Source organism: Lactuca saligna, chromosome 9, assembly GCF_052625555.1.
Source record: "Lactuca saligna cultivar CGN05327 chromosome 9, ASM5262555v1, whole genome shotgun sequence".
In the NCBI taxonomy this organism is placed as follows: domain Eukaryota; kingdom Viridiplantae; phylum Streptophyta; class Magnoliopsida; order Asterales; family Asteraceae; genus Lactuca; species Lactuca saligna.
Window position 1 is genome coordinate 5,164,917 of NC_136425.1, and position 55,223 is coordinate 5,220,139.

At 39.6% G+C, this 55,223-nt stretch overlaps 2 protein-coding genes and 3 long non-coding RNA genes across 7 annotated transcripts in view; 2 read left to right on the forward strand and 3 right to left on the reverse strand.

The window, feature by feature from the left end:
* Positions 1 to 5,572: 5,572 nt before the first annotated feature.
* LOC145017855 (uncharacterized) lies at positions 5,573 to 13,298 on the reverse strand. Its single transcript, XR_013666683.1, has 3 exons — positions 12,894 to 13,298; positions 10,972 to 12,129; positions 5,573 to 5,704 (listed from the first exon to the last, which is right to left on the reverse strand). It is a non-coding gene; the product is annotated as an uncharacterized LOC145017855 (long non-coding RNA).
* A 3,598-nt stretch (positions 13,299 to 16,896) lies between these two features.
* Positions 16,897 to 18,302, reverse strand: LOC145018381 (uncharacterized). The gene is made up of 2 exons (XR_013666980.1): positions 18,009 to 18,302; positions 16,897 to 17,059 (listed from the first exon to the last, which is right to left on the reverse strand). It is a non-coding gene; the product is annotated as an uncharacterized LOC145018381 (long non-coding RNA).
* Positions 18,303 to 23,543: 5,241 nt separating this feature from the next.
* Positions 23,544 to 24,950, reverse strand: LOC145018134 (uncharacterized). Its single transcript, XR_013666836.1, has 2 exons — positions 24,657 to 24,950; positions 23,544 to 23,706 (listed from the first exon to the last, which is right to left on the reverse strand). It is a non-coding gene; the product is annotated as an uncharacterized LOC145018134 (long non-coding RNA).
* A 2,703-nt stretch (positions 24,951 to 27,653) lies between these two features.
* Positions 27,654 to 28,257, forward strand: LOC145015909 (outer envelope membrane protein 7-like). The gene has a single exon (XM_078974380.1). It carries the CDS (start codon positions 27,823 to 27,825, stop codon positions 28,069 to 28,071), a length of 249 nt encoding a protein of 82 aa, XP_078830506.1. The 5' UTR covers positions 27,654 to 27,822; the 3' UTR covers positions 28,072 to 28,257.
* A 26,116-nt stretch (positions 28,258 to 54,373) lies between these two features.
* The window catches only part of LOC145015523 (putative F-box protein At2g36090), a 2,519-nt gene continuing 1,669 nt past the window's right edge, over positions 54,374 to 55,223 (forward strand). For all 3 annotated transcript variants that reach the window (XM_078974007.1, XM_078974006.1, XM_078974008.1), the window contains exon 1: positions 54,374 to 54,697. The gene's annotated coding sequence lies outside the window, so the exon portion shown is untranslated. The remainder of the gene's footprint in view (positions 54,698 to 55,223) is intronic.

A 55,223-nucleotide genomic window follows, 5' to 3' on the forward strand; every position in this document is an offset into this window, starting at 1 on the left:
TCACATCACTAATATTTTTACAAGTGTTTGAATATGAGAGATCTTCTGAACATTTAAACTTCTTTATCACAAGATTAATCGGGCTTTATTAAGCGCTAAATAATAACTTATCAGCCAATTGTTGTTTACCGAATAAATTAATCTAAATTTTTTTAATTTAAATCATCTTTTGGCCCCTTTGGAGGATTCTACATACACCCGATTTAAGGGTCAAAAACCATTGGCTCAAGTAATCTCAAGTAATATCTAACGACATTATTTGTCTTGTTACATATATAATATATTAAGATTTTCATTTATAACCCTTTGACATATAGTAAACTTATAATTTATCTCTTCAACTATTAAATATTGAATGCTACTATATATATCTCTCTCATTCACATAAGTCTTTACATCGTGAAAGGACACACAAATACTATTACACTTATATTGGAGGTACACAAAGCAACTGGAACTTTCATATAATATCTTATTTTGTGTACTTACATAATCAAATTTATTTTTAATAATTACATAATCAATTTTATTTTATATGGTATCTCAATTTTATTAGAGGGAGTTTCATATAATATATCGATTTGAAAATTTTCTTTTAAGTTTTAATATTAATGATATCAATCGTGCCGCAAGACAAACCTAACGAACATAAATAGAGATTAGAGATTTGTTCATATTCGTTTATTTAACAAACACAAACAATTAAATGACTTTTTTATGTTTGTTTTCGTTTGTCAAGAAACTTATTTTGTTCATGTTCGTTCGTTTAGTTTATAACCGAACATCATAACAATTGTAAGTACTTTTAACTACGATAACCAAGTGACACATGGTTCTTTGTATGCCATGATTATTAGTGATATTCTTACATATTTTTATGTGATTTATTATGTTTGTTTTATAGGTAATTATATATAAATTGGATAAACAAGATGAGCAGTTATGCAAAGTTTATCTTCATGCCAACTTTTGTGTTTCTTCCCAACATGTACTTAGTTTGGTAGTTTACATGTACTTAGTTTGGTAGTTTAATGTTTTGAGTAAGTACCAACACAATGTTTAGTCTTTTTAAGCATTTGAGAATAAAATTTTGTTTAAATATTAAGAATATTGTTGTAAGACAAGCATTTGAGAATTATTTTATATTTCATTTAAATGTATATAAATAATTGGAACTAATTTTCAAACATTATAATTATTTTTATTTTAACAATTATATAGTGACATAAAAATAATACCACAAAAACCAAAGTTTGTTATTTCGCAAATATTTTTAAATGTTTTGTTCAAATATTTTTTCTTATTTTTTTGAGGATTTTAAAATACATTTATTGATTTTTGTTGATGTTCTATTGGAACAATTTTTTCTAATTTTTTTACGTTTTGTTCTAATGAACTTTTTAATGTTTTTATTAGGTTTTGTTTTTTACATTTTTTGAACAATTTATAGTCACCGTAATCATAATTCGTAATTTAATTCACTTACAATCATGTTTTCCTTTATTTCTTTTTATTTTAATATAGAAAAGGTTGTAAAAGAGTTTGTTAAACTTGAATAAGATTAATATAGATAGATTAATTGGAATACATATGATAATCGGAATTCGAAACGGGTGTCAGGTTATACATAGGCTAATCGAAATCTGTATAACCTAAAAAAGCATAAAATGTCTAAAAAAACAAAAAAATAACTCGAAAACATTACATTTAAATCTAATGTAAAATGACATGGTTGCTTTCGACAAACATATGTCTACCTAATATATATTAAACATATTTATGTTTAACAAACTTTTTATACTGTTTTTATAAAAAAAAAGTTTACAAAAGTAAAAATTATACAACCTTATATATGTTATATAGTAAATATTTGAATTAAAAAATAATAATTATATAACCTGATAAAAGAAAAATGAAAACATGATTGAAAGTGAATTAAGTTAAAGTGTAAAAATTTCGATAAAAAACGGTAATATCTTTTAATCTTTTTATTTTTTATTTATTTTTTTGGATAAGTTAAATGATGAAAATAATATTTTAATTTTTTGATTTGTAAGTTGAATGGTTAGGATTGCGTCTTCATATCTCACAAAATTAGTATGGTTTCAAATTAATCTCTACCATATATATATATATATATATATATATATATATATATATATATATATATATATATATATATATATATATATATATATATATATATATATATATATATATAAGGAGAGGTTCAAATGAGAACCCAAAATGGTTAAGAACCCTCGGAACTATATTTTTAAACGTTTTTATTAAGGATATTTTAGACAAATTCCACATTTATATTGTATTAAACCAACATTTTCATTTTCTAGTTTACCGACTACTTGTCACTTGTCATTGGACCACCGTCAGAGCACCGTTGGACCACTGTCAGCATTCAGTAGACTTCGAAGGTAGATCTGAAGCGAAAAACTGGATGTATCCCATTTCGTTATAGCCATCTTTATTTCACATATGGGGGGGGGGGGTGTTGGATGTTGGATATTTTGTTCTCGAAATTAATTTTGTGACGTTATAGAAGATTTTTAGTCTACCACAAAACTCACTTGCCAAAACCCACTCTTTTTCATCAGGGGCACTCTTATATTGGGGCTCACGTTATTGTAACCGATAAAACATCTTCTTGTATTTCAAAGCCGTGGAAAGCATTAAATAAGTAGACTTTCATCGTGTTTACAATCAACAACTAGGTTTTTTTTCACAAGAAATATTCTCAAACTTTGCATTTTTTGAAATGTATCAAGTCTTTTTGGTGTAGCTGTCTAAAAACTACAACTGTTACAAACTTTCTTAATCCCATGTCCAAAAACACCAACCCACTCCTCACAATTAAATTCAAAATATGTGCAATAAATCGCATACGAAACAAGCTGCCACTCAAAATCAAGCTATCAAAAGGAAGTTTGTCTACCATCAAATCTATCATGCAATTATTTGTTGAACAATTATCAAAAGTTAAATTTGATAATTTTTTTGTCTATATTCCAATCCAACAAACTATCTGTTGGATTAGTGTCTAAGCCCGTAACTATATTTGGTACATACTTGACCCGGTTGTGCATAGTCCTTTTGGGTTGCCTTCACCAAAGCAACTTGACAAGATGATTTATGGAGAGAGGGAGAGAGAGAGAGAGAGAGAGAGAGAGGGAGAGAGAGAGAGAAAGAGAGAGAGGTTATTATGGTTTATTAATATATTATATGATTAATATATTAAAGGAGAAATCATATAGTTTAATTAATATTAGTCAATAATTAATTAAAAATTATTTTTGTGACTAAAAAATATTAATTAAATAAAGGGGACTGGAACTGTCAATTGTGTGATAGTTGATTTTGGGTTGTGGATCTTCCTGGATATATTGGGGACGAAATTAATAGTGGAAGCTCACTCTAATTTCGTCCAAGGAGGCCTTATTCGAGAAGGTTCTCAAGTTGCTTAGGGCCTAAGTCATCCAATTAGGGTTTTAACTAAAACCCTAGCAGCTCAGCTATTTAAGGACCCCTAGGGCTTCATATTTAGGCTACAAGAAGAAACCTTATAGTTCAAAAAGCCGAAATTAGGCCTCCATTCCCTCTCTTCTTAATCATCTTCTTGTTTGTGGTGTTTGTTAACCATTAGAGGAGTTACACTTGTGACACTAAGCTTCTTGAAGATCAAGGATTTTGCAACTACTAAAAGGTATTCAAGTCTTGGATGAATTACACGTACAATAGAGAAACCTAGATCCAAGCTTTAGGCTTTTGTATGAGCACATAGGATTGTTCTTTTATATAAAACCCATCACTATCCCTCAACACATTAGTTAGTTTCTCAGCAGTATGGGGACATGGCACGTCTATAAACCTACCAGTTAACAAAATAAATTTAATTTAATTAAAGAATGTATACTGATATATTATACAAATTAATATAAATTAAGTATTACCTCAAAAGACGCCTTTGTAATTGCCAAGAATCATCAATGAAATGGGATGTCACTGTCATGTATCCTTTTTTAGTAGTTGGCAGTCCACATATCGGTAGTTATTGTAATCCTATCTTGAATACTCTCCAAAAATAATGCATTATCCTTGTCTTTTCCTCACTATACATCTTCATGACATCAGATCTAGTTGTGTTTCTACATATCGGCCTAAAAAGTGGTTGGAGCCCTTGACAAAAATCTCTAAAGCCCTCGTGTTCAACAATTATAAATGAGTAATCATGTTTTGTGATCATTTTAGCAAGATCAGTTCACGAATCATCATAATTAAACCGATGTGTTGCTAAAATTGATCCCCCACTTTCATCCGTCTTAGATTTTTTTCCGGTTAACTGACTCTAAAAATCATCAATTTTCTTTTGTCCATTTCGTATTTTGCAAGCCTTATGGTGACTATCCATCCTGTTGGTTCAATTTTTGGTTGTATACGTAATGTCCTTTCTACAATACTTACAAACAACCATTATGGTTCCATTAACATCTTCATAAGTGAAATAACACCACATTGGAGATTTAAATTTCATTTGTTTCTTGTTACAGTCAACGGCGGTATCATTAACCGTGTTTGAATCATTAGGTTTATTCGGCTCTTAAGACATTATTACATAAATCTAAAAATGGTTCAGGTTCACACAAAAACAGAAAATCAACATTACCATATCAACATTACTAAAAAAACAGAAAATCATAATTACCATAACAGCATTACATAAATCAGCATTACCATATCAGCATTACATACATCGACATTACCATATGAGCATTACATAAACCAGTTACAAGTTCACATCAGATTTTGATAAACTCGGTGATAAGTTCAGTTATACTTAAATCACAGAACTGTGAAACAATCAACCCCAAAACATAAACAATAAATCAAAAACAATAACTTGTTCATACTAAATCACATAACTGCGAAAGAATCAAACCCAAAACATAAACAATAAATCAAAGGCAGTTGAAAATCGACAAAAATCATTGACTATTTGACAGATATCAGTAAATGAAAACTTCACAGAGGAAAACAAAATTTAAGAAACTTCACAGTGGAAGATTGGAAGAGGAGAAATCAGAAGGCATGCTAACCTGTTTGTGTTCAAATTGTGGAGAGGCGACGTGAGTCGTTGCGCCGTTGGACGTTGAAGATGACGTCAGTCAATTAAGACCGGCATAAGGGCGTCGACCCTCAGCAGTGGAAGTCGACCAACAGAAGTGGGCAGCCCGATTTCTTCGATGGGACGTATGTTGGGAGATGTACGATATCATCGATAATGCAATGTCGACATGCAGCCAGTCACTTTGTCGCCATCTCGTCGACGATGCTAATGACGGGATTGGGCTCTTGGCATCTTGGGTGGGAGTGAGAAGTCGTTTCACAGTGAAGTGAAGAAGGAAACGAGAAACCTAAACCTAAAATTAGAAAATCTAGTTTGTATATGTTGTAACATCCCAGACTTCGAGTCCAAAAATTTCGTTTTAGTTAAGTAATTTTTAAGATTGGTTACTGAAAACACTGTCTATAACATATCAAACCACAAACCATCAAAACATGTCTCAAGGTTAAAACATCGAATAGTAATAAAAGTCAGAGTACAATCCCATGAATCACATAATGAGGAAATTTGATGTGCGTGTGATGTGCAGCTACCGCGCCGACTCCTTCCCCTTTGATGAAGAGGTACCTGAAACAAAACTGAAAACTGTAAGCATGAAGCTTAATGAGTTCCCCCATCATACTACATAATCACATACTGTCAGTCATATCTGGGTGCCCGACCTACCCTATCAGGCATATCTGGGTGCCCGACCTACGCTGTCAAGCATATCTGGGTGCCCGACCTACCCTCCGGTATATTTCAACCGGTTATACGGACCATTTCACCCCTACCATTACCTCATAAAACATAGCATAAACACATAAATCACATATATCATAATCTGTCTAACATAGTTGGGTACTAATCTACCCCTTCGGTCCTATCGACCGATAACCGGGGACTATTTCACCCTCTTACTACCATTATCACATAACATCATATTATACTAGCACATAACAGGTAGCAGCAAACTAAATGGATATCACAAAGACAATCATCTAATATACAACTTCTACTGGTGGGCCGGCATTGTGGCCGTAGACCCACCGCTACTAGAAAGTAACTCACCACGTGATACTGCGTGTCTAAACGCGCGGAAAGTGGTCTCTAATAGTTGCTCCGATGAATTCCGGCTATCATGGTCATATCAACACTAAATCGCAATCTATAACACTACTTGGGGTAAAATGACCATTTTACCCCAATTTAAGAACATCCATAAGACCCCATTCTAGCGCATTAAATTCAACGCGCCCATGGCCCCCAAGACTCCCTAAAGGCCCACTAATGGAAAATTAGGCCCAACCCTTCAATTGGGTCTTTTCACAATTTATAATAAGTCTTTTATCCCCTAAAAAAATAATCTCAATGGCCCAATATGGCCAAAGGCTTCTAATTCAAGATTCCCAGGTCCAAAATTATGATTTACAGTGGGCCATGAGGCCCAATAGTCAGGCCCAACCCTCTAAGGCGCAAAAGCCCAAAGGAATCCATTATGCATGCGTACGCGCGACATACGTAGCCTAACGTATGCTGGCCTTGACCATATACATGGAGTTGACCCATTACGCGCGGTGTACCAGGGAGTACGCCCAGCGTACTGGCCAGCTTCCTTAGTATTTCATCCGTGACTAAATCTATTAAGCCTTTACGTCTAAAACATAGATCCAAGTCCTTTGAGACCTTCTACACCATAAAGTCACGAATTTTATGTGTTTGCATGCATGGTTGAGGGTCAAACATGGTTTTGGGGTCCATTAATAAGCTTAAATACCCACTAACACTTGCATGGTTGTGGCTTAACCACCAAGATCTGATTTTTATGACTCTTAGTGCCTTTAAGAGTCCAAAAGGACAACTATTATGGTCTGAAATCATTAAGATGCAAGAAGCCTCAACAATGGAGTCCAAAAGTAACCTTAGACATCCTAAAATCAAATCTAAGCATGCACTGATCAAGTTTGAAGCTTGATACCTCAAATGAGTCAGAAATGGTGCTAGCCTCCTGGATCTACAAGTTCCCCTTTGAATCCTTGCTCCTTCTTCAACCTCTTCTTCTTCTAGAACAACAAAATCACACAAAGAAAAATGGTAAGGATACACAAAAGTGGGCTAAGGTTTCCGAGACAGCTACTTAAGGGTGTTAGGGAGGCTGGTCCATGGCCATAATGTCCTTTATATAGGGATAAAACCCTAAAAGTTAGGGTTTTTGGACCCTACGTGCGTATGTTGCGCGTACCCCTTTGGTACGTTGGGCGTACATGCTTGGGTTCCGTATCCTCGATCCTTGAGTACGTTGGTCGTACATGGGAAGGTACGCCCCGCGTACGTACCTTATCAGCCCAAAGGCCCAAAGGCCCAAGTCCAAACCTTATAAAGCTACCATCCTTGAATCAATACAAGATTTGTACGTTATAAATCTCGGGCGTTACAAATCATCCCCCACTTGAATTAGACTTCGTCCTCGAAGTTCGTTGTCATTGCTGGAAATAACTCGGGGTAGTGCTCCCTCATCTCGTCTTCTGGATCCCACGTCCATTCTGAACCCTTGCGGTAACGCCACTCCAGCTTCACTAGGACTACTTCCTTGTTCCTCAGCGTCTTCGTCTTCCTATCTAAAATGGCTATTGGTCGCTCGATGTAGTTCAGACTGTCATCCACCTGAATATCCTCCAAAGGTACTATTGTCGAGTCGTCCACAAGGCACTTCCGTAGTTGGGAAACGTGGAACGTACTGTGAATCTGACTTAGTTTGGCTGGTAGGTCTAGCCTATACGCTACCTTGCCCTCTCGGGCGATAACACTGAAGGGTCCAATCTACCTGGGGCCCATATTGCCCTATTTCCTTAATCGAATGAAGCCCTTCCAAGGCGACACCTTCAAGAGGACCATATCCCCGACCTAGAACTCTAGGTCCGAGCGGCGCTTGTCGGTGTAACTTTTTTGCCGACTCTGAGCAGTCTGAAGCCTGCTCCTAACCTGTTGAATCCTCTCTATCGTCTTGAGCACCACTTTGGTGCTCCCCATGACCCTCTGTCCGACTTCACCCAACATATCGGGGTCCTGCACTTCCTCCCATACAACATCTCAAAGGGAGTACGATCGATACTCACGTGATAGCTGTTGTTATAGGAGAACTCAACTAATGGAAGATAGGTATCCCAACTACCACCAAAGTCTAGGACACATACCCGCAACATATCCTCCAAAGTTTGGATGGTCCTCTCGCTCTGACCATCCATATGCAGGTGAAAAGCGATGCTAAAGTGTAGACGGGTGCCCAGCTCGTCGTGAAATTTCTTCCAAAATCTGGAAGTAAACCGTATGTCTCTGTCAGAAATCACGGAGACTGGCACTCTGTGTCGGACCACAACCTCCCGTATATTATTGTCGTCCAACTTCTTGGCCGAAATGCTCACCTGGATCAGTATAAAATTGGCACTCTTCGTTAACCGATCCACAATGAACCATATCGAATCCACTCCCCGTGTGGTCCTGGGAAGCTTGGTGATGAAATCCATAGCGATATCTTCCCATTTCCACATGGGGATGTCCAACGACTGCGTCTTGCCATGAGGCCTCTGGTGCTCGGCCTTGACCTTCCTGCAGGTCAGGAACCTCTCAATGTACCATGCTACATCTCGCTTCATGCATGGCTACCAGTAATCAAAGCGAAGACCCCTATACATCTTCGTCGCCCCGGGATAAATAGAGAATCTAGATTTGTGCGCCTCCTCCATCAGAACCTGACGCACACCCCCATAATAGGGAACCCACACCCTACGATGTAGTGTCAATAACCCACGGCTATCATAGTCGAAGGAGGAAACATGTCCCACAATACGCTCACTTTGCCGATGTTCCTCCTTCATAGCCTCCTGTTGGGCCTCTCGGATCCGCTCCAGAAGTGGGGTCACCACTGTCATCCACAAGAAAACGTCTCTGATCGGGGCAGCCTTGCGGCTAAGAGCATCGGCCACAACATTGGCCTTCCCCGGGTGGTTGAGGATCTCACAATCGTAATCCTTCACCACATCTAGCCACCGACGTTGCCTCATGTTCAGATTTGGCTGGTCCATCAGGTACCCCATACTCTTGTGATTCATGTAAATGGTACAACGGACCTCGTAGAGTTAGTGTCGCCAAATCTTGAGGGCGAAAACAACCGCCCCCAACTCCAAATCGTGCGTAGGGTAGTTCTCCTTGTGAGGTTCAGTTGCCTCGAAGTGTAGGCGATAACATGCCCCTCTGCATCAACACTGCGCCCAAACCAGAGATGGATGCATCGCAATACACAACAAAATCCTCCACGCCCTCTGGTAGGGCTAAGATTGGCGCCCCCCATAATCTTTGTCTCAGCGTCTCGAATGCGGCCTGTTGCTCCGGCCCCCAGCGAAATACAACGACTTTCTTTGTCAGCAGGGTCAAGGGTACAACTATCTTGGAGAAATTCTGGATGAATCTCCAATAGTAGCCGACTAATCCTAGGAAACTCTGAATCTCAGATGGAGACTTCGGAACCTCCTACCTCATCACGACCTCCACTTTGTCCGGGTCGACCAGAATACCATTATGGTTGACAAGGCACCCAAGAAACTGCACCTCGAGCAACCAAAACTCACACTTAGAGAACTTGGCATACAAGCTCTCCCTCCTCAGAGTATCCAAAACCTCTCACAGATGTTCCTCATGCTGCTCCTGCATCTTGGAGTAGACCAGGATATCATCAATAAAAATTATCACAGACCGATCCAGCATCGGTCTGCATACGCGGTTCATGAGGTCCATAAATGCGGCAGGAGCATTGGTGAGCCCGAAGGGCATCACCATGAACTCGTAGTGACCATAGCAAGTCCGGAAAGCAGTCTTCTGTATATCCTCGTCCCTGACCCTCATCTGATGGTAGCCTGACCGCAAGTCTATCTTGGAGAACCAAGATGCCCCATGAAGCTGGTCGAATAAGTCATCTATCCTCGGGAGTGGGTAACGATTCTTCACCATTACATTGTTCAGCTCCCGGTAATCTATGCACATGCGATGCGACCCGTCCTTCTTCTTGACAAACAGGATCGGGCTCCCCAAGGCGAACTACTCAGCTTGATAAATCCCTTATCTAACAGCTCCTCCAACTGCGTAGATTACTCCTGCATCTCGGGAGGAGCCAACCGATATGGTGCCTTGGCTATTGGAGCCGCACCTGGGACTAGGTCGATCTTGAACTCCACTTGTCGCTCCGGAGGTATCACAGGAAGCTACTCTGGAAATACATCCGCGTACGCTCGCACCACCTGTACATCGCTCACCGACGCCTTACCTACCTCCCGGGTATCCATAACATAGGCGACGTACCCAGCACAACCCTGCTGTAGGTAACGTCTAGCCCTCGTTGCTGAACATAAAGTTGGCCCCTGTTGTGGTCTCTCCCCCTGAATCACCAACTCTCCTCCACTTGGGGTCCTGATCCGTATCAACTGTTGCGCGCAGTCTATCACTGCTCCATTGGGGCTAAACTAATCCATACCTATAATCACCTTGTTCCCACGCAACGGAATGGGAACCAAGTCTACCTGGTAGCGTTCCTCGAATAACCTCAAAACACAATCTCTGAAGACCGCCGATGCTCGTACCAATCGATTGTCAGCAATCTCAACCTCTAAAGGGCAATCCAACATGCCCGAAGACTCAGGGAACCTCTTGCTAAGTGCAAAGAAAACAAATGATCAACTGGCACCCGAATCGAACAACACCTGTATCGGGATACCATTCACATGGAACGCTCCTAAACAAATATACACATGGCAGATCAATATCATAATAAGCATAAAATAAAAGCTAAGGAGAAGAAACCATACCCGTCAGCACATCGGGTGCGGCGTGTGCCTCCTCGGTAGTCATCTAGAAGGCTCGACTTCTCACCACTAGAGCCTCAGTCTTGCCCTATTGGCCATCAGTAATCCGCAGGGTTGCTGGAGTTAGCGCCGCCACTGGTGCTGCTGCTGCTATCAATCTCGGACAATTGGCCTTCTTATGGCCTCGCTGGTTGCAGTGGAAGCACAGCAACTCTGATGTCTGAATAGTGCGCACAGGGGCGGTACAATCCTTGCTGAAGTGCCCCGTCTTGCCGCACTTATAGCAACCCGATGACCCTAGTCTACATGTCCCCTCATGTGGCTTGCCGCACTTCCCACAGTGGCTCCGTCCTTGCAGGCCCTTCGACTTAGCGTCGAATCCCTTGGGTTTCTTCCCCAAAACCCCGGTCATCTGTCCCTCCTCCGCCTTCCTCTTCCAGAGGTGCTCTAAATCAATCTCTCTCTCCCTCACCCTGGCAATCATAGAATCCAGGGTCGGACACGCTGAGAAACTGACATGCTCCCGGATATCAACTCTCAACATGTCGTGATAGCGGGTCCTCCTCATATCCTCATCTCCTGCATACTGGGGGTACTAATAAGTCCCTCTCTCGAAATTTGGCGGTAATCTTCGCCACTGACTCCGTAGTCAGCCTCATATCGAGGAACTCTCTGGCCAGCTGTTGAAGCTCCACAACCGGCACAAACTCCGCCCTAAACCTGATCACAAAGTCCGGCAAGGTCATATCCTTAATAGTCGAGCCCCCCAAAGAGTCACCAACTGACTCCCACCAATCCCTAGCCATATCCCTCAAACATCCAATAGCAAATCGAACCTTCGACCCCTTAGGGCAGAAGCTAGTCAATTGTGCGGACTTTGCCCCATGGAAATCTGGCGCACCACTCCCCCTGAAGTCCTTGAAGGACAATGTGTGCGGTCCTGATTGGCTAGATGCCTTGTCGCTTCGAAATGCCCTAAGGCGATCCTCCATCAGCTCTATGATCTCTTCATTGATCGACCCAAAAATAACCGGGGTCGCCTCAAGGATGCCTCTAGTGATCTCGGAAGCAATGAAATCACACAATCTCTCGTTAACTGGCTCGAAACCTGATCCCGAACCGGATCCTGATCCTCCTCCGTGGCGCGTAATCATCACCATTCTGAAACAAAACACATAATGTCAAGGTCATTCAATACATCAGGGATCCTATACATTCTACAAGTTCCCTAGTTCTGCCTTAGCCCTCCTTGACTCGAGTACGGATCCTCTGCTTTCAGTAGTACGGGCCCATACTACCTTCCACATCTATCCGTACTTTCCTCAAGGATTGCTTCGACTTCACCAAGTCCTTTCTTCTACTGTTGTATCCTTAGCTAATCTCATCCTAGGCTTACCCCTATGGTAACTCTCCAACCAACTCTCTGCCATCAGCCACATAAGAAGTCCATGCTACCTTCACCCAACTAACACGCAAATACCATTACATATTACTAAAACCAGATAATTCTTCGAATGAGGGGTCCTACCCTACAACGGTTAGACTCAAAAGAGAGCTGCGAAATAGGGCTAGACCTAACCTTCTAAAATTATTTAGTCCTCGTAATATGTAATGTAATGTATTCGTTTACTAGTTAACTGAAGAAAGCTAGAACTCCTATTAGCACAAAGCAAGAAACATTCATGCATGGAGTAGTCCGTCCCAAATGTAACCTATCCGGGCTATCATGCAACTCAATAAGCATATACAAAAAGGCATAGCAGGCATCTACCCAAATACTTAGCTCTATTCTAGCATGCAGTTCTCATACACATAGCAGGCATAAAATGTATCCTCCCTAGATTCATAGCCCTAATCTAGCATGCAGTTCTCATAACCATATCATAATATAACATAAAATGTATGGGTATCTTGGGGAAACTTACTTGAGCTTGGCCGGTCGCGCACATCACACACCTTGTTCTTTCTCAAAACTTTCCTTACTTTAAATTTTAGAAAACAGTTTCTGGTGAAAATCTTTCAAACCCTCGGTTTGAGTCCATGCATCCCCGAAGGTGTGTCTGAATCCCTCAAACCAAGGCTCTGATACCAACTTGTAACATCCCAAATTTCGAGTCCGAAAAATTCATTTTAGTTAAGTAATTTTTAAGACTGGTTACTGGAAACACTGTTTATAACATATCAAACCACAAACCATCAAAACATGTCTCAAGGTTAAAACATCGAATAGTAATAAAAGTCAGAGTACAATCCCATGAATCACATAATGAGGAAATCTGACGTGCGTGTAATGTGCAGCTACCGCCGACTCCTTCCCCTTCGATGAAGAGGTACCTGAAACAAAACTGAAAACCGTAAGCACAAAGCTTAACAAGTTCCCCTATCATACTATATAATCACATATTGTCACGCATATCTGGGTGCTCGACCTACCCTGTCAGGCATATTTGAGTGCCCGACCTACCCTCTAGTATATTTCAACCGGTTACGCGGCATATTTCACCCCTACCCCTACCACATAAAACATAGCATAAACACATAAATTGCATATATCATAATCTGTCTAGCATAGTTGGGTACTAATCTACCCCTTCAGTCCTATCGACCGATAACCGGGGACTATTTCACCCTCCTACTACCATTATCGCATATCATCATATCATACTAGCACATAACAGGTAGCAACAAACTAGATGAATATCACAAAGACAATCATCTAATATACAACTCCTACTGGTGTGCCGGTATTGTGGCCATAGACCCACCGCTACTGGAAAGTAACTCACCACATGGTACGGCGTGTCTAAACTCGCAGAAAGTGGTCTCTAACAGTTGCTCCGATGAATTTCGGCTATCATGGCCATATCAACACTAAATCAGAATCTATAACACTACTTGGGGTAAAAGGACCATTTTACCCCTAAGTCCAATTTAAGAACATCCATAAGATCCCATTCTAGTGCATTAAATCAAGACTCCTTAAAGGCCCACTAATGGCCCAATTTTCTGTAACGTCCGTAGATCCGGGCTAGTTAAATTAGAGACGATAAGCATCAAAAATGACTTTTTGATGGAAGATAATTTAGAAGGATTAATCTTAACCAAGTTGTATTATATGTCACAAGGTTTTCGTGCATATAAAGAACGCCAAAATCCGAGTTATAACGAAGAAGTTATGACATGTTGAAGTTTCGCGACAGAAACGGCATGACCCAGCACGACCCAGCGCGGCGTAAATAGTGAATTTAAGGTAGATAGATATCTATCCTTAGTGATCTAAACGAGAGTCGAAGATTTATTCAATAGTAGTCCAATGATAAAAAGACAGACGAAAACGGAGTTCAGATGAAGGAGTTATGAATTTCAAACGGAGTTTTCCTGTCCCGGCCTACTAAAGATAATATATAAGTAATATATTTATAATATATTAAAAATAAAGTCAAAGTTATCCAATGGAGTCTAAACGAGAGTTGTAGAGCATAATCTCACCTTCGCGTCGATATAAAGAACGTCGAAAACGGAGTTCGTATGCGAAAGTTATGAATTTCTGAAGTTCGGGGCGCGAAACCTCAAAACTGTCAGATACCACGACGTGGCAAGTCTTCTAACACCTCCAGGAGTCCCCCATATGCAACTTGCGATGACGCATGCAGTGACGACCAAGCCCACGACGTGGCAAAAGGTTCCACGACATGGCAAGGCCCAGTTTTGCTCTATAAATAGATTTGAAGGGCCAGCCGAGTTTGGTTGCTCATTCTCTCATCTCTCACCCATATTACATCGATTTACGTGCAAAGAAATACCCCCGAAGCCCCGGTATCAACCCCGAGACCTGAAGCAAGTACCGAAGCCCGAAGATCCCGAGAAGAAAAGAGTTTCCGAGTCGAAGCTTTGTCCGCGAGAAACCCGGTGTGTGAAGATATCCTGATTTCACCGAAGAATACTACTCTTAGAGCTGTAGTGTTGTCCGAGCATCGTCTAACCAAGTGAGTGTGTGGTTACTATGGAGTTAGCGCCTACAGTTAAGTAAACCTTGGTGACTATGGAGTTAGCGCCTACTATTAAGTAAACCTTGGTGACTATGGAGTTAGCGCCTATTGTATAAACCTTCGTGACTATAGAGTTAGCACCTATTGTTAAGTAAACCTTGGTGACTATGGAGTTAGCGCTTATTGTATAAACCTTGGTGACTATAGAGTTAGCGCCTATTGTTAAGTAAACCTTGGTGACTATGGAGTTAACGCCTATTGTTGAGTGAACCTTGGTGACTATGGAGTTAGTGCCTGATAACTATGGATTTAGTACCTGATAGACAAACTTTGGCAGCAATGGACTTCGTGCCAATTCCTTAGGTAAATCCTTAGGAATGAATGAATGAATGATAATGGATTCTTAGGGTAAACCCTTGAGAAAATAAAGTAGATATGGGGATGGGTATTTGGGTTGATTGTTTGATAATTTAATATAATAAATGTATTATTGTGGGTTGAAAACCCTATATGCTCACCAGGCTCCCAAGCCTGACCCACTCAGTTTTCTTTGCATTACAGGTAATGACACAAGGGTATAAGTTGGTGGACTGGATGAGAGATTTTGGATTATAGATCAGTAGTTATAAATAACGATTATAAGTTCTATTTTATATTGTTTATGCTTTTGGTCTGTATCAGAACATGACATCCCGAGGTTCTATTATTTAATGAAAAAACATTCTCTTTGAAAAACGTTTTGATAAATTTTATCATATTTTGTTTTGGAAACAAATTCCGCAACTTTTTTAATCAAAGGATTACTCTGATTTTATAAAACAAAGCATAAACAAATCGGTCTTTTCTGGCCGTGAAATTGAGGCCCAACCCTTCAGTTAGGTCTTTTCACAATTTCTAATAAGTTTTTTATCCCCAAACAAAATAATATCAATGGCCCAATATGGCCCAAGGCTTCTAATTCAAGATTCCCAGGTCCAAAATTATGCTTTACAGTGGGCCATGAGGCCCAAGAGTCAGGCCCAACCCTCTAAGGCTCAAAAGCCCAAAGGAATCCATTCTGCATGCGTACGCGCGACGTACCTGGCACGTACTCTCGGTGTACATTGGCCTTGACCATATACAGGGAGTTGACCCGGTACGCGCGACGTACCAGGGAGTACGCCCAACGTACTAGCCAGCTTCCTTGGGATTTCATCTATGACTTAATCCATTAAGCCTTTACGTCCAAAATGTAGATACAGGTCCTTTGAGACCTTCTACAACATAAAGTCACGAACTTTATGTGTTTCATGCATGGTTGAGGGTCAAACATGGTTTTGGGGTCCTTTAATAAGCTTAAATACCCACTAACACCTGCATGGTTGTGGCTTAACCACCAAGATTATGGTCTGAAATCATTAAGAAGCAAGAAGCCTCAACAATGGAGTCCAAAAGTAACCTTAGACATCCTAAAATCAAATCTAATCATGTACTAATCAAGTTTGAAGCTTGATACCTCAAATGAGTCAGAAATGGTGCTAGCCCCCTGGATCTACAAGTTCCCGTTTGAATCCTTGCTCTTTCTTCAACCGCTTCTTCTTCTAGAACAACAAAATCACACAAAGAAGCTCTCAAATGGTAAGGATACACAAAAGTGGGCTAGGGTTTCTGAGATGGCTGTTTAAGGGTGTTAGGGAGGCTGGTCCATGGCCATAATGTCCTTTATATAGGGATAAAACCCTAAAAGTTAGGGTTTTTGGACCTTGCATGCGTACGTTGCGCATACCCTACGCGCGTGGCTTCCGTGTTCTTGATCCTTGAGTACGTTGGGCACACATGGGAAGGTACGCCCCGCATACGTACCTTATCAGCCCAAAGGCCTAATGTCACACCCCCAAACCAGAACGGCGGAAACGTTCGGGGGCGGAGGACGTCATGTTCAATATCATAACAGTTCATAGAAAGGAAAGTACACACCACCATATATAATAAGTTGCTAAATGTTTACATAGTTGTATTCATTACATGTTAAAAATAAAGGTACATAAACTTCAATTAGAATGAAGTAATTAATGCCAGCGCGTTAATCCCAAAAGTTGAATCCCAACCTGCTTAGCGATTTCCTGAGAATACAAGTTATTTCAAAGAAAAAGTGTCAACAATTAAGTTGGTGAGTCCATAAGTTGTTTAGAAAAATTGGATGCCATTCCAAAATAGGTGTATGTTTTCCAGTAAACGTAGTGCTTCAACATGTAAAGAGTTGTGATTTGTGGTGTTGAAAATGAATGCATTAGTTCCAGAAAATCCCATATATGTTTATAAGTTGTAAATGATTGCACCGGAAAAATCCCTTCTTTTCCTATTTTGTTTGTATGCAGGAAACACTTTTATTTTTCCTCGCACATAATACCAGTCTCTAAGACCGAAAATTGTAAGAAACCACGTTTCTCGTAAATGTGTCATAGTTTTATATATAATAAAACTACGTGAAGATCGAACCGGTTGGATGAAGAATAGTTTTAATAACCACTCGTTCATCATAACTTAATATCATAATAATTGTATATCCGATGAGTTTTTATAACCATACTAAACATAATATGCCTGTAACGACGTTCTTCAGGCGTCGCATTGCTATGACAACTGTCACCCCAAAAGACGGACTGTAGCTAACAGTCAGGGTGCGGGATCATGACTTCCCGTATAGATCTATACACATTTGACACGTTCTCGTCGCGGGAGATTCTGGTTATAAACAGGCCTTACTGCAGTACTTTCTAATAAAGAAAAGTAAAGTTGGAAGATGTGCGCGTCTCATGGATTCTCAATTTAGTATATATTAACATGATAGTTTTGTATGCAAAGTTTAGCCTTTCACACAATGATTTGATAAACCGAAATCATAAGTTTTTAGAATGTATAAAATGTTTTAACAACGAAGATCATTATACTCCTCGTATAAGTCTAATGCACGATAATAACCGTATGTTTACTTGTATTCCCCCCCTTAAAAGAGTTGTAAAAGTATTTAAAGATGTATTTAAAGTGTGTTAAAAAGGGGTATGAACTCACTTGACAACTTGAAGATAGCGAGATGGAAAAACGGTAGAGTTTCGTCTCGGGAAATGGATTTTTCCTCGGAAATCTCGGGATTTCTCGGGAGAAAATCGACCTTCAGATCTTGCACGAAGTGACCAGGGCTTCGTGGTAGTACGAGCACGGAAAATGAGGAAATACGCAAGAAAAATGAGAGAGAATGAGCCCCCTTTTCGGAAGCCTTCGCATGCCCTTTTATAGGGAGGCTGGTCAGCCTTGGTACGCGAGTCTGATGGGACGGGTTCCTGGGTTCGCGGGTCGGATGGGACGTGTCGCTGGCACGCGGGTCGGATGGGACGTGTCGCTGGCACGCGGGTCGGATGGGACGTGTCGCTGGCACGCGGGTCGGATGGGACGTGTCCCTGGGTTCGTGCACTTCGCATTTTCATTCTTACACCCTTCGCATCCCTTCGCATTTATCACCTTCGCATTTATCACCTTCGCATTTATCTCTTTAGAATTTCTACAATTTCATCATTTATGACTCCCATTTGCGAAGTTGAGTATTGATTTCCAAAAATGCGAAACTTCAGGGACAATATTTGAAATCTTATGTTTTCTTCCCCAATTCGCATTCTACTGTGAAATACTTCGCATCTTCATTCTTACACCCTTCGCATCCCTTCGCATTTATCACTTTCGCATTTATCACCTTCGCATTTATCACTTCGCATTTATCTCTTTAGAATTTCTACAATTTCATCATTTATGACTCCCATTTGCGAAGTTGAGTATTGATTTCCAAAAATGCGAAACTTCAGGGACAATATTTGAAATCTTCTGTTTTCTTCCCCAATTCGCATTCTACTGTGAAATACTTCGCATCTTCATTCTTACACCCTTCGCATCCCTTCGCATTTATCACTTTCGCATTTATCACCTTCGCATTTATCACCTTCGCATTTATCTCTTTAGAATTTCTACAATTTCATCATTTATGACTCCCATTTGCGAATATTAACCCAATTGACTTCAAATGATGTCCGACTTGAGCGTTCTTTTCATGTATGGTTACGGTTTGACGATATCTATGACTTTCATTTAGACACCTAAGGTCAAAAAGTGTTTTGTTGAAACTTTGCGTTTTTACGTAACTTCGTATTGCCGGTTTTTGTCGGGAAACTTAGAATGGTCATAACTTCTTCGTTATAACTCGGATTTTAGTGTTCTTTATATGTATGAAAACCTTGTTACAATATCTACCACTTAGTATACTTAATTATGGTTTTATAAAATTTTAAATTTTGACCTAATTTTTGCTGTTGTTACATTATCCCCTCGTTAGAGAGAATTTCGTCCCGAAATTCGCATTTTGACTGGGACTCCAATTTTTGCAGGCAGGCGTGAGTGCTTATGGTCCATTTGTTCCTCTTGTTCCTTTATGAATCTAGATCCTAATGTGTGTATTTCAGCGGACTTTCATTACTCCACCTATCACTTCGACCGATCGGGATCGTGCGGTTTTGGTTTTATTTACTTATGTTCTTCTAACTGTTAGCATATTCACTCGATGAATTAGGGCAGCTATGTTTTGAAATTCATGGTTGGATTCACTGCTAGTTTTTGAGCTTGGATTTGACTTGTTGTAAGCGTGGTATTTCTAAATGATATGTTGGGTGTTTTGTGGACTGTGAAATTAATACACCTTGTACCCTACAAGTAGTGCCTCCAGATCTTCAGAGCGATTATCATTGCTCCTGACTCAAGATCATGTGTTGTATAGTTAGCTCCCTGTGTCTTAAGTTGTTTTGAGGTATAGGTAGTGACCTTTCCTCTTGTATAAGAACAAAACCAATTCGTACTGATTATGAAGTCAAAACCTTGTGGTTGATTAGGTGACGTGAAGATCTAAACTAAAGTATGATTGCTCATGACCTAAGGAAAAATGGTAGGTACTTTTGTTCTATCTGACTTTCTTGTCCCAATCGACAGAAAGGATACGCATTGGGCTTCTAAGTTTACTCGCATGGCAGCATGATCACTCGTAGTCTTCTTAAGTAGTCTCCATCTTGAAGTTCATCTTAGAACTCATACCTGGTTCATCAATTTCAGTTTTGCGTATACGAGTCGTATATAATTAAGATTGAAAAGGTAGTCGAATAAATGATTCTTCTTTAAGCTCACATCCCAACGAGGAAAAGAAGTTAGAGTGGAATCATCAATTCTAAACCTGTAGAACCTTGATTATATACTACCCTTATGTATACATTCTTCAACAATAGATCAACCGTATGGGTCTTTGGATTGAACTTGACGTGTTGTACGAGTGGTACTTCGGGGCGGTTTGTTGAATTTTTCTTCGGAAAGGATGAGAAACAATAACTAAGAGGTACTCCTGGAAAAGTGATCTAGAAGATAGGGACGTACGTGTGAAGTTGTTTTCGCGTCGATCAAATGGAATCTGATTGTATGATAATGTCGGAATCATACAAAAACTTTATAGACATTAGAATTAAACATAAGACGTTTACAGACAAAACACAACCGTGCAACCACGAACAGAGTTACAGTACTTTAGGTTTACCACTAGACTATTGCTGCGAATAAGATATACTACAAAAGACAAGTATACGCAGCACGAGAATTCATTTACTGACAGGATCTCGCAAAAGGTAAGACTCTAGTTGCACTAGTCCTAGATAGTTTATACGTCTGTTACAACGAAACACCTTAATTATATTAACGTGGTTCTTGAGCAGGCTCTCCTGCAGCTGTGATTCTGAGAATCTTCCCGTCTGCGCCAGAGTTCTGCGTTATCGGGCAATCCTTCTGGAGGTGTCCAATTTCACCGCATTGGTGACATATATGGACAGTACCCATATTGGTGGTGGAAGTGAAACGTCGGGTAGGAGTTATGGGAACGTAGGTTCTTTCCTTTTTCGAGCAATCTCTTTTATAGTGCCCATACTCACCACAGTGATGGCAAGTCGGATTTCCATCGGCGTTGGGCGGGTTGTTGATCGGTTTTGATAGACTCTTGCGGTAACGTTTGGTGTGCCTCTTTTTGTTGCAGTTTGAGCACTGCTTCCCCCGACAAGGTCCAAAGTGGTGATAATTACATTTGATGCAATTTGGGAGGTTTCCAGCATATTTTCGGGCTGGGTTAGGGACAACTGGTGTTTCTGAAGGGACGGTAGTAGGAGGTATAGATACCGTAGTTGTGGAGGTCGTTACTCGTGGTTGTTTCTTGTTCGTCCCTTTACGCGATTTGTCCTTCATCCTATCCCAAAACTTTCGTTTATTTCTCTTTGTCTTGGAAATTGGGGTGTCATGGTAGCTTGTCGTTCGCTGTGGTACTTGATTGTTACTTGGATTGGAACTGTTGTTACTAATCCCGCTACCATTCGCATTGTTAGCATGAAGGTGGGTCAGAAAAGCTGACACAGCAGCCGAGACTGCAGCTTGAACGGTAGTTGCATCGATCTGGAGGGTTGGTGCTTGGTTGATGGGTTGTTCGTTTTTCTTTGGCGACATGATTCTGTAACATAAAAGGGTAAAGATTTGTAAGCGATTCTGGTTGACCCTGATGTACTTAGATTGTTCATGTTAAGAGTACCACGATGTTCTCAAAAGTTTGACCTACATCTCTATGATGCAGTCCTAGTACAGAATGAGAGTATGTTCGCGAAGGTTTGACCTACATCCCTATGATGCAGTCCTAGTAATGAATAGAGGTAAGTTCGTAGAATGTTCTCAAGACGTTTGTTGTACAAGTTGAGGTATCGTGGGTTGGTGAATAACGAGATCCAACCACTGAAAGAGACTTGGAAGTGTCTCTTGAAATAAATTACCTTAGTCCAATGACTTGACTAAAGTATGATTCAGATAGACTCCAATGAAAGTAAGATAAAAGTACTTGTATGAGGAATGATGCCAAAAGTTAGCCGGCTGTCAATATTTTTGATATTCACGATGTTAAAGATTCGGGAAAATGACCTTGTAAAGGTCTTACATCATATCCATAGAAGATAGTTCCTGACAGCATAAAGACCTAGCTAAAGTACTTACGGAACAAGATAATTTCATAGAAAATGCCACATCGGGCATAAACAGAAGAACACGATTTCTTTTTATAAGGGAAATAAAGTAAAGCGTCCACTACGGCGACGGTCATCCCTCTGGTGAACTCTTAGTTCAACCAATTGACGTTCCATGTCAAGTAGGTGTCTTTCGCACACCATCTGGCGTACTTGGAGCTCTTAGCCTTCGGCTCGTGATCCAGCTAGTGTTTGCAACAGGATTTCATGGTTTCTCTCTGATCTCTCGTGGGCATCTTCTAGATGAATGGTGTGGAGGGTATGCATCCTCGCATCGGTGACAACTTCGGCAATCTGATGTTGGGCTGACCTGCCTTGAATCTCATTTTGGGCCACTCTGCGGACCAAGATTGGCAAGACTATATCTGCTAAGTCCTCATTGCTCAAGTCGTAAAAACTTCGGTCGCCATTAAATAGCATAGGCTGATCTTGTCCTTGGCTCTATGGTTCCAAGCATTCCACCGAATCAGGCGTCGGGCCATGAAGAGTCGGACGAGGGTTAGGAATTGGAAAGGGAGCTGCTCGGGGTAGGTTCTCAAACTCTAGTTCGGATTTAGCATCGTAAGAAAAGCCTTCATCACGGTGGTCATCCCATAGGATGATCGTTCTATGGTTCTTCTCCAAACCAACCAGCTATAACTTCATTCGAAAGATACTGGTTGTCAAGGGGATGGAGTCCAACTGTGATTTCTATGCGAGAATTTAGGGTAAGTGGAAAATTATTAGACAAACTATCTAGATAATTATGTAGAAAACCTTCATCAGTTACATCGCTATTTGTGAAGTGCATACCAGCTATGTGTAATCTAAATATGATAGACCTTCGAATAAGTAACCTTAATTCCAAATTCACACAGAATAGGGGTAAGGCAAAATTATCATAGATTCTAAGTCTATAACATCCTAATTACATGCAGCCTTAGTGTATCCACTTAGCAACTATCAATTTAGTAATGAAGATCCCGTTTTAATTCTCAAGTATAAAGTAATCATAGTAACACCAAAATACACCTATAGTATTTTTAAATTTATTGTTAGGTTCTATTGTTCTCTTTGTGGTAGGGTTGGTAAGGTTTTAGCATTGTTGCAACCACACACTTAAACTTAGGCACATGCTAGTCAACTCTCGGATAATATAGGCGATCAGGCTATATCTTCCCAGTTTTGACCATATGTCTCTAAGCCCACTTGTGTTGTCCAACAATCGTAATTCTTTTGTATTGTCCTAGTGACACTGATTTTAGTATGAATGCAGCACGTATACCTACTTAAATATTTTACTATTTAAAGTATAGACTCTTGGTCAGAGTATTTTTAATCCCTTATGTATTTATAGTTAGTATATCTTTTATGGGTTGATATACTTAATTCACTATAAACAATGCTCTGATACCAATCTGTCACACCCCCAAACCAGAACGGCGGAAACGTTCGGGGGCGGAGGACGTCATGTTCAATATCATAACAGTTCATAGAAAGGAAAGTACACACCACCATATATAATAAGTTGCTAAATGTTTACATAGTTGTATTCATTACATGTTAAAAATAAAGGTACATAAACTTCAATTAGAATGAAGTAATTAATGCCAGCGCGTTAATCCCAAAAGTTGAATCCCAACCTGCTTAGCGATTTCCTGAGAATACAAGTTATTTCAAAGAAAAAGTGTCAACAATTAAGTTGGTGAGTCCATAAGTTGTTTAGAAAAATTGGATGCCATTCCAAAATAGGTGTATGTTTTCCAGTAAACGTAGTGCTTCAACATGTAAAGAGTTGTGATTTGTGGTGTTGAAAATGAATGCATTAGTTCCAGAAAATCCCATATATGTTTATAAGTTGTAAATGATTGCACCGGAAAAATCCCTTCTTTTCCTATTTTGTTTGTATGCAGGAAACACTTTTATTTTTCCTCGCACATAATACCAGTCTCTAAGACCGAAAATTGTAAGAAACCACGTTTCTCGTAAATGTGTCATAGTTTTATATATAATAAAACTACGTGAAGATCGAACCGGTTGGATGAAGAATAGTTTTAATAACCACTCGTTCATCATAACTTAATATCATAATAATTGTATATCCGATGAGTTTTTATAACCATACTAAACATAATATGCCTGTAACGACGTTCTTCAGGCGTCGCATTGCTATGACAACTGTCACCCCAAAAGACGGACTGTAGCTAACAGTCAGGGTGCGGGATCATGACTTCCCGTATAGATCTATACACATTTGACACGTTCTCGTCGCGGGAGATTCTGGTTATAAACAGGCCTTACTGCAGTACTTTCTAATAAAGAAAAGTAAAGTTGGAAGATGTGCGCGTCTCATGGATTCTCAATTTAGTATATATTAACATGATAGTTTTGTATGCAAAGTTTAGCCTTTCACACAATGATTTGATAAACCGAAATCATAAGTTTTTAGAATGTATAAAATGTTTTAACAACGAAGATCATTATACTCCTCGTATAAGTCTAATGCACGATAATAACCGTATGTTTACTTGTATTCCCCCCCCCTAAAAGAGTTGTAAAAGTATTTAAAGATGTATTTAAAGTGTGTTAAAAAGGGGTATGAACTCACTTGACAACTTGAAGATAGCGAGATGGAAAAACGGTAGAGTTTCGTCTCGGGAAATGGATTTTTCCTCGGAAATCTCGGGATTTCTCGGGAGAAAATCGACCTTCAGATCTTGCACGAAGTGACCAGGGCTTCGTGGTAGTACGAGCACGGAAAATGAGGAAATACGCAAGAAAAATGAGAGAGAATGAGCCCCCTTTTCGGAAGCCTTCGCATGCCCTTTTATAGGGAGGCTGGTCAGCCTTGGTACGCGAGTCTGATGGGACGGGTTCCTGGGTTCGCGGGTCGGATGGGACGTGTCGCTGGCACGCGGGTCGGATGGGACGTGTCGCTGGCACGCGGGTCGGATGGGACGTGTCGCTGGCACGCGGGTCGGATGGGACGTGTCCCTGGGTTCGTGCACTTCGCATTTTCATTCTTACACCCTTCGCATCCCTTCGCATTTATCACCTTCGCATTTATCACCTTCGCATTTATCTCTTTAGAATTTCTACAATTTCATCATTTATGACTCCCATTTGCGAAGTTGAGTATTGATTTCCAAAAATGCGAAACTTCAGGGACAATATTTGAAATCTTATGTTTTCTTCCCCAATTCGCATTCTACTGTGAAATACTTCGCATCTTCATTCTTACACCCTTCGCATCCCTTCGCATTTATCACTTTCGCATTTATCACCTTCGCATTTATCACTTCGCATTTATCTCTTTAGAATTTCTACAATTTCATCATTTATGACTCCCATTTGCGAAGTTGAGTATTGATTTCCAAAAATGCGAAACTTCAGGGACAATATTTGAAATCTTCTGTTTTCTTCCCCAATTCGCATTCTACTGTGAAATACTTCGCATCTTCATTCTTACACCCTTCGCATCCCTTCGCATTTATCACTTTCGCATTTATCACCTTCGCATTTATCACCTTCGCATTTATCTCTTTAGAATTTCTACAATTTCATCATTTATGACTCCCATTTGCGAATATTAACCCAATTGACTTCAAATGATGTCCGACTTGAGCGTTCTTTTCATGTATGGTTACGGTTTGACGATATCTATGACTTTCATTTAGACACCTAAGGTCAAAAAGTGTTTTGTTGAAACTTTGCGTTTTTACGTAACTTCGTATTGCCGGTTTTTGTCGGGAAACTTAGAATGGTCATAACTTCTTCGTTATAACTCGGATTTTAGTGTTCTTTATATGTATGAAAACCTTGTTACAATATCTACCACTTAGTATACTTAATTATGGTTTTATAAAATTTTAAATTTTGACCTAATTTTTGCTGTTGTTACACCTAAGTCCAAACCATATAAAGCTACCATCCTTGAATTAATACAACATTTGTACCTTATAAATCTCAGGCCTTACATATGTATTTTATATTAAATATATATTTTTTACATAAATGTGCAAACGTATCTCATGTAGGAGTACGAGACGAAAATACCGACTCCCGACCCCTATCCCGCCACCGTTCCCAAATATTTTAAATATATAGTCATGTACGGTATTGGGGTCTCACGGGGGGTTTTGACATCCCTAAATTGACGGCGATAGTAGGTGACAGAAATCATAGATCTAGACTGGAGCATGCAGATCTGGACATTGGTGGTGGCAGAAATCATAGATATGAACTTGAGTTTGCACATATTGACGACAGGACGAAAAATCTGTTGGTTGATGATGAACAACATCGATCTGGTGGTCGCAGTTATGGTAGATTTTGACATTTAAGATATGGAACAAAATAAATCGGAGAAGAGTGACAACATAGTTGTCTGTTGTTGTTGTTGGTGGTGACGTTAGACAATGGAGTCTGAGATTAGTTGAGTTCAAAGGTGGATCTGAAGTGAAAAACCTTGTCTACTTGACATTTCGACGACGGAAGGCATTGGATGACGGCGGTGGTAGGCGACAGGTGGCAGATATGGTCAGTGGTTTATAAGAATTAAATATAAAATAAGGTTTTATATATAACAATAATTAATCAATAATTATGTAATATATAAGCATACCTCAAGTCATATCAAATTGAGTATTTGAGTTATTAAGTCAGAGAGGTTTTAAAAAAGTGGTTTTAACCCTTAAATTTAGTAGCATGCAACACAATTCAAGTTCATACATTGTGTTAGAAACATGGGAGGAAAATGATTAGGGATGTCAAAGCGGCAAACGGAATGGGGATTGCATTCTCTGCCCCCGCCCCCTAAATTTTTCTGTTCCCTGCCCCCGCCTCCGCCTCCGAAATCTTCATCCTTTCCATTCCCGCCCCCGCCCCCGAATTCCCTTCTGACCCCCGCCTCCGCCCTCATTCCTCCGCCCCGATTGATTTTGGACTACCTTTTTTGGGCTAAAAGAAGTTCTTGTTTGGGCTAAAAAAGCTAATTTTTTGGATAACAAATAGATATTTATAACATAATTTAACCTGTTATTAACAACTTAAAAACATGTTTTTTTTATTGTATTTTTGTACGTAAAAATCATTTTATTGTTTATTATATTTATATAATTAATATATGTCAATTTATTAACGGGGCCCCTTACGGGGGTTTCGGGACGGAACTACCAACCCCCACTGCCGCCCCCAAAATTAAAACGGGGGTTAACATTGCTTCCGCTCCCGCCCCCGTACCCGATTTTTTTCAACAAATGCACCCATATGGGACGGAGCCCCCACGAGGATCGGAGTCCCACGAAATTTTTTGACATCCCTAAAAATAACTAACTGATAATCATACTTTCTAAATATCAAATGAATCATATATCGATAATTTTATTAATTTGACAGTATACTAGGAATGGTTTGACAAATTCAAAATTCAACACAAGATAATCTACAAAACGCATTTCAAGTTCATAGACACAAAAACTAAAAAAACAAAGTTTACATTTTATGTAATAAATCATATACTTTTAACTTTTCAGGCTTTGGCACCGTATAAATCCAGTCTAACCCTAAGCTCTCTTTATACTAGTAGAAGATAAATGTTTATAATACGGCCAATTTATTTGAGGCAGAGGTTATCTTATCTACCAAGGAAGCCTTGAATTTTATTGGTCAGTTAGCAGAAGAAACCAAAATTGGATGTTATATGGTCCCTAAATCGTTTCTATTTCAATCGAGATTTTAGTTTTAGAGAAGAATTATCGGAGATTCGATTCGACATGGCAAAGGGAGAATCAAAACCTTTGAAATCTGTTGTGGTGGTGTTAGGAGCCCTAGCTTTTGGTTGGGCGGCGATTGAGTTGGCTTTTAAACCTTGGCTCGACAAGGCTCGAGCCTCCATGGACAAGTCCGACCCTACTCGTGATCCTGACGACCTCGATCTGGACGCCGGCGCTAAGACGTCGTCGGATGAAATCGACCCTGCAGCTGCCTCCTCCTCCTCCTCCTCCTCAGCGGCCCCCCTCTGATTGATTAATCCTGCCATCCAAAACTACCAATAAGTTGCTTATTCCCCTCTACATATTCCTTGGAGTTAGATCTGATATTGTTTTTTATTGCTTCAAATTACTGGATTGGTATAGATTTGAATCTGTGTTCTCTTAATTTGTTGAATCAAACTTATAGTATTGAAATTTCGCATTAAGGTTTTCAAACCCTGTTCGACGTTTACGAATTGATAAAAATATGGGTGATATCAAACGAGCGTAAACAGAATCGATTCAGCAAATTCATATGATATGGTTTACATGCTTACCAATCTGTCTATGGAGTTAATGCAAGCATCCGGCAACAACCAAGCTGTTAATCATTATGTAAAGCATGTGTTGTGGCCGGCATAGGTCCATCCGGAGATCTATCTAATTCATTAATGAAGAAGATAATGATCCTTTAAAACAATGAACATGTATCATCACTTATTATCCATGCCCTACAATGGAACAACTCTTTTTATATGTTTGTTTCTTAGTTAATGAAAACTTAAAAAAAAAAAAAAAAGAAAACACATAATCATAAAACACAAATCCAATGACACCCATAAGAATTGTTTGGTTTGCATATTGAAAATGATTATTAAATGGTTTAAGAATCAACAATTTGGATATTTATCTTTGGATTTGATTTTGTTTAGTAGGATGCAATTGGATAATTAAAGATGGTAATGGTAATGGAATAGATGATCACATTTTATGTTATCTTTAGTTGACTCGATGAAATTGGGCATTCAAATATTTCTTTGTTATAAATAAATAAATAAAATAAAATAAACTGAATCAAACTGATAAATAAAGAAAAATAATAATAATTTGTAATAGTAAATTTTAATTAAATAAAAATCCATTGTTAAATGATTTAGACAATATCCTTATTATTTATCTAGGTCATCAGTTATATCCTTATTATTTATCTAGGTCATAAATTATATCTTTAAACTAGTAACTTAAAGCTTTTGCAATTAACTTTAGTTTTGACAATTCTTTAAACTTCAATGCTAATCATTTTATGTAAATTAAGAGCTTTTTTTAGTTAAAAAATAAAAAATAAATAAAATAAAAAAAAATAAATAAAGATAAACTATACCGTCTGAATAGTCTCGTCAATCTATCCTAAAACTCAAGTGTGAGGTTAATTGTGAAACACCACTAATAACCATCTGAGCAATCCAAGTCGACGTATCCTAAAGCTCAAGAGTGAGTTCAATTGTGAAACAGTAGTAGTATTTAAAATTATTAACGAAGGTTGAGTTCGCACCTGTGATTGAGGTGCAACAACTAGATAGATAGATAGAGAGAGAGAGAGAGAGAGAGAGAGAGAGTTACATAATTTACAACAGACCACTGAGACTGTGACTAAGATCACTATCAAGTTTAGGGAGAGGGCCCTTCTTGTTCCACAGGGAGAGGGTCCTTCTTGTTTCGGGAGACGGAGCTAGATTTGGAGATGGAAAGGAAGAAGAAACCCGAGGGGGTGCAGATAGTGAGTGCGAGCAAGAACCCCAAGGTGTCAGATCACAGATCGAGGAGCCAGCAGGGCCGTAGCCGGTGTGGCAGATGCGACAAGATGCACGAGGGGGCGTGCAAGGTAGGGAGTTCGGGCTGCTTCAAGTGCAGCCGGACTGGTCATATGAACAGGGATTATACAGTTGCTACCACTATGACAAGATCATATCTGATTTGCTTTCAGTGCAATTAGAGGGGACACGAGCGGTCCTAGTGCCCGAGTTTAGCTGCAGCAGGACAGGTGGCGACACCTGCTCCTACCACATTGAGGATTACAGATGGCCGTCAGGGCCGAGCTGAGGCGCCCACAGTGAGGATCAGAGCTTTTCAGCTGACTGTTGAGGAGGCATGTGCGGCTCTCGATGTTGTGAATGGTTTGTATTCTCTCCTTATCTCTTTATTTATCTTGATTGTCGCAGATGTTTTATGTGTTTTATTACTGTAACAATCCATTTTTTCAAAGAAAAATCTCATTTTTGAATAGTCAAATACATTTACATAATTTAAGAAATCCAATCATAATTGTTTTTAAAACACATGTCAGATACAACTTTTATCCTAAACATCAGAGTGTCCATATAAACGCGTGGGAAAGAGTTCATGCCACGTCATCACGCCTTGACTTTGCCCTTGGGATCTGAAGTACCTGAAACAAATCCACAACCTGTAAGCAAAATGCTTAGTGAGTTTCCCAGAGCATACCACACACACAATACACATATCACATATCCAGTTAGTTATAAAGCTACCTGTAACACATAAGTCATGCATAGATAAAACCTGTGAGGATGTCATGGGCTCCCCCAAGGGTCTTACACCTTCGTGCCATGGGCTACCCCACATGGTCATTACGTAGGAATGCCACGGGCTACCCTACATGGTCTTACATCCAATGTGCCATGGGCTACCCCACATGGTGTTTACCCGGGAATGCCATGGGCTATCCTACATGGTCTTACATCCAATTGCCACGGGCTCCCCCGCGGTCTTTCATGCAATAACACACAATCACATAGCATACCAAATCACAAAATTGACTAACACATATACCATAATCACATAATGGTCCGGCCTTGGTGACTTAGACCCATGGATATGGTGACAAGTCACCTCCGTTTGAAGAATCTGAAACCGCTCTCCTAACTGTCTGTAACTTCCCGTGCTAAATAATAGTATTAACCCATGTTAGGACATCACATAATCAAAGGGAAACCCAAACCCCAAGTCCTTCCATGAAGGCCCAAATATCCTTTCTTTGATAATAGGCCCAAAGTCCATGTCCAAAAATCATTAATGGGCCTCTTGGACCAATAAGGCCCTACCATAACATCAATGGCACAAAACATATAAAATGGTCAATTATTCCCCAAATGCAACAAGGTCCGATAACCAAATGAGGCCCAACAGCTTAAAGGCCCAAACAGATCCAAGCCTAGTTGTGGTGCGTACGCTTAGCGTACCACGTTGGTACGCACAACGTACTGAGTCTCTAGGACTTACGAGCTGCGTACGCTAGGTTACGCCCAACGTACTAACAAATTAAGCACTTTCTCCATTAAGTGCTTAATACTCGATTCCCTTACGTCCAAAAGTCAGATCTAAGCTTATTAAACGACCTAGGGCATAAAGTTGGCAACTTTATGCCTTTTCATGTCTCATATGTTCCTAACACCCCCATTAAGACCTTTCTAAGGTTCATAACCCATGCATGAGGTCAAAACAACCACTAAGACTCCATTTTTATGTTGCAAACAGACCAAGGGACCTCAGATCTAACATTTCCATCCTCTGGAGTTGCTAAACTCACAAGAGAAGGTCCAAAGTCAACAAGGGGGACCAAACTAGAAAACCCTAGCTAGATCTAGTGATTAAGGTGGAAAGGTCCAAGCTTTATACCTCCAGAAGCTTCTCAAGGTCGACTATATGCAGATTCTTTAAGCCAAATGACACTCCAAGGTTCCCTGATAATTTACCTTTCTTGAATGAACACTATAAGGACCATAAATGCACTCTTAAAGCTCGAAATGCACTCACAAATGGTATTAGGATTTTCAGAGACGTTTGAAGGTGAAGGAGGTTGTTTAAGGTGAGGATCAAATGAGTTAAGGGTGTTTATATAGGTCACAAGTCCGAAAATTAGGGTTTGGACATCCGACATGTATGGCCATCATACTTCTGGTACGCCCAACGTACTTACTGCCCCTTCGCGATCCTTTTTGCCAAGTACACTAAGCGTACTCATAAGTATGCCAACATACTTAAGGGCTTCTTATGACATATTGAAATACTTCAAGGGTTACAAGGTAGTACCTGATTTGGAGTGTTACAACTCTCCCCCACTTGAACTAGACTTCATCCTCAAAGTCCGTAGTTGCGAATAGATTGGGATGATGCTCCCGCATCTCCTCCTCCGGCACTCAAGTCCACTCAGAGCCACTACAGTGCTGCCATTGCAACTCTACCAGCTTCACCTCCTTGTTCCGAAGACCCTTCGTCTTCCTATCTAAGATGGCGACCGACCTCTCGATGTAGATCAGACCCTCATCCAACTGAATGTCATCCAATGAAATGACTGCGGACTCGTCAGTGACACACTTCCAAAGTTGAGACACGTGGAAGGTGTTGTGAATCTGGCTAAGATCCTCTGGCAGATCCACTCATCCAAGCGATATGCCACCTTGCCCACCCGCGTCCAGTCGTGCACCTGCTGAATCAGCCTGGTGGTCTTGAGCACTACTTCAGTGCTCCCCATGACCCGATGCATAACCTCTTCCCAACAAATCGGGGTCCGGCACCTCCGACCATATAAAATCTCGAATGGAGCTCGGTCAATACTGGTATGGTAACTATCATTGTACGAAAACTCTGCCAGTGGGAGGTACATGTCCCAACTACCTCCAAAATCCAACACTCATGCTCGAAGCATGTCCTCCAGCATTCGGATCGTCCTCTCACTCTAGCCATCAGTCTGGGGGTGATACGGCGTACTAAAATGTAGCTGAGTTACCCGTTTCTTCTGGAACTTCTTCCAGAACCTGGATGTAAACCGGACATCCCTGTCAGAGACTACCGACATTGGCACCCCGTGCCTAGCCACCACCTCTCGTACATAAATATCTATCAACTTCTCCACGAATATACTCTCAGAAATCGGAATGAAGTGGGCACTCTTCGTCAGTCTGTCTACGATCACCCATATGGCGCCCACGCCCCTAGCCGTCCTCGGTAACTTTGTGACGAAGTCCATAAGGATCTCTTCCCACTTCCACATGGGAATGGGTAGTGGTTGTACCCTGTCACGAGGCCGCTGATGCTCGGCCTTGACCTTCCTACAGGTCAAGCACCGCTCCATGAACGAGGCGATCTCCTGCTTCATGCAGGGCCACCAATAACTCGGTCTCAAGTCCCTATACATTTTCATAGCCCTTGGATGTATAGAGAACTTAGACTTATATGCCTCCTCTAATATCCTCTGTCTCACTCCCCCAGTCACCACCCCAACCACACTGTGTCAAGAGGCCATGACTATCCTTAACAAACAAAGGATACTGTCCCCGGATTTTCTCTATCTTCCACTTCTCTTTCTTCACTCCCACAACCTAGGCATATTTGATCATATCCAACAAAGGAGGATCACTGACATCCTCATACAAATGTTCCTAATCGGGGACCCTGCCGTCTTGCGGCTCAAAGCATCGACCACCATGTTGGCCTTCCATTTAGGTTCTGATGATCCATCAAATACTTCAAACTCTTGTGATCGGTATAAATGGTGCACCTCACACCATACAAATAGTGCCTCCAAATCTTGAGAGCAAACACCACTGCCCCTCAGTTCCAGGTCGTGAGTGGGGTAATTTGCCTCGTGAGGCTTTAACTGCCTCGAGGCGTAAGCTATCACGTGACCCATCTACATAAGTATCGCATCCAACCCTGAAATCGATGCGTCACAATACACCACCAAATCATCTAACCCATCGGGTAGCACTAGGATCGGAACCTCACATAACCTCCGCCTTAGGGTCTCAAAAGTCATCTGCTGATATGTCCCCCACCGAATGGTCACATTCTTCTTGGTTAAGCGGGTCAATGGCACAACAATTTTGGAGAAATCCTGGATAAATCTCTGATAATAGCCCGCTAAACCCAAGAAGCTACGAATTTCTGATGCGTTTTTTGGTACTTCCCACCGTATCACAGCCTCGACCTTGGCTGGATCGACCGAAATGCCCTCCTGATTGATGATATGCCCCAAAAAGTATACCTCCTACAACCAAAAATCACACTTGGAGAACTTTGCATAAAGCTTCTCCGCCCTCAGGGTCTCAAGTACGTCCCTCAAATGCTGCTCCATGGTCTTAGAATAGACCAGTATATCATCAATAGAAATGATCGTCGACTGATCCAACATCGGTCGACACACCCTGTTCATGAGATCTATGAATGTTGTTGGGGCATTGGTGAGCCCAAACGGCATCACCACAAACTCATAATCACATACCGAGTCCTGAAAGCTGTCTTCGGTATATCCTCATCCCAAATCCTCATCTAATGGGATCCAGATCGAAGATCAATATTGGAAAACCAAGACGCACCCTACAAATGATCAAACAAATCATTGATCCGTGGCAACGGATAACGGTTCTTCACCGTCAGTTTGTTTAAATCTTTATAATCGATGCACATCCTGTGTGATCGATCTTTCTTTTTCACAAAAAGGATTGATGCTCCCCACATGGAACTGCTTGGTCGTATGAACCCTCGGTCTAGCAGCTCCTGAAGCTGCGTAGATAACTCTTGCATCTTAGTTGGTGCCAACCAATATGGTGCCTTTGCTATCGAAACGAAACCAGGCACCAAGTTGTTGCGAAACTCCACCTGCCTCTCCGGAGGCACTCCCGGTAACTCTCAGGGGAAAATATCCTGAAATTCCTACACAACTGGTACACTGCCCACACCTGGCGTGGTCTCTACCCTCGTATCCAAGATATAAGCTAGAAATCTCGTACAACCCTGCTGCAGAAACCTCCTAGCCCTCGTAGCCGAATAGAGAGTTGGCCCCTCTGAGGCTCTCTCACCATGAATAACCAGTTCTCCACCAATTGGGGTTCGAACCCTAACTAGCTGGCGCTCGCAATCAATCATGGCCGCGTTGGCCTCTAACCAGTCCATCCCGAAGATCACTTTCAACCCTCACAATGGTATCGGGACCAGATCTACGCAAAACCTCTCGCCCAACACATTCAGGACGCAACCCTGATACACCCTCGCAACACTCACAGTTCGGTCATCTGTAATCTCTACCTCGAGCGGGGAAACCAAAGTTTCTGGCGCATCCTGGAACCTCTTGCTAAGCACAAGCGACATGAAGGATCGGGTAGCACCCGAATCAAACAAAACATGAGCAGACACACCATTGACCAAAAAGGTCCCTATACAAGCATAAAGTAATCATAAGTCATACAAATAATAAGAACATAGAATATGAGACACGTACCAGTCACGAAGTCCGGTGCTGCTCGACCCTCCTTGGTAGTCAGCTGAAATGCATGGCGCTTCACCGCCGGAGCTTTCGCCTTAACAGGGCGGCCATCGTTGATCCTCAATATGGCAGGTGCAGGCACCACCACTGCTCCTCCCCCTCCCTGCAACCTTGGATAATTGGCCTTTTTATGGCCAGTCTGGTTGCAGTGGAAACATATCAAGCCCTTCTTGGGGCAATCTTTGCTCTAGTGGCCCTAATGACCACAAGAGTAACATCCTGCTACCCCTGCTGTCCGACAAGCCCCACTGTGAAATCTCCTGCACCTGGCACACCGTCCCCGGCCCTGCTGGAAGTGTCTGAAATCTTAGGCTTCTTAGCCTGACCCACTACTACATGTGCCTGCTCCGTCTTCCGCTTGGTGTGGAAGTCTAACTCCATCTCCCGTTCTCGGGCCTTCTCCACCATCTCATTAAGGGTTTTGCACCCGGTAAAGCTCACAAACTCCCGGATATCATCCCTCAGCATGGAATGATATCTCATCCTACGCATATCCTCGTCAGTAGTATACTGAGGAATCAACAAAGCTCGCTCAGGAAACTTGGCAGTGATCTCCGCCATAGTCTCGGTGGTCTACTGGAGTTCTTGGAACTCCCTCACCATCCTCTGCACCTCAATGGTTAGTGAAAAATCCAAATCAAATCGTCGGACAAACTTGGCCCACGTCATCTCAGCCACCCTGGCTTCTCCTACCTGGCTAGTAACCTTGCCCCACCAATCCCGGGCCCTATCTCTCAGCATGCAAGAAGCAAATCCAACCTTTTCCGTATCCGGGCAAGAACTCGTGCGCTTGGCGTTTTTGATATCCACCACTCAGCATCGGCTAACAATGGGGCCCCTGACCCCAAAAAACTCCGACGCCCCGAACGCGTTGAACTCTCGGAATGAGGGAGTTCGAGCCCCAACCTGACCCTCAACAATCTCAGCCCTGAATTCCCTGAGTCTCTCCTCCATAATCTTCATCATACGCTCCTTGAACGTCCCAAGGATGACTGGGGTAGTGTCAGGGATTCCCCTGGTAAGCTCAGTTGTGATAAGCTCGCGCAACCTCTTATCAATGACATCGATAGTGTCTCCTAATCCTGCCCCGGGACCCCTTGCTCCAAATCGTGTCACCACCATGCTGAACTGAAATGTCATAAATCACAATGATCAGGATTTCCATATAAGGGATCTACCCACACCATTCCTCTTTGAAGTCGTTAGATCTAACATTGGTTCGGGTACTGGTCATGTGCTTTCAGTAGTACGGGCCCAATACTACCTTCCACACCTATTTGTACCTTTCCCCAATTCTCTAACTGATAACTTCAATTCGTCCCAAAACTAACCCATATCCCACAACTACCCCATACATCAAATCTCAGGTTGTCCTACGAATTGCTCTACTCATAACAACCTGCCCAATCATAACAGGTTGCCTTTATGCTTGCAAATTGTACACAAAAAAGGATCAAATAGACTTTCGAATAAAAGATTCTACCCTAGGACCGCAATCAAACAAGGAACAAGAAATAAGGCCAAAACAATCATTCTGAGGCTATAAGCTCCTAACCGTATACAAATTTAAAAACATACACATAGCAAGTTCCATATGATCAATAAACCTCAAATATCAGTATAACATGGCTAACATATTAGGGAACTACTTACTTGGCTCGGCTGATCACGCGCATTGCACTCTCATCTTTTCCTTTCTTTCAAAAACCTTTTATGTTATTTTTGAAAACAATTTTACCATTTCCTTAGTTTGAGTCCTGATACACCCGAGAGTGTGCCCGGATCCCTCAAAGCAAGACTCTGATACCAACTTGTAACGAATCAATTTTTCAAAGAAAATTTTCATTTTTGAATAGTCAAATACATTTCCATAATTTAAGAAATCCAATCATAATTGTTTTCAAAACACATGTCAGATACAGCTTTTATTCCAAACATCAGAGTGTCCATAAAAACGCATGGGAAAGAGTTCATGCCACGTCATCACGCCTTGACTTTGCCCTTGGGATTTGAAGTACCTGAAACAAATCCACAACCTGTAAGCAAAATGCTTAGTGAGTTTCCCAGAGCATACCACACACACAATACACATATCACATATCCTGTTTGCTATAAAGCTACCTATAACACATAAGTCATGCATAGATAAAACCTGTAAGGATGTCATGGGCTCCCCCCAGGGTCTTACACCTTCATATCATAAGCTACCCCACATGGTCTTTACCTAGGATTGCCACGGGCTACCCTACATGGTCTTACATACAACATGCCATGGGCTAACCCACTTGGTCTTTACCTTGGAATGCCATGAACTACTCCACATGGTCTTACATCCAACTGCAACGGGCTCCCTCGGGGTCTTTCATGCAATAACACACAATCACATATCATACCAAATCACAGAAATGACTAACACATATACCATAATCACATAATGGGCCAGACTTGGTGCCTTAGACCCATAGGTATGGTGAGAAAACTCACCTCTACCCGAAGAATCTGAAACCGCTCTCCTAACTGTCCGTAACCTCCCGTGTTGAATAATAGTGTTAACCCATGTTAGGACATCACATAATCAAAGGGAAACCCAAAACCCAAGTCCTTCCATGAAGGCCCAAATATCCTTTCTTTGATAATAGGCCCAAATTCCATGTCCAAAAATCATTAATGGGCCTCTTGGCCCAATAAGGCCCTACCATAACATCAATGGCCCAAAACAGATAAAACGGACCACTATTCCCAAAATGCAACAAGGTCCGATAACCAAATGATGCCCAACAACTCAAAGGTCCAAACAGATCGAAGCTCATCCATGGTGTGTATGCTTAGCATACCACCTTGGTACGCGCAACGTACGCTATGTTACGTCCAACGTACTAACAGATTAAGCACTTTCTACATTAAGTGCTTAATACTCGATTCCTTTACGTCCAAAAGTCAAATCTAAGCTTATTAAGATGACCTAGGGCATAAATTTGGAAACTTTATGCCTTTGCATGTTTCATATGTTCCCAACACCCCATTAAGACCTTTCTAAGGTTCTTAACCCATGCATGAGGTCAAAACACCCACCAAGACTCCATTTTTATGTTGCAAACTGACCAAGGGACCTCAGATCTAACATTTACATCCTCTGGAGTTGCTCAACTCACAAGAGAAGGTCCAAATTCAACAAAGGGGACCAAACTAGAAAATCCTAGCTAGATCTAGTGATTAAGGTGGAAATGTCCAAGCTTTATACCTCCAGAAGCTTCTCAAGGTCGACTATATACAGATTCTTGAAGCCAAATGACACTCCAAGCTTCCTTGACAACTTCTCCTTCTTGAATAAACACTATAAGGACCACATATGCACTCTTAAAACTCAAAATGCACTCACAAATGGTATTAGGGTTTTGAGAGACATTTGAAGGTGAAGGAGGTTGTTTAGGGTGAGGCTCAAATGAGTTAAGGGTGATTATATAGGTCTCAAGTCCGAAAATTAGGGTTTGGACATCCAGCATGTACGCCCAATGATGATATATGGTCCATTAGTATGGCCTAGACCACTCTAGAGCATCAGCCTGGCCTGGCGTGCTCCTGCCAGCCTTGACCGGCATCCCCTTGCCAGCCTTGCCTGGTGCTCCCTTGCCAGCCATGTTGGGGACTCTTTTGCCAGCCTTTCCCGGTGCTCCTTTTCCTGGCGCTCCCTTGATAGTCTTTCCTGGTGCGCGTCCGCCAGCCTTGCATGGGGCGCATCCACCAGTCCCGCCCGGCGCCTCCGGGCGGCCTCACCCAACTCCTTGCTAGTTGGGTCTGAATTTGGCTGGCCCAAGGCCTGACCTAATTCCCATTGACCTAATTATCCCCTATATAATGAACAATACCTCCTCCATGGAGAGGGAGATTCCCTCATGGCTCAGCCGCCACTATACTTCGGCCGGGTGGCTCAGCCGCCACCCGCCGCCATCAGCCACCATACACCACCACCAGCACCAAGATGGTTCTCTCCAGTTATGGAGGACCATCTCATATCTTCTAGTTGATCTAACTTGACCGTCGGAGCGCGCTCCCGGCTCTAACGCATCTCTCTGATTGTGACTAGCAGATCTCCGCCACAGCAGAAGACCCACCAGAGGTTGAACAAGGTAACAGTGTGCTTAAGGGCTTCTTATGACATATTTAAATACTTCAAGGGTTACAAGGTAGTACGCCCAGTGTGCTTAAGGGCTTCTTATGATATATTTAAATACTTCAAGGGTTACAAGGTAGTACCTGATTTGGTGTGTTACAATTATAGGATCGTTCCTAGTGAATGGTATATCAGCATTGGTATTGTTTGACTCGGGTGCCACCCGATCTTTTATGTCGCACACACTCAGCAAGCAATTTGTAGGAAATCCAGGGGATTTGGGTTGTCCATTGGATGTGGAGATAGCAGATGACAGAACTGTCAGTGTCACGAGGGTTTATAGAGGATGTATGCTAACACTATTCGATCAACAGTTTTTAGTAGACCTAGTTCTTATTCCATTTCCTGGGAATAAGGTTATAGTGGGCATGAAATGGTTGAGCCCCAATAGGGCAGTGAATTATTGTGAGCAGCAACTAGTAAGGGTCTGTACTCCTAGTGGGGGAGGCTTAGTGATCTAGGGTAAGAGGCCACAACGCGGACCGGTTCTCTATTCAGCAGTGAGGGTGAGGCGCCACCTTCAGCACGGTTGCGCAGGGTACGTCACCTATGTCATGGATACCCAGGATAAGGGTAAGGCGACAGTTGATGATGTACCGATAGTGCGAGAGTACCCAGATGTATTCCCGAAGTATTTACTTGGGATACCTCCGGAGAGATAAGTTGAGTTTAGAATTGACCTGGTCCCTGTCACGACTCCGATAGCCAAGGCACCATATCAGTTGGCTCCTCCCGAGATGTAGGAGTTGTCTACGCAACTGCAAGAGCTGCTACCCAAGGGTTATATCAGGCTGAGCAGTTCACCATGGGTTCCCCGATATTGTTTGTGAAGAAGAAGAACGGGTCACATCGCATGCGCATAGACTACCGGGAGCTGAACAAGGTAACGGTGAAGAACTGTTACCCACTTCCGAGGATGGATGATTTGTTTGACCAGCTTCAAGGAGCATCTTGGTTCTCTAAGATTGATTTACGGTCAGGGTATTACCAGATACGAGTCAAGGATGATGATGTGAAGAAAACCGCTTTTAGGACTCGCTATGGTCATTATGAGTTTATGGTGGTGTCGTTTGGGCTCACCAATGCTCCAACCGCGTTCATACACATCATGAACCGCGTGTGTAGACCGATGTTGGATCGGTCTATAATAGTATTCATTGATGACATCTTGGTTTACTCCAAGACTTAGGAGCACCATGAGGAGAACCAAGAAAGGTGCTGGAGACACTGAGGAGGGAGAGACTTTTTGCGATGTTATACAAGTGTGAGTTCTGGTTGCACGAGGTGCAATTCCTTGGGTATCTCATCAACGAGAAGGGTATTATGGTCGATCCGGCCAAGATAGAGGTTGTGATGCAGTGGGACATTCCGAGGTCCCCAACTGAGATTTGGAGTTTCCTAGGTTTGGCAGGGTATTATAGGAGATTTATTAAGGAATTCTCCAAGATTGCAGTTCCATTGACACGACTGACCAAGAAGTTGGTGGTTTTTTGCTGGGGACCTGAGCAGTAGGCAACCTTTAAGACACTCAGGCAGCGGTTGTGCGAGGCACAGATTCTCACTCTGCTAAAGGGAGTAGATGACTTCGTATTCTACTGTGATGGTTCGATTACAGGCATGGAAGCAGTGTTAATGTAGCGAGGTCATGTGATAGCTTATGCCTTGAGACAGCTGAAACCCCGCGAGGCTAACTATCCGACGCACAATTTAGAGCTGGGGGTTGTGGTATTCGCCTTCAAGATTTGGAGACACTACCTCTATGGGGTTGGTTGTACCGTTTACACGGATCATAATAGTTTGAGGTACCTCATAGATCAACCAAATCTGAACATGATGCAGTATCGGTGGTTAGATGTGGTGAATGATTACGATTGTGAGATCCTTTACCACCCGAGCAAGGCCAACGTAGTGGCTGACGCCCTGAGCTGCAAGGAGGCAGTGGCTCCGATCCGAGACATCTGTCTGAGGATGACAGTCATTACTCTATTGCTAGAGAATATCTGAGAGGCACAGGTCGATGGCCTAAAGGAGGAGCACTGAAAGTGCGAGCGGATTATAGGCCAAGTGGCCTCTTTTGATTATGACAGTTGTAGGTTGTTCAACCTACATGGGAAGGTATGGGTATTATAGTGGGGTGGAATATGGCATATACTGTTGGATGAGACCCACAAGTCTAGGTTCTCTATCCATCCTGGGGCGACGAAGATGTACAGAGATCTTCGACCCGATTACTGGTGGCCTTGCATGAAGTGGGACGTAGCTTGGTACGTGGAGAGATGCTTAACCTATAGGAAGGTCAACGTAGAGCACCAGAGGCCTCACGTCAAGATGCAGCCATTAGATAGTTTCTCAGCCACTCTCCTAGATCGATATAAATTGGGCGTTCTTGGTCAACCGAAACACGATGACCCAAATCGCATCAACCCCACTTGCGGTCCTGGGAAGCTTAGTGATAAAATCCATAGTAATGTCCTCCCATTTCCACTTGGATATGATGACACTCATCGAATATAATGACAATCTTTGGGATGGAGCATCTGACATAAGATTGGAGTATCAAAGGAAGTGACATGCATTGGAGGTTCTAGTTAATGGCACATTGAAGAAGTGTCATATATAGGAGGTGTCACGAAGTGACAGGAGGTGCAAATCAATGACACCTCGAAGATGTTCAATGCACAAGAGGTGCCACCAAGTGTGGAGGTGTCAATCAATGTCACATTGATGTGACATCATGACACCTCGACAATGTGTCATGCATTGGAGGTGACACATGTATAATGCATATGAGGTGACATACTTAGATGCGATGCCACAATTGGATACAACGACACTCCTTGAATATGACGACACTCTTTGGGATGAAGCATTTGACAGAAGACTAGATAATCGAAGAAGTACCATGCACAAGAAGTGTCACAAAGGGACACGAGATGCTACTAAATGGCACCTAGAAGATATGCCATGCACCAGAGGTGTCACTAAGTGACAAGGTGTGCCATGCAATAATAGCTAATGTGTCATTGGTGGATGTTGATGTCAATGCGATGTATCTCAAGGATAAAGGTTACATAAGCACCTACATGGTGGATTGTGATTGGTTGACACCTTTCGTAGGCATCTATATATTAGTGGGCTTGGCCCATTAGGGTTTTAGGTTTGATCCCTAGTCTAGAAATAGGGATGCTTGCTAGTTATTTCGTAAGTGCCTTTTGTTTCCTTAGTGAATATGACGAAACTTTGTTAAATTTTACTTGTAACCTATGTTTGAGAACTCTGTGAATAAAGCATATTCCCCTTCTGCCCATGGACATAGGTCACCTTGACTGAACCATGTAAATATTGTGTCTTTATGGGCTTTGGTTTTGTGTGTTATCCGCATTACTTCCTAACAAGGATCATCTGATCTTGGAAAGTTGCATCAAATTTGTTCTAATTCTTGAAAAGTGTCATATGGTTTCCATAACAGGTTACAAATCTAAAATATTATATGTGTAGTGTGTGTTTGTTTTGTTTCAAATTCATTGTTGACTACTTTAGATATGGGTATTCATCGGAGTTCTTGATGTGTTCATTGTTGGAAGTGTTAAGAACAAACCTACCTTTGACTTTCAAGTCGTTCCCAAATTCTCTATTAAAATCGAACACATTTCTCTCTTCACTATCTAGGTTTATTCTTACCTGATCCATAATAAGGTCGTTCCCAAATTCGGTCGGTGGGTTATCTAATTAAAACATTAATTTAAAATAGAAAAAATACCAATTAATAAACAAGTTAATAAGGGATATAATAGTAATTTTAGTTGAATGTTGAAGAAAAATAAAACCATATGAGTTAACTACATAAGAAATAAAACCATATAGAACAAAGACACACACACATACATACATACGTACACACATACATACGTACATACATACATACATACATACATACATACATACATACATACATACATATATATATATATATATATATATATATATATATATATATATATATATATATGATGGATTTTAGGCATAAGAACAATCCTATGTGCTCATACAAACCCTAATGCTTGGATCTAGGTTTCTCTATTGTACATGCTTTGAATCCAAGACTAATAAACTTAGATCTAACATATTATAAACTGAATTAGGGTTTAGAGAATTACCTTTAATTGTTATATAGTAATAACAATCAATTCCTTGCTTGGATTGGCTTCAAAAGCTTAGTGCCTCAAGTGCTGCACCTCTAATGGAGTCACAAACACCATATACAACTTGGATGAAGAGGAGAAGAAAGGAGGCTGCCCAAAAACGACTAGAAACCCTAGAGAATCAGTTGTCCACGTTTTTGGGGCCTAAGGGGTCCTTTATATACTAGTGTGGGCTGCTAGGGTTTCAGTCAAAACCCTAATGGACAACTTAAACTCTAAGCAGTCCATGGAACCTTCTCGACAAGGCTATGGACGAAAATATGATGGGCTTCCATCATAATTTCGTTCACCCATTATTCCTTTAGCATTCCTTAGCCCAATAACTCAATTATCCAATAATTGCAGTCCAGTCCCGTATATTTAATTAATCTCTTTTAGCCACAAAATTAATTCTTAATTAATTATTGACTAATATTAATTAAACAATATGATTTCTCCTTTAATATATTATTCTCATAAATATTAATAAATCATATTTAAACCTTTCTCTCCTTAAATCATCCTACATATTGCTATGGTGGAGGCAACCCAAAAGGACCATGCTCATAATCGGGTCAAGTACATACCAAAATAGTTATGGACTTAGACACTAATCCAACAGTCTCCCACTTGGATAAGTCTAATAACTATTTTCCGTATGACTTTAGAACCTGATCAGCAATCGTAGCTTTCAAAAGCCGCTGTCAACTCTGATCTTATCAGATAGCGTGTCCTCTAGATAAGGGATTATATATTCCTCCATTCTCAAGATATCGTATAGACAAAAGACATGAATTTCAATCATTCTCTCTATACTGTTTCCCGACTTCCGATTCATGACGATTGATAACAGACTACAATTGAACACATCAACTTAGTCCCGGCTTGGCCAAGCGCTTAGGTGTCATCACTAAATCATCGAGAGGCCCACAAATATCGCTTTTATCCCACTTTGGGTAAAAGGAATGGATAAACTTCGACTCAAATGCTCGCTTGCATTTACTGATCGAATCACACACAACAATAAGTTTTATAACACCAAGTTACTGGTGCGTTTACTTATTATCAATGTGTAACTGACCAACAAATAACAACTCACACGTCTCGGCTTCAAGAATATACAATATTATCGTCTCACTAATCACTCGTGATAAAACCATGAAGTGATCCAAGTGAGCGTGGGTTTAATCCAATGCTCTAATCTTATCAAAGCACTCATGAACTCTGCAGCAACCTTGTGCCATGTCTAAACACTTCAGACAATCTACAGACAGATTCATGACAGTCTTTCTTCATACCTACTCCCAACGTATGACCGACTGTGGATGTTTGAATAACCTAGTTATTCTGGAAGTCAAAACATGCAAACTGAAACATAACAACAATACTTAATCCTATATGGCCCCAAACTTGTGAGAGTAAATAAAACCCTTCTATTTATCCACCATATTGATTACTCATTATTTATCATTTAATGTTTGGGATAATCAACTTATTACTTGAATTACAACAACAATTGTCCCATGCTCTAAACATGCACACTTTGTTTCCTATGGTCCATGATTTGTGAAATAGATCACCTGAAAACTTTTCCAATGATGCTCATTTCACAATTCCTTAATCATAATTATTAGTGTAAGAACACAAGGTTCTTTCCACTACTAGAATATGCTAGATTCTAACATTTTATGCAACGATCCCTTTGCAAAATCATAGCATAAAAGTCACCAGGACTTAGCTAATGAAATTACAAAGTACCTTCTTAGAAATTGTTACAAGACAATTCCATAGATGTGAAGTCTCACATTCAAAGTACATTCCTTTGAACATCCTTCTTGCATAAAAGTTTCTAATCTAGGCATAGACTCTCAATATCCAACTCCCAATATGGAAACATTTCCACATTTGCCATATGACAACTCATTCTTAATAGAATCTTATCTATTCATAATAATGTCGATATGGTCCATCCAATACCATACTTCCAACTACTCACAAGCGACCATTCCTCAGCGAACTTTGGATCATCCTTTGATAGTTGTTTAATTATTTTAGTCAAAACCAATTCTAGTCCTTTTTCCCTCTTAATGCGCTAGACATTTGGAAAAATTTTAGAATGGTAAATGTTATAGCATTTGCAACGATCTTATACCCGAAGCGTATGGAACACGATGCATAATGTCATACATAAAGATATGATACTTTACCAATCTTTTGCCATAATATTTTATGTGTCATGTTCTCACAATTCGAACTATGAAGAGGGATGCCGTAATCATAATCGAATTTTAAGAACACACAATGTATCCTTTGACTGAAAATATTAAAACTTCTCAATCTAAGCTTTAGATTTTAAAACGAAGTATAATATTCTCTCCCTTCATTATAGCAAAAACAATTTTTCAACCCATGCAACTTTGCAAATTGAATCTTTGTTTTTCTATAATTAATATTGCTAACTTGCAATACTCGCCATAATAATCATACAATCATAACACTTATGCTCCCACTATCATGATGATTATTATCATATAAGCATAACACTTATGCTCCCACTAGCTTTGGCATGTATTCAGAAAACAAATGAGCTTCCAGAAAAACAATGCCTATTGAATTTCTGAAATTCATATTTTTTAATACCAGATGCTTCGATAAGCCTTTATTTAAGCTTCTTAAACTTATACACCTTTGCCTTAGATAGCTTATATGTGTGCTTAAACAATTTAGAACTTATGTTACTAAGTTCCAAATGTTCAAACTAATTGCCAAATCTCAGAATTCGAACTATGGAAAGGGATGCCGTAACCATAATCGAATTTAAGAATACAATTTTCACAATCGCTATCTTCTTAAAATCTCTCTTAGTGAAAGCATTTCCTCACAGTCATTTTCATGAAGGAGGGAATCTTATGACACTTAGATTTTATGGTATATGAGTTAATATCCATGTGAATTTGCCAAAAACCAAGGTTTGCGACAAATCCAAACTCATATGGACTGAACTTTCTTAATCTTGATTTCTTGCCTTATGGTAACACGAGTTCCCACCATGTCTTCCAAGTAGTTTAGTAACTTATCGTTATATATCAATGTACTATCCATTGATCAAGTTACTTTGTCTTTATGCATTCAAATGAGAACTCATAGAACTCACATGCACAATTAACTCAATTGGAACGACACAAAAAACAAAATAATGTCAACACGATAGGTTGTAAACCTCAAGTCGTGTGCTAGTGATGATAGGGTTTATTCTTGATTTGTTCTTGAAACCTTTCAAGACCATTAAGACTCCCACTGACTCTTTGACATATAAGATTCTCCTGTCAAGAAACATTTCTTGACAAACCAAATATTCAAGAGTTAGTGTAGTTCTTATCAAGACAAAACACTTCACACAATTAGTCCCAGTTGGTCTTTGTCTTATCCAAGACGGCACAACTTACCAATTTCAAATGTGCAAGAATAAGAAAACTTTTCCAAATTCCACATTTGATGAGTGTTATAAACCTACTTAAGACTTTTCACTCAATGTCACAATCTTGACTCTAAGACTTGATATTGGAACAAAGTATGATTGACTTATTGATTTAACCATTTCTACAATACTTGATACCTCTTCTTAGACATGCAATTGCACTAAGACTCACTTAGATGATCTATTGAGACACGGTTCTTAATCTTTAAGACTTATCATAAAACACAGTAAAAGGTACTCTCCCTTCTTCTTAGAAAAGAGAAACTTTTATCTTTCTGCCTACTTGATTCTTCTTTATTCGTTCTACTATTCATTGAAACTCTTTCTATCAACTTAGAATTACACTTAATCTTATAAGTATAATCATATTTACTAAACTTTAGTAAATCATGACGAATATCTTTGTCACTCTTGTGGTGGACTTGATCAACGCACAACCTAGTGTACTTGATCTCCTAGTCCTTCAATTGACACTTTGTCAAAGAATTAGTCTAAGTTTCCCAAATGTGAAAGTTTTTCATTCATCATACAATACACATTGCATGATTCCAAATTTCTGTCCAATTGACACTTGGGTGATGAGAAACTCTCCTTACTTGGTAAACTCTTGACACTTCCACAAATAATACAATTAAGAATCAAATCCATTATTGCTAATAATAGAAACATTCAAACATCAATTTTTCATACATGCCATCGCAAGGATAAATAAATAAGATAAAATCAAAATTCATTTTATTGCGTAAAAAATTTGTCCTTACAATGTAATTCAATTGAAAAACTATGTTATTACATATTTCTTAACAATCTATTCTAACTCCAAGTAGTAGCTCAAGAATCCATTCTTCAAGTAATGCGATCGAAATCCGTTTCTTCATGATTAGATTCAGCTCACTTCTTTTCTCAAGCTTCCTCTCTTTTCTTCGATCCTACAAAACATCAAAATGTAATCTTATCACATCATGTATTAAGAATCTAGAATAGGAACTCAAAAAAGTTAGATAATGGATTTTACCTGAAGTAGAGCCATACGTCCTGACTCTCCCATCTCTTAGATCTTTCAGGTAGTTAGGGAAGCTTCGTCTCCAATGCCCCTTCTCTTGGCAATAAAAGCAGATGGACTCCTTTGGCACAGCACATCAGACAATCACAGACTTAGTTCTTTCTGGACTTCCAATGTTGCCAGTGTCCATTGAAGTTTGGGAGTTTGATTCACTAGACAAATTTGCTTGACCAGCACGCCAAATTATTGCTGATTCAGCAGCTATAAGCAAATAGGTGAGATCAATTAGGGTCACGTCGTGGTCCATCATATAGTACTCTCTAACGAACTCACTATATGATTCAGGAAGTGACTGAAGAACCCGGTCAACAGCCAACTCGCTGGAAATCTCGACACCCAACATGCTTAACCTATCAATGTGTGACTTCATCTCTAAGACGTGTGCACACATAGGTTTCCCATCTTCGTGTTTACTCGCCAAAAGGGATTGAGTGAGCTTGAACTTTTCAAGCCTTTGAACTTGTGGGTCAGGGAGAATAATTGGAGGAGGTGGAGGAAGTGAAGCGTGACTCTCATTTCCTTGATCGTATCTCGGAACGTCATCTTCATTTGGAAAGCTTGTTCCAAAGGATTTGGGAAGACCATTGTAAGATTCAGACATCTATAAAACAGGAGAAAATTCAAGTTATGTTGATTAGAATTCTTGATGTAACACCCAAATGAAACATCAAGCTAGGATCCAACACAATACTCTACAACCTAGAAGAGGGATGCCGTAATCTAGTTGCAGAATATCTGAAGGTAGGTAAATGACGATTTACCAATTTCCACCATGAAAAACGAAAAAGAAGTTTAAGTTTTAAATGAATTGAAACTCCTAGATCTTTTGAGATTCATTGAACTTTTCAATGGCATGTTTAATCTTTTTTATGCCCTACTATTTGTGACTGGGATGCCGAGGATCACAAACAAGGTGTGAATAACCATACGAATCACGTGGTGCACCCAATGCTACTATCACCTAATCAATGCGCCGGTTAGCCACACACGCTCCATTGATCTATGACAAACATCGAGTCACCCTTCGCTACCAATGTCATCCCCAAATTAGTGTGCCGGTTAACCACACACGCTCCACTAACATTTGACAAGGGTACGAAGTGTAATTCCATGGGTTAGCATACAATTTCACATTTTGCCTAAAGTAACTATGATTTGGGAATTTGTATAAGCATTTAGTTTACTTTGTACTTCATTATACTTATAATGGAAGGTTTCTGTCCTATCCTACCCGTTCGGCTAACGACCCTCCACTAGTCAAGAGTGCGGTGGGTAAGAGTGGATACCCATTCAATCGCCATTTTATAGGCAATTTCCTTAAACACCCCTTATAGACCAGCTTCGTGAATGAGGCCTACTAATGGTAAGACTGACTTTTTACTCATACATATATAATATTAGACTTTTAATGTTATATATAGTATAGAGTGTATATTACACTTTTAAAATACTAGGTGGTTTATCTTAGTAAATTATACTTTTAATTTAATTAAATGTAAACCAAAACTTTATGGGTTTATTAAATTACTTTTAATTATACACTTTAATTAATTAATAAAACCATAAGGGTGTAATTTGAACTTTTCAAATTACTAGGGTTTTAGAATTTAACATTTCAAAATTAAACTTTTAATCAAAATTTTAAATTCCAAAAACTTGAGGGCAAGTTTTGAAACATTTCAAAACATTAGGGATCAAACAACAAATAATTCAAATTAAACAATTAATTTCATAATTAACTATATTTGACCTAATCTTATTTTAGTCATTAGATAATTACCAAATAACTTTAAATAATCCATATTTATCACATAAACAATCAATATTTAAAAGATTTGAAATTATCTATTGTTTTGGCAAGGATAAACATATAATTAAGATAAAATTCGGATTTTAACTTCATAAAACAATTTAAGCATCAAATCCAAGTCAAAACAGCAGCTAAATCCCGAAATACCCTCTGCCTGACGCACTGACTCGCCGAGTCAAACATGGACTCGCCGAGTAGGGCCAACTCACCGAGTCCAGATACTGACTCGCCGAGTTGAGTCGGGCAGAGGAAAAAAAACTCGTTTTTCAGTAAATAATTTAACATAGCATCACATACAATTGAAACCAATCAAGGCTCTGATACCACTGATGGGTTTTAGGCATAAGAACAATCCTATGTGCTCATACAAACCCTAATGCTTGGATCTAGGTTTCTCTATTGTGCATGCTTTGAATCCAAGACTAATAAACTTAGATCTAACATATTATAAACTGAATTAGGGTTTAGAGAATTACCTTTAATTGTTATATAGTAATAACAATCAATTCCTTTCTTGGATTGGCTTCAAAAGCTTAGTGCCTCAAGTGCTGCACCTCTAATGGAGTCACAAACACCATATACAACTTGGATGAAGAGGAGAAGAAAGGAGGCTGCCCAAAAACGACTAGAAACCCTAGAGAATCAGTTGTCCACGTTTTTGGGGCCTAAGGGGTCCTTTATATACTAGTGTGGGCTGCTAGGGTTTCAGTCAAAACCCTAATGGACAACTTAAACTCTAAGCAGTCCATGGAACCTTCTCAACAAGGCTATGGACGAAAATATGATGGGCTTCCATCATAATTTCGTTCACCCATTATTCCTTTAGCATTCCTTAGCCCAATAACTCAATTATCCAATAATTGCAGTCCAGTCCCGTATATTTAATTAATCTCTTTTAGCCACAAAATTAATTCTTAATTAATTATTGACTAATATTAATTAAACAATATGATTTCTCCTTTAATATATTATTCTCATAATATATTAATAAATCATATTTAAACCTTTCTCTCCTTAAATCATCCTACATATTGCTATGGTGAAGGCAACCCAAAAGGACCATGCTCATAATCGGGTCAAGTACATACCAAAATAGTTATGGACTTAAACACTAATCCAACAATATATATATATATATATATATATATATATATATATATATATATATATAGTTGTATCGAATCAACTTGAATTGGCACATCACACCGCATAAATTTGTCTAATTATTTTGAAAGAAATATTACCATTTTGTTGATTAGCATTTACCAGATTGGATCCACATATGTTGATGAATTAACCACTGAACCACTGATTTACCGAGACCAGGGTATATGAGCGATTTAATTATCATCGGTTTTATGCCGATTTTTAGGTCGGATCAAACCGTTTTATTGGACTTATTTTTTGGATTTCACTTAACACCTTAAAACAATTCATTTGCAAAACAAATCGAATTGCTCAATCGACGTGAAACTTATACTTGTATTTTTTTTTAAATGTATTTAATTGATATACCACTTGTTATTTATATTTTTAATGTTTGAACTTGTGGATGTCAAATTCTTGAATTTTAATATATATATATATATATATATATATATATATATATATATATATATATATATATATATATATATATATATATATATATATATATATAAAACCTAATAAATGAAAATAAGTTTGCCACTTGTCATTCTCTTATTCATTATGTCACATGTTATTTTGTGGTAAGTTTAAACTAAATTATATTCATGTGTTATTTTGTGTTTTTTTTTTTCATTATTAAATTCCGTATAATAATTAAATGTAATAATAAATATAAATCCAACTCATTAATATCACTTTCCTTATAATTTTTAATTTTCTAAATTAAATTCAATTGTTTTAGTTGCTTATTTATTTAAATTATTAATTTAAATTTAAAAGATAAATAATCATTTTAATTTTAATAATTAAATATTTTACTTTATTCTTATAAATTTAAATTTTCTAAATTATTAGATTTTCATGTTTGTTTATTTTTTTCAATAAACTCATGTAATACATGAGTATCACAACTAATAAACAATATATACAAATCCTAAAATCTGAAAGCTGATTTGTACACAATATTTTTTTTTATATACAACAATTTATGTTTTATAAAATTATACATTATATTTTAAAAATTATATTGTATAATTTTATAAAACACACACACACACACATATATATATATATACATACATACATACATATATACATACATACCTATATATATATATATATATATAAATTATTCGGATCATAGAAACTAAATTAAACCGAGGTTTAGGGTATGTTTGTGATAACTTTTTCAGCTCAAAAGTCATTTATATAAAAAGACTATTTGTAATATGTTTCTTTCCAAAAGTTATGGTTTAAAATGTATTTGAATGGTAAAAAGACAGAAAATTGATTTTAAGAAGTATAAAAGTTCCAAAAATCCCAAAAATCATGTTTTTGTGACTTTTGAAACCAACCTTTTTTTTCTTTTGCTTAAAAGTTGTTTAAAAAAAACTTTTTAACTTAGACAAACATGTTTTGCATTTTTTTAGTTTTCTGAAAAGTAAAAAATAAAAAATTGTTTTTAAAGCATTCTCAAACAACATCTTAAACCAATCACCACAACGGTTTTTACTTTGTTAGGCCAAATGATATACATATAACGAGTGGGTTCGTGGTCGAGCTGGCCACGAACAACGGGCGTGCACACCACCCCGTTGTTTCGTGGTGGCTCGTTTTCGTGGTCATTCGTGTTTAGGACAACGGACTCGCACGACCAATAAAATTGCATCCATTTTTTATAGCTGTTCAACGGCTACATTTGTTTAAAAAAAATTTACCAATTAACTTCTTAATTTTTACCTATAAATACAACACTTTTACTTCTTATTTTTCACACCATTCTTTTTAATCTCTATACATAATTTACATACTACATCTTCACAACCAAAAGTCATGGATCCCAACCAAAACACCACTCCAAACTACAGAAATCGTAAACCCGATAACGCTTTTACGTTAGATACGACACCTCGCCAAGTCCTGGCTATGGAGTCACCTCAAGGCGGTTTTATCAATCTACTTCAAAGTGGTTCCCCTATCAAACAAACACCACCTTTCCAACAACAATATCAACCTTTTCCGGCTTTCCAACAACAACAAATGCAACAACAATACCAACAATTTCAACAATTCCAACAAATACAATAACTCCAACAATAATCGTCACAACAACAACAACCACCAATTTCACAACCACCACTTTCATCGGATTTTGTTCCAGAAACGCAACCTTCACCACCACCGCAACCAAAAAAGAAAAAAGGAAAAAAAAACCGGTCCAACCCACTACCACCCAAGAAAGGGTCCCATGGACAAAAGAAGAAGAAAAGTTAGCAGATGTATGGGTGGCGGCTTCCGAAGATCCAATTGTAGGAGATAGCCAGCCTTACGGAAGTTATTAGGAAAAAGTTCGAACCATTTTTTACGAGTTAATGGAAAGTGAAACTCAAAATGCCGATCAAATACGTCGAAATGGCGAGATATTCGACTAAAATGCACCAAGTTTGGAGGAATCTACAACAACCTCCTAAACACACGCAAAAGCGGCTCGAACGATTTTGATGTTTTCAGATGTTTTCAAGGCGGCCATGGACCAATTTGAAAAAAACAACGCCAACACGCAAAGCTTTTCCGTATATGATACCGTGGCTAAAATTGAAAGACGCCCCAAAATGGAAAGAGCAAACGGAAGGAACTTCCCAATCTTCCGGTTCAAAGCGTTCGAGAAACCCGGATGGAACTTCTCAACAATCGGACGGCCGAACACACATCGACATCAACGACGATCCGATAGATCTTGAAAACGATCAACCTCTTCGTCGGTCCGTTGGAAGAAATAAAGCAAAAAAAAGCGGTGTCAACATCTTCGAATTCTAGTGTTATGGATATGTTTGACAATAAATTTGATCGATATGTGCAACTTCAAGAAACGAAGGCCGAGGTGATGACTCGGATGGAACAAAAAATGATCGAAGCACAAACATCATTTCAAGAAGCACAAGAGACACTCCAAACAAAAACCGATATGAAAATCTTGAAAATGAAAGCGGACGATCTTGAGGGTGAAGACTTGGAACTTTTCCAAGTAATGAAAGAGTTGGTTCGAGTCCGATGTAGGCGTAGGGGTAGCTTATTTTATTTATGGTTGGAATTTTTAGTTTTTTTTAATTTAACTAATGTAATTTTTATTTTGATTGTTATTTTTATCTTTTTTTTTAATTTCAATTAATGTAATTTTTATTTAATGTAATTTTATATTTTAATTTAGTGGAAAAATTAGTATTAAAAAATGATTTTAATGTATTTTTGAATTAAATTTAAATAAAAAAATTGAGATGAAGTGGTGTGTTTAGTGGTAAATATCATGTGTGTGTGGTGAGTATAACGGAATCACCAATAACCATGAAGCCACAAAATCTTCTAGAAGCTTTGTCTGCGGGGCTCCACAGAGGTGCCGGTAGGCGGTATGTATACGTACATCCTGGTCAGTGTTTCTATCTTTGTTGCCGTCAAGTATCAATCGTCTTGAATGTCCAAACACCAATAACACCGTTCGTCGTTGGCTCAAACTCGATAAAAGCCTCACTCATCACTCTTCTCACTCCCAAATTCTTACTCCCAAATTGGGTGACCTAAATTTTCGGACTTGGGTCCAAATTTGATCATCAGATCCCCGGAGTGGTGCTATTTTTGTTTTTTTTTTTGTCCCCCTCTCGACCCTCTTGATATTCCGATCAAGGCTCACATGGGTTCCTTCTGAAGGTGCGTTCTGTTATAATTTTGTTAAGCTTTGATCTTTTTTGAGATTTGGGTGTGGATTTGTAACTACTTTCAGTTCCCATGACTGTATTGTTGTTTGTAGATCGTTTTCGTTGTCAAGATTCTAGTGCTAACTGTGTTCTAGAGGTGTAATTCGCGTGATTGTAGACTTGCTGTGTGTGGTTAAAATTGCTATTATTTTGATCCTAAATGAGCTGAAAATTATAATCATAATCAGTTTTAACCAAATTGAGGTCTCAGTGATTGGTTTGAGTTTGCAAAAATTGAAGTACATTTCATATCAAAGGATGAATGCACAAGACTTGGTATGAATTTGTTGGAATGCCATGTGAAACCTTTTCTTGATAAATGTAGTACTTCTTTCAAATTTTGGAGTGGTAGTACTTCGGGCATACCACTACAAATACACAATTCATATATGATATATGTATTATCATTATGTTTATTTCAATTAGAAACATTTTTTTTTTATCAATACACCACACTTAAACAAAAACGGGTGTTTATA

Coding starts and splice junctions, on each gene's coding strand:
- LOC145015909 (XM_078974380.1), top strand. CDS start 27,823: ATGGCAAAGGGAGAATCAAAACCTTTGAAATCTGTTGTGGTGGTGTTA.